This window comes from Hibiscus syriacus, unplaced genomic scaffold (genome assembly GCF_006381635.1).
Source record: "Hibiscus syriacus cultivar Baekdansim isolate YM2019G1 unplaced genomic scaffold, ASM638163v2 tig00110889_pilon, whole genome shotgun sequence".
Lineage (NCBI taxonomy): Eukaryota > Viridiplantae > Streptophyta > Magnoliopsida > Malvales > Malvaceae > Hibiscus > Hibiscus syriacus.
This window is the reverse complement of record NW_024062899.1, coordinates 472732-533679: the sequence shown is the minus strand read 5'-3', so window position 1 is coordinate 533679 and position 60948 is coordinate 472732. Positions and strand designations below refer to the sequence as shown.

At 34.7% G+C, this 60948-nt stretch overlaps 2 protein-coding genes and 3 pseudogenes across 2 annotated transcripts in view; 3 read left to right on the top strand and 2 right to left on the bottom strand.

Moving 5' to 3' along the window:
* Window positions 1–6975: 6975 nt before the first annotated feature.
* On the top strand, window positions 6976–8532 carry LOC120144355 (annotated as a pseudogene).
* A 733-nt stretch (window positions 8533–9265) lies between these two features.
* On the bottom strand, window positions 9266–41687 carry LOC120144367 (mitochondrial outer membrane protein porin of 34 kDa-like). Its single transcript, XM_039158443.1, has 7 exons — window positions 41510–41687; window positions 17890–17940; window positions 17714–17781; window positions 10702–10809; window positions 10086–10172; window positions 9703–9932; window positions 9266–9488 (listed from the first exon to the last, which is right to left on the bottom strand). The coding sequence occupies exons 1-7, from the start codon at window positions 41685–41687 to the stop codon at window positions 9266–9268; spliced, it is 945 nt and encodes a 314-aa protein (XP_039014374.1).
* A 14208-nt stretch (window positions 41688–55895) lies between these two features.
* LOC120144431 overlaps window positions 55896–60948 on the top strand; it is an 11948-nt pseudogene continuing 6895 nt past the window's right edge.
* Window positions 59274–60948, bottom strand: part of LOC120144430 (AAA-ATPase At3g28600-like) — a 3848-nt gene continuing 2173 nt past the window's right edge. The window contains exon 2 of the mRNA XM_039158482.1: window positions 59274–59284. The gene's annotated coding sequence lies outside the window, so the exon portion shown is untranslated. The remainder of the gene's footprint in view (window positions 59285–60948) is intronic.
* Window positions 59636–60948, top strand: part of LOC120144366 — a 1714-nt pseudogene continuing 401 nt past the window's right edge.

Here is a 60948-nt window from a genome sequence, read left to right as displayed (position 1 = left end):
GTCTGGATTTCTTGAATTAATATCCAAATCGCCCTTTCGGGTTTTCAACTTGGACCCATCCTTGGTTGCAAGACGCCCTTTACAGGTTTTCATCTTGAACCCACCTTATTTTTTTTTGTTTTTTTCTTCTCTTTTTTCTATTTAGTGTGCCCTTTCGGTTTTTCACCCTAAACATTTTTCTTTTTTTTGTTCTTTTTTTTTTCTTTTTCTTTTTCGACTTAGGATGCCCACTCGAGTTTTCATCCTAAGCGAAGTATTTTTTGACTGCATCCGAATTGATAGGATGTGGCAGTTCTGGTCCGTCCATTTCAGCAAGGACAAGGGCTCCTCCGGAAAAGGCCTTTTTTACGACATAAGGTCCTTCCCAATTTGGCATCCTTTCCTCTTAATCTTTATGGACAAATTCTCTTTAGCACTAGGCACCTTCCTTCCCGAATCATTCTGCGCACCTTCCATGAATGGCTTTCAGTCTCTTTTCATCTATCAGGTTCAGCTGATCGTATCGAGATTGTACCCATTCTGCATCATCCAGTTTGACCTCTGTCAAGACCCGTAATGACGAAATTTCTACTTCAATAGGTAGTACTGCTTCCATTCCATAAGCTAGTGAAAATGGAGTTGCCCCAGTCGAGGTTCGTACCGAGGTTCGGTAAGCGAACAAAGCAAAAGGCAATTTCTCATGCCAGTCTTTGTAGGTCTCAGTCGTTTCTCCACTATCTTTTTAATGTTTTTGTTTGCTGCTTCTACTGCTCCGTTCATCTTTGGTCTGTAGGTAGTAGAATTGTGATGCTTTATGTTGAATTGCTCACAAACAGCTTTCATCATTTTGTTGTTCAAGTTTGTAGCATTATCAGTAATGATTCTTTCAGGTAAACCATACCGACATATGATTTCTTTCTTCAAAAACTTGCAAATAGTGGACCGAGTAACACTAGCGTAGGAAGCAGCCTCTACCCACTTGGTGAAATAATCAATTGCCACGAGAATGAAACGGTGGCCATTCGAAGCCTTCGGATGGATATGCCCGATAACATCCATGCCCCACATAGAAAAAGGCCATGGTGATGTCATCACATGAAGTGGATGAGGTGGAACATTTATTTTATCTCCGTAAATCTGACACTTATGACATCTTTAGCGTAGTTGATGCAATCACTTTCCAGTGTTGACCAAAAATATCCGCATCTCATTATTTGTCTTGACATCATGTGCCCATTTGCATGTGTTCCACAAACTCCGTTATGTACTTCTTCCACTATCATTTTTGCCTCTTCTGCATCTACACACCTTAATAGGACTTGGTCATGGCTTTCTTATACAAGACATCCCGTCAAGGACATATCCAGCTGCCATCCTTCTAATGGTTCTTTTGTCAGTCTCGGTGGCTTCCTCTGGATAACTCCGATTCTTGATGTATTGCAGAATGTCATGGTACCAAGGCTTAATGTCTTTCACCTCTTCGACTTGGTAACAATGAGCCGGGTACATATACGATTGCATGTCAATTGGCATCATTTCAGACTCCCCACCAGCCTTGAATACGGCTGCCAAGGTAGCTAAGGCATCAGCCATTTGATTTCTTCTCTCGGCACATAGTGGAATGTGACTTCATCAAACTCTTCGAGTAGATCCATTATTAGCTTCCGATACTCTACCAGCTTTACATCCTTGGTTTCCCATTCTCCACGGAGCTGATAGATTACTAAGGCTGAATCTCCATATACCCGTAAGGTCTTGATATTTTGCCCCATTGCAGCTCGAATTCCCAAAACACAAGCCTCATATTCTGCCATGTTGTTGGTGCAATCGAAATTCAATTTGCTAGTGAATGGGTAATGATTCCCTTCTGGGGAAATCAGTATTGCCCCGATGCCATGTCCTAATGCATTTGATGCACCATCAAAATGCATTCTCCAGGAACTGTAGGTAGAAGTACTTGCCTCTTCTAAGGTGATAGCCATCAAGTCTTCGTCTGGGAAGTCAAAGCTTAGCGGCTCATAGTTCTCATCGGTTCTGCTTGCCAAAAAATCTGATATGGCACTTCCCTTTATTGCTTTTGGCTTACGTACTCGATATCAAATTCAGACAATAGCATCTGCCATCGGGCTAACCTTCCAGATAGAGCAGGTACACCCATCATGTATTTTAGAGGATCTAACTTAGATATCAGCCATGTAGTGTGATACAACATGTATTGTCTGAGTCTCTTTGTAGCCCAGACTAGAGCACAACAAACCTTCTCGATAGGAGGATATCTGACCTCGCAATCGGTGAACTTCTTGCTTAAATAATATATGGCTTTTCCTTCTTTCCAGACTCATCATGTTGACCCAGGACACACCCCATTGAGTTCTCGAATACAGATAGATATAAGAACATGTGTTTGCCTGGGATAGGGGACATCAGGATTGGAGCGTGAGATAAATACTCCTTTACTTTTTCAAATGCAATCTGGCAATTTTCATCCCATGCTCCGGGGTTATTTTTTCGAAGAAGTCTGAAGATTGGGTCACATTTTTCGGTTAACTGAGATATGAACCGTGCTATGTAGTTCAATCTGCCCAGAAAACCTCGGACCTCTTTCTGTGTTCGTGGTGGAGGTAGATTTTGGATAACCTTAACTTTATCAGGATCAACCTCAATCCCTTTCCTGCTGACTACGAATCCTAACAACTTCCCAGATGTTACCCCGAAGGTACACTTGCTCGGGTTCAGTCGCAGCTGGAACTTCCTCAATCTTTGGAAGAGTTTTCTTAAATTCTCGACATGTTCATTCTCGGTCTGTGCCTTGACAATCATGTCATCGACGTAAACCTCGATTTCTTTGTGCATCATATCGTGGAACAGGGTCACCATAGCTCTCTGATATGTTGCACCAGCATTCTTCAATCCAAAGGGCATCACCTTATAACAGAAAGTTCCCCACATTGTGACGAATGTGGTCTTCTCCATATCTTCAAGATGCATCTTGATCTGATTATATCCTGAGAATCCATCCATGAATGAAAAGAAAGCGTTCCCGGCTGTATTGTCCACCAATGTGTCAATGTGTGGCAGAGGGAAGTTGTCTTTGGGACTTGCCTTGTTAAGGTCCCGGTAATCGACACACATGCGTACTTTCCCGTCTTTCTTTGGCACAGGCACGATGTTGGCCACCCATTCCGGATATTTGGCCACTTGGAGGAAACCAGCATCAAATTGCTTCTTGACTTCTTCCTTGATCTTAAGGAGCATTTCTGGTCGCATTCTCCTCAGCTTTTGCTGCACGGGTTTGCATCCTAGTTTGATAGGCAGTTTGTGGACTACCATATCTGTGTCTAGTCCCGGCATGTCTTGATATGACCAAGCGAACACATCTCTGTACTCTTGAAGTAAGACTATCAAGTTTTGTCTTGCTTCATCTGAAAGAATTGTACCGATTTTAACCTCCTTTCTATCCTCGTCAGTGCCCAGATTGAAGATTTCGATCTTTTCCTCATGTGGCAGTATTTGGTTCTCTTCTCTTTCTACCATTCTCAATAATTCGGTAGGTAAGTTGCACTTTTCCTCATTGTCGCATTCATCGAATTCCCCAAGACAAATGGCCGATTCAAAATCCACCTCCGGATCAGGATCATCAGTGCCTACATTATCGTTATCTGGGGACCTGAAGGAAAGAAATGTGTATGTGTGAGAGGAAAATATCCCACACGAAACAATCAAAAATTAAATTTGAAAGAGAATATAATGGAGTATTGAAAAAATGGTTTCAGAAGAAATGAAATAAGAAAAATGTTTGACATGAAGAAAATTCGCATCTTTTATTGAATTTAAAACAATGTTTATTCACCCTTACAAAAGATAACCTATTGCCCCGGGTATAGGCAAATAGGGATAGTTCGAATATTACTCTGAAAGACTCTTGTAAACCACAGGTAGTTCTTCCACCGACCAGTTGCTAGGCACAAACCCAGGTGGCAGAGGGTAGATTTCAGATTTATTGGCGTTGTCCGCATCTTCTGTAGTCACGACATTGATATTCAAATCTTTCAAAGCCACTTCTAAATCGGATGAGGTGGTCTCAAACATATATCCACCTGACTTGAATGTGTGATACAGAGGTGGGAATACCATTGGTTCCCGTTGAAACTCGCTTCCAGTCAACCTGGCTAATCTTCTTTCCCGTTTCTTCTGGATTTCCTTCCTCTTTTCATGATAATTGGGCTGAAAACCAAGCCCAAACTGCTCTAATTTTGAAATAAGAATGACTGGATTAATCTTTCCTTGTAAATGCTTCCCAAACCCTCTTCTAGTCTGATACTTTCACAGTGCAGTAGGGTAGTATACTCTTCGATGGTGGGCACCATATCCTCCCGGTTAAAGGTGAAACAACTATATCCTGGGTTCCAGAATTGAATCAATGCTCGGAGCAGGGGCTCATCAGTCTTGACATGTAGTAAGAGGGCAATATCACCATATCGTTGGCTAAACTTCTGCTAACTGTCATTCTTCCAACTGTCCCAAATGTTCCGCAGCTCTTGGACATTATTCTGTTTCAGGCTGACAGATGCGTAGCTAACCAGCTCTGACACATAGTTACTCTGAAGACTATCTCCCTTCTCTTTCTGCGTCTTCTCGGACCATAGTCGTGCCTCGACGTTTTTAATCTCTTGTATTACAACACCTTTGTCCATTAATTCAGATTATTTCGTGTGTAACAAACTATTTTTAGGGATCAATAGCCTCTTGTTATGATGCAAATGCTAGAAAACAAACACAAAGGCAAAAAAAGTTAGTAAAAAAATAAACAAATAAAAAAATAACGAAAGAAAAAAAATACAAAAAACATGGTTAGGGTAAAAAATATCCTAGGTTTTGGAATTTGGTTTCGGGGTAGGCTATAATTCTCCATGGTCTCTCGGTTTAAGTTCTAAAATGGTACCCGAGTTCTCCTTGCTGGTGCCCCCTTGGGCTTACCAGACCCTTAGTCCTAAACCCATCACAGGTTTGTATGGACCAAGTTAAACTCGAGAGGACACATTCCCTTATGCCCGCACGGTGAATAAATTCACACGAAGACATAAGGTATATGAATCCCGAAGGTTACTTGCTAGGCCCGCACAGAGAATAAATTCTCACGAAGGCGTCGCTTTCACCCCCACTTAAATAGGGTTCGGAGCTCGGGTATAGAGCATGAGATGACAATTTTGAAAAATCTGAAAACATTAAAAAAACGTTAGTACAACTATTTATTTGAAAAATATTCAAAGATAAATAATTGGAATCGAATAAATAAATTAAAATTTAAATTTACCATTTTCGCATAAAAAGACAACCGAAAATTAATTATGGCCTGACTCACTTATTGTCCCCAGTGGAGTCGCCAAGCTGTCTCGACCGCCTTTCGGGTTGGGCCCGGAATTGGGCTTCGACTTAAATAAAATATTAGGAGTCGCCACCGATCATTTAAACAAAATATTTAGGTTGATCGGATACCATATTACCTGATCTGCATTTTACCAGAAATATGTAGGGCTCGGGAGTCGGTTACAGTCAAGGAAGGATTAGCACCCTTGAACTGTCCTTTCGGTACCATTTAATTTATCGGTTGTCTTAATTGCAAAAATTAAAATTTAAAAATTCGATTCAAATTACTTACCTTTGATTGATTAAAATTATCCTAAAAAGATCATAAATAAAGTAAAAACTAAAACAAACAAACACAAAGAGTTAGTATTAAAATCGAAATAAAAAGAGTAAATAAAAAAGAATAAAGGAAAATTCGAATAAAAAAAAATTAAATTGGAAAGGATTAAAATTCATGGATCAAATTAATTCTAGGAATAAGCTGCAAAAAAAATTTAAATAAAAATAGAAATTTAAAATATTAAAATAGCGAAAAAAAAATTAAAAGACCAAACAATAATTAAGCCAAATGTAAAATAATGACTAAAATAAAGTATTCGAAAGCATAATGACCATAATATTAAAATATGGTTAGACTAGGGGGACTTAGGAGTGATTTGACCCTATATATAATGATTTAAATGTAACACATGGAAAAGAAAGGGATCTAAATAGTATTAAACTAAAATTAGTGACTAGAACACAAAAAGCTATGAAATAAGGAGGAGTTAACTTGTGGTTTTCCCAAAATTAAAATAAAAGCAACTCCTTCCCCTAAATTCTATTTTCCCGTGGATCTCCAGAACCCCCATCTCTTCCTTGTTTCTTTATTTTTGTTTTCATATCTGAAATTCGTTTAGTTGCCTTGATTTTATTGAGAAAAATAGGGAGAAAATCCCTTACAATTTAGTTCGAATCTTCCCACCTGACGACACTCCTTCGACAAAGGTAAGTTTTTGACTCTCTTTTTATTTTTTATATATTTTATGCTATTAGTTGAGTCGATTAGGTTTAAATAAATAAATAAAAACATTCGATTACTTTTTAATTTCAGATATGTGTGAATATATTAGTATTTATAACACCTAAAATGACATACTATTTCGAAAATAATAATAAAAAACTATTGAAAATAAATAAATAAAAACTATTAAAAATTCAAAACAGAAAATCAATAAAAAATAATAAAAATAAAGAAACTGTAATAAAAAATAGAAAACAACCTTCAATCTAGTAGTTTATTGCTTCTAAAAAAACGTCTGGAATCCCTCCACCTCTCTGATATACAACTTCCATCCGGCTATTTATAGCCATTTACAGATTTAACATAATAAACTAATCATACACTTGTTGATTTAAATACAATATCATATGCAATTTTTTTATTGTGAGTGGAGGGAGACAAGGACTAGTGGAGGCAGACAAGGACTAGTGGAGGCTTGGTGGCCAGGCTGGGTGAGGTATGGGCTGCTGGGATGAGGACAAAATATGGGGTCTACAATTAACCTTTCGGCCTTTGATTTATGTTGCTTTGAACTGTTATTTACTCATTATCTTCCTTTTTTTTCTTTTCTTCATGGGCTTGTAGGTATGGCTGCAAATATGTTCGTGGTTCCTCAGGCACAAAGGCACTGTGTTGTGTTGCAAATGTGGTATTTTGATGGCGCCAAATCCCGCAAACATGTGTGTGACATATTTGAGATCTGAAATTGACATTACGGAAGGTTTACGAAAGCATGTCACTATAATGCATTGTCCGGAGTGATATAGCTACTTGCAGCCACCCAGAAGTTGGCTAAAAGCTCAGCTGGAATCGAAGGAGCTATTGACATATTGTGTGAAACGACTCGAGACTGATTTGAAAAAGGTTAAGCTAGTAAATGCCGAATTCATTTGGACTGAGCCTCATTCTAAGAGAATCAAGGTCAAGCTGAAAGTTCAGAAGGAGGTTCTTAATGGAGAAATTCTAGAGCTATCTTATGTTGTTGAGTATGCTCAGCAGGATCACATGTGCGAATCTTGTACTAGGTTTCAAGCCAATCCGGATCAGTGGGTGGCTTCTGTGCAGGTAAGACAGTGTGTCTCGCACCGACGTACTTTCTTTTATCTGGAGTAGGTCATTCGGAAGCACGATGCTGCCGTTCATGCCATTAAAATCAAGCAGATGGATCGGGGTATCGACTTTTCTCTAGCAACGAGAGTCATGCCTCGAAATTTGTTTTCTTGGACAAAGTTGCTCCGACAATAAGGGTAAGCATTCCGAGCGGCTAGTTTCTCATGATACTAAGAATAATAGCTACAATATAAGTACACATGCTCGGTTGAAATATCCCCAATCTGCCGTGAGGTTTTGATTTGTTTACCTCCAAGAGTTGCTGTTAGTTTGGGGAATTTCGGTCCACTCGTAATCTGCACAAACGTGACGAACAACATTACTTTGCTGGGTCCATTTACTTTGAGGCAATGTTTCTTAGACAGGGACCAGTATTGGAGTTATCCCTTTAAGTCTCTACTTAGTAGCATGTAGCTGGTGGAATATGATGTCTTCAATGTCGAAGTTGTTTCTCCAGAATATAATGCTGGTGGCTGCAAATACGTTATAGCTGATGTTGAAGTGGCTCGTGTTACTAATTACAGTAAGTTGTTTTGTGTAAGAACTCATCTGGGCCACATATTAAAGCCGGGAGATCGTGCTCTCGGTTATGACCTTTATGGCGTCAACTCTAATGTTAGTGAACTAGACAAGTATAGAGACCTTGTAGTTCCTGATGTAATATTGATAAAGAAGAGCTATGAAGAGAAACACCAGAAGCGTGGGAAGTCTCGTCCTTGGAAGCTCAAGTCGCTCAAGATGGAACTCAATGAATCCAGGGGTAGATCCAACGGAGAGAAGTTGACCTCCGAGTACGAAGAATTCTTGAGAAATCTGGAAGAGGACCCTGAACTAAGGTTCAACTTATCTTTGTACCACGACAAAGATTACCAAGCATCGGAAATGACATCCATGGCTGATGATGATGACGTGCCTTCTGTTCCATTGGAAGAGTTGCTGGCTGATCTCGAGTTGAGTGATGAGGAAGATGGTGGAGATAGCATGAGGGAATAATGATCGAATTTGGAGTTTTCGTATAATTTTATTTATTTGTTCTTCCAGTTTTGCATGGAAAAGGTAATTTGATGTTTTTGTTTCGTATTCTATGTTTCTTTGAGATTTGTTGCCACCCAGGACTAAACCAGGGACCATTGGTTTGTAAGATCATATTGTTCTTATCGTAATCTATTTTTTTTAAGTTTTATTCTCAGTTAATGAGCTTTAAACCTTTAAATGCCAATAACCACTAATATCATTAAGCTAATCATGGGTTGGATTGGAATTTGATTGAGATTAATATTATAGGTAGTATTTGATGTTTGAGTCTTAGTTCGACTTGAAATATGTCTTTGTTTTTCCAAATATATTTTTATTCAACTTTCAGTATATTTTATCTTTTCCTTCCAGTTTTAAAGATTGCACTTCAATATATTTTCTAATATTCACGGAACAGTGTTTAATATTTCATATTGTTTTGTATATGAACATATGAAAAACCAGTAAGAAATGCACGCCCCTAACAGTGATGAGAGAATCGATGATCCTTGGCTTATAAAAACAGAAGGTACTATCCTTATTTTTTCTTCATTAAACACATTTCATGCAAAACAACCTCAGTAAGGAATGATTCAAAAGTTACCACATAGTTTTAACCACTATGCAACCTCTATTGTTTTTTTTAATGAAAACCATTGACACCAAAGAGTAGATATATGGCAACATCCTATGAAAAATTCTTAAGCCTACCATACTCTTCACCAAAACGACCCTTCTTATCATCGTAACCTCTCAAGGCTTGAGTGCCAAAGCAAGTCCCACCTTGGGGCTCTTGTCAATGGACTTGGTATCCACCTCTCCCGAAATCGTAAACAGGGACTTAGGGCGCCACTCGTGCTGGATGACTGCACTTGCCATGCCTACATTGTTCACCCGTGCTTTGACCATGGTCAATGGGTCAATTGCATGTTGTGTCCCCGATGGTGTTCGCATTGGTTGAGAAGCTATGGGTCCCCTCAGCTCCAACAGCAGTATTAGTCAGCGGGTTCACGAAATGATAGTAGGATGCGTTAACCAAGTCTCCCTTTTCATTGGCTTTGTATGTGATTATGTTCTAGGCACCTTTCCACAGCTGAAATTCTTGAGTGTATATGTATAACTTAATACTTTGTGTAGGCTGCCCCCAATACCAGGTTGAGAGCAGCTTCCGTAGGAGACCTCCCCATTACATATGGAAACAAGGGTCAACCAAAGCCAATGAAGCAATTAGATCCACGTTGGAGAAGCTCAATCCAGTATTGCATTTGGTGAAATTCCTAGTCTTTGTGTCGAAAGAAATATCAGTACCGAGTGCAAGAACATTTGTCCCCAACACGCCTGAGAAGTTAACTACAGGGTTTGCAGTCAATCCTATACTTGAGCTTATCCCAGCGTACTCATGCAAATACTGGAGTTCAATCTGGTATACATAGAAAGGAAATAGATATGTCCAGCAGCATCATGAAGCTGTATCCACACTTAAAGGCATGGTAACACGTTCTTGAGATAAAAGCCAAAACAAGAAGGAAGTTCTTAATACTACAAATTGAAATTTTACAACAGAATCGCGTACCTTGCCAGACATCTGATCAGGTACTCTGAAGCTAAAGATAGCCTTCAGCACAGGTGCAGGTTCATCAACCGTTATGGTGGTAAATAGCTGATAAATGAAAACTACTTTAACGCAACAAATAATGTTCAAAATAGCCTATAAAAGATGCACACATACGAATTAATAGAAAAGGAATACAAGGGGAAAGAAAGGAACTACGAACTCAACCAAAAATATCCTTTAATTGAATAGCATTTCTACCAAAAAGATCAGATCCCCAAAAGTTACGTCATGATCCAGTGATATGATGTTCTAAACAATGATATCAAGCACATATTATCCTGGACCGTTAAAGCACATGTTTCAAATTAGAGGAGATAATCCGTGCATGGGAAAGGTAAATTGAATATTCCAATTAGGTTGTTTTCAAGGTCAGAACCCGTCTCATGCTTGTATCAGGGGATGATACTTGATTAGTAATTTTCTTAAAAGGAAAGAATTCGATATAGGACGAAGAATATATAATTGAGAAAAGAGCATCTTATCTCACTCACAAAAAAGGAAATTGTAACCAGGCAGTCAAACATATACATCAAATAAGCTACAAATCAACAAAAAGAACAGACAAAATACTTACATTGGAGTCAGTCCACTTGATATCAGTTGTGACATTCTTATTCTTCAGCTGGGTGTTAACATCAGCAAAAAACAGTTCACCTTTCTTCGTTCCAGCAGAGGTAATTGCCTAAAGATGAAGAGGGGAAAAAAAGGCCAAATGATGAATTCAAGTTCTTAGAGCAGATTAGTATATCGAGCTTCTCCCATGATACATTGCTGTAAAAAGGATGAGATAACCACGCTGAAATCTAACAACATAATAGCCAGAAACGCACTAAATTACATATATGTATATGTCTGAAGAACATATCAGCTAGCTGCCTTTAAGGTCAGCTGAAATTATTCATCCTTTTGTTTGTAATCAACATAACTTTATAATAACACATGCATATAAAGCTCCCACAAAATCTAAAAAAGGTAAACATAAACAGAATTTTGGTTCATGGAATGCAATTTTATCAAGCTGAATAAACCCATAAAGAAAGCTAAGAAAATCTCAACAATATCATAAAACGTGACAAAGAAAACTTGGTTTCCACAGAACACAAAGCACCTAAAGTTAATACCTTAATTTAAAAAATCTCAGAAAATAAATACCAGAATATAATCCAGCAATAACGAAGCAGAAAAAAAAGGACAACAACTTACTGTAAAGTCAAAAAAGGTGTGTCACCGCCTAAATGGATTTCAACAAAGGTAGCACCGAATTCGGTGTCCAATTTTGTTGAAAATGATAATAGGAATAATTGTAATTTAATCCATGAACTTTAGGGTATTTTCAAAGATTAGTCCTTAAACTTCAACTATAAATACTCTTACTCATTTAGCTTCAAAATTATCCCAAATTATTTCTTTCTCCCAATACTAAAGAGCTTAGAGAGTTTTCTTGTGAGTTGTGAGTGTTTTGTAAACACCTGTAAATTTTCTCTCTTTAGTAAAAGATCTGCAGCAGTCTGGAGACGTAGGCATAATTGGCCGAACTCCGTTATCAATTTCGAGTATTATTTTTCCGTTTTTATTTCGGATTCTCACTAATCCGATTATAGAGAAATTACTCGTTTAATTCCCAACAACTAGTATCAGAGCTTTTGATGGTGAATTTCTTCGGTTTTTTCTGTGAGGTTACTATTCATGTGAATAATGAATTTCGTGAATAGTAAAATTTTGTCGGCGATACGAATTTGTCGACGAAGGTGTTCTAATACACGGTAGTTCGCGGGAATTGTCAGAAACGATCCAAAAGAAGCCAGATTCGAGTGAGAGCGATGGCTTTGAGAAATGAAGTGGATGAGCTCAAGAGGGAGTTGCTCATATGCAAGAGAGCAATGAGTGAATGGGATGCGCTCAAGACCTTCTTAGAAGGACTTAGACCAGGGGCGATGCTCGAGGGAGAGCAAGGAGATGCCCAGAGATTTTCAGAGGCCATAGCTGTAGTCGAAAAGCTGGCTGAGCTTACAAGAGTCAAGCCAAGTAGCAATGTGTCGTCCAGGCCCATACCTAGGGTAGTGGCAACAGTGGGGATACCGGGAAAAGGTGCAACAGAGAGATGATAGAGAAAGCTCTTCGAATGGCCAAAGTGAGCCATCGACTGTTTGTAGCCAAGGAAAGCCATCGGGAAAGAATGACAAAGCTAAGTCCGGTGTAAAGAAGAAGGGGAGCAAGGAAAAATTGAAATGCTACTTCTGTGATGGTCCTCATTTGATTAGAGGATGTCCCGAGAAGCGTCGTCAAACAACCATCATGAAGAGGATGGAAGAAGGAGAAGTAGCGAGAATTGGCGCGGTCACAAGTGTTAAAGCTACCAAGTCAGGAAAAAGACTTGGCCCGATTGATGGGATCAATGCGGTTAAGCAAGGATCGAAACGTGAAGAGACTGCGGGTGTCAAAGTAGTCGAGCACAAGAAGGGACCCGGTGCGATAGCAAGAGATAAAACCGTCAAGCCGAGGGTGCAAAGTGAACAAGTTTGCTCACAGTATGCCAGGATGGAGTTGAGGCATCTCAAGCATAAAGGGATACTTAAGGAGTATGTGAGTCAATTAAGAAAACTCATGCTCAAAGTCCCAAGTTTGATCGAATAAGATATATTCTTCACCTTCATGTTCTGATTGAAGCCATGAGCAAAGAGAGTGTTGGAGCGAAGGGAAGTTAAGGAGTTGTCTAAAGCATTGACAATCGCTGAGTCCATCAAATAATTTGGAGTCAAGAAGAACAAAACTTCCAAAGCAAAGCCGAAAGTCGATGGTAGCGGCAAGAGATTCCTTGATGAAGGCAAGTCAAAGGATGAGGAATGTTGTTCCTCGAGTGACAGAGAAAATCCAGTCAATGATGAACCAGATGGTGAGTCTGGGGAAGGTGTGCAGTCTTGGCACAAGTTCGAGTGTCAAAGATGCTAAGCCGAGGGTAAGAGTCAAACAAACTAGGGGCGCAGATTTAAGATGTCAGAAGTGTTGCATAATTACCTGAGGAGAACCGAGTCATCCAAGGTGATGGATGAGCCAAAAATCGAGTTGTCCAGAGAAGAGGACGAACCCAAGATCGAAGAGGCGTTGAGAGTTGGCCCAATAAGATTCATTTCTGCCAAGGCGAGTAGAAGCCAAGTGCAAGAAGAGTTATTCGTGTCCAAGGAGTTTGCCGAGCATGTTCGTGTAGAGAACATGGCTTCAGAGACCATCTTAAGAGAAGGGTAGAAGCAGAGGCTTGCCAAGGATGTTCAAGTGAGGAACAATCCTTCAAAAACTAGTGGAGAAGAGTCGAAGGGAGCCAAGACGTTGAGGGACAAGGCAACCACGGAGAAACTGCCCATTTACAAGGTGGGAAGTGAGTTCCAACCTTCGTGTTAGAAGGGAGGAGGCAAGAAGAGACATCGAACTTTGCCGTGAGAAAGTGTAGATGCATGATGGCGCAAAGAACTCCAATGACAAGAGTTCAATGCGAGGAGTGTTAGACTTCAGGGAGTAAGAAGGGCTTACGCAAATTTTGAGTAAATGCCAATGAAATCATAGGGGAAGGTACATCTCAACACTACTCTAGTGTTCTTTTGAGTTTGATTTGTTGTTTTAAGTGGATATAGATCGAGCAAGACCTAACTTTTAGCGCGGAGGAAACAAAGTTTGGAGGGAATCCAAGACTTTGTCGCAGAGTCCAAGCCGAAGCAAATCAAAACTTGTAAGAAATTGTTCTTACTGTAGAGATGCATTTGTGGGCATGTTAGCCCATTTCATCACTTGGCAGCAAGAGCCAAAGTAAGCACAACCGTTATGTGAGGCAGTCTTTATGGGGGGACATGAGCAAGTGGTGCATCGAAAGGCAAAGTATGACGCGAAAGATTGTGAAGTTACATGCGACAAAAGCCAAGGCAAGCAGTTCGTATGGGAGGACCAGAGTGCTATGATAAAGCAATACAGGTGGAGGATTCAGTGAAGTGGGAGTCTTCCATGAAAGATGAGATGAACTCGCTTATGTTAAATCAGACGTGGGAATAAGCTGTATTACCACCAGACGAGAAAACGCTCCACAACAAGTGGGTTAACAAAGAAGGTTACTATGGACAAACTGAAGTTGTGTTCAGCTTCAGTTGGCATGCTAGAGTAGCAAGACCAAAAATGTTGCTGCATTGATCGAGATGTGAAGACAGATTAAAATCAGTCTTCAAGTGAAAAATTGTAAAGTCAAAAAAGATGTGCCACCGCCTAAAAGGATTTCAACAAAGGGGCACCGAATTCGGTGCCCAATTTTGTTGAAAATGATAATAGATATAATTACAATTTAGTCCATATACTTTAGGGTATTTTCAAATATTATTCCTTAAACTTCAACTATAAATACCCTTACCCATTTAGCTTCAAAATTATCGCAAATCATTTCTTTCTCTCAATACTAAAGAGTTTCGAGAGTTTTTTTGTGAGTTGTGAATGTTTTGTAAACACCTGTAAATTTTTTCTCTTTAGTAAAAAATCTGCAGCAGTCTGGAGACGTAGGCATAATTGGCCGAACTCCGTTATCAATTTCGGGTATTATTTTTTTGCTTTTATTTTGGATTATCACTAATCTGGTTATAGAGAAATTACTCGTTTAATTCCAATAATATCATAAAACGTGACAAAGAAAACTTGGTTTCCACAAAACACAAAGCACCTAAAGTTAATACCTTAATTTAAAAAATCTAAGAAAATAAATACCAGAATATAATCCCGTAATAACGAAGCAGAAAAAAAGGACAACTTACAACTCCAGTGTTTATAAAACACTCACAATTCACAAGAAAATGATTTGGGATGATTGTAAAGCTAAATGGGTAAGGATATTTATAGTTGAAGCTTAAGGACTAATCTTTGAAAATACTCTAAAGTGTAAGGACTAAATTGCAATTATCTCTATTATCATTTTCAACAAAATTGGGCACCGAATTTATTGAAATCCATTTAGGCGGTGGCACACCTTTTTTTACTTTACAATCTCCCACTTGAAGACTAATTTTAATTTGTCTTTACACCTCGATCAATGCAACAACATTTCTGGTCTTGTTACTCTAGCATGCCAACTGAAGCTGCCAACTAAAGCTGAACACAACTTCAGTTTGTCCGTAGTCACCGTCTTTGTTAACATGTATGTTATGAAACACTTTCTTGTCTGGTGGTAATACAGCTAATTCCCTCGTCTGATTTGACATAAGCGAGTCTATCTCATTTTTCATGGAAGACTCCCACTTGACTGAATTCTCCACCTACATTGCTTCATCATAACACTCTGGTCCTCCCATGCGAACTGCTTGCCTTGGCTTTTATCGCATGTAACTTCACAATATTTCACGCCATACTTTGCATCAACTTGGTTGCCTTTCGACGCCACCACTTGCTCATATCCCCCCTAAGAAATCAGCCTCCCATAACAGATGTGCTTGCTTCGGCTCTTGCCGTCAAGTGATAAAATGGGCCAATACACCTACAAGTGTATCTCTACCGTAAGAACTCTCTTTCCTACAAGTCTTGATTTGTCTCGGTTTGGACCCTCCCGGTCCTGCGGCAAAGTCTTGGATCCCCTCCAAACTTTGTTTCCTCTGCGTTAAGAGTTAGGTCTTGCTCGATCTATACTCACTTAAAACAACAAATCAAACTCAAAAGAACACTAGAGTAGTGTTGAGATGTACCTTCCCCCTCTAATTTAATTGACATTTACTCAAAAATTTGCATCAGTCCTTCTTACTCCCTGAAGTCTGACACTCCTCGCATTGAACTCTTTTCATTAGAGTTCTTTGCTTCATCATACATCGACACTTTCTCACGGCAAAGTTCGATGCCTCTTTTTTCCTCTTCTTACCTCATCCCTTCTAACACGAATGTTGGAGCTCGCTTCCCACCTTGTAAATGGACAGTTTCTCCGTGGTTGCCTTGTCCCTCAACGTCTTGGCTCTCTTCGACTCTAGTCCACTAGTCTTTGAAGGATTGTTCATCACTTGAACATCATCGACAAGCCCCTACTTCGACCCTTCTCTTAAGATGGTCCTCATTTGATTAGAGGATGTCCCGAGAAACGTCGCCTTACAACCATCATAAAGAGGATGGGAGAATAATTGGTGTTGTTGCAAGTGTTAAAGCTGTCAAGTTAGGAAAAAGACTTGGTCCGATTGATGGGATCAATGCGGCCAATCAAGGATCGAGACAAGGTAAGGTTGTTGATGTTGAAGTAGCCGAACCCGAAAAAAAGCTCGAGATTGCGAGTATCCAAGCAATCAAGACAGGGGAAAGACTTAGTGAGGCTATATGTTCCAAAGTAGCCGAATCAAGGAGCAATAGTGGTGCGACTATAAGTTCTCAAGTAGTCAATCCAGGATCGAAACATGACGAGACTGCGGGTGTCAAAGCAGTCGAGAACAAGAAGGGACCCAGTACGATAGCAAGAGATAAAGACGTCAAGCCGATGGTGCAAAGTGAGCAAGTCTGCTCACAGTATGCCAGGATGGAGGCATGGTCCAATTTGAGGTGACTCAGGCATAAAAGGACACTTAAGGTGTATGTGAATCGATTCAAAAAACTCATGTTTAAAGTCCCAAGTTTGACTGAAGAAGATGGATTACTCACCTTCATGTTTGGATTGAAGCCATGGGTGAAGAGACTGTTGGAGTGAAGAGAAGTCAAGGAGTTGTCTAAAGCCTTGACAAATGCTGAGTCCATCAAAGAATTTAGAGTCAAGAAGAACAAGACTTGCAAAGCAAAGTCTAAAGCTGAAGGTAGCGGCAAGAGATTCCGTGATAAAGGCAAGTCAGATGATGATGAATATTGTTCCTGGAGTGGCAGAGAAAATCCACTCAATGATGAACCAGATAGTGAGTCTGGGAAGATGTGTGCAGTCTTGGCACAAGTTCGAGTGTCAAAGATGCTAAGCCGAGGGTAAGAGTTGAGGAAATGATATCGAGTGTCCACTTTGATATCAGTTGTGACATTCTTATTCTTCAGTTGGGTGTTAACATCAACAAGAAACAGTTCACCTTTCTTCGTTCTAGCAGAGGTAATTGCCTAAAGATGAAGAGGGAAAAAAAGGCAAATGATTAATTCAAGTTCTTAGAGCAGATTAGTATATCGAGCTTCTCCCATGATACATTGCAGTAAAAAGGATGAGATAACCACGCTGAAATCTAATAACATAATAGCCAGAAACGCACTAAATTACATATATGTATATGTCTGAAGAACATATCAGCTAGCTGCCTTTAAGGTCAGCTAAAAGTATTCATCCTTTTGTTTGTAATCAACATAACTTTATAATAACACATGCATATAAAGCTCCCACAAAATCTAAAAAAGGTAAACATAAACAGAATTTTGGTTCATGGAATGCAATTTTATCAAGCTGAAGAAACCCATAAAGAAAGCTAAGAAAATCTCAACAATATCATAAAACGTGACAAAGAAAACTTGGTTTCGACAGAACAAAAAGCACCTAAAGTTAATAACTTAATTTAAAAAATCTAAGAAAATAAATACTAGAATATAATCCCGCAATAACGAAGCAGAAAAAAAGGACAACAACTTACAACTCCAGTGGGAGAGGTAGTGGTCAGAGTGAACTTTTGGTCAGTTTGATAATCCTTGTAAAGAAGATCTATAAAATCCCCCCCAAAAAAAGAAGAAACATAAACATTACACTTTGAAGCTTCAAATAAGTACAAAAATGCGTAATTCCTATTAAAAGTAAATCGTATTTTTATACCTCTGGCTTTCTTGCCGATTTCAGTGTAGAGACCCGAACCGCCTTGCCCATCTTATTTCCTTTGGAATTTAAAATCTCTAGAGGAAAAAGGACCCTTGGGGATGAATATCAGTGATAATGAATGAGACAAATGGAAATAAAGCTTTGGTTGAGGATAATACATAAATCAAGGAATCCAAAACCCTAAATTCACCATGCACTTCACTTCAGTTGGATGTTAAAAAATTATTATTATTTTATTAGATATCAACATTAAAAAAAATTATTTTTAAAAGGACTTATATCACGAGTGCTTAAAATATGTTATCTTTTTTTTATTTAAGTTATTAAAGCATTTTCTCGTTAAAACAATTACGTAAATTATTATTTTTGTCAAAATAGACACTTTAAATATTTTTTTGACAAAATAAGTATTAACTTTTTTATATAAGTTTTAAAAAAGTTCACACGTGACATTAATTAAAGAATATTTTAATATTTAGATTAAAAAATTAATATTTTGGGTACCTATTTGCAAAAATATTACTTTAAATATCTATTTGAGAAAAATATAACTTTATAAATTTATTTTGATAAAAAAATATTTTAAGTACTTAAATAACAAAAATGATATACTTAAGTACTTATTTGTAATATATCTTTTTAAAATAGTAAAATTACTAGAACAATAGCTTGGGGAGAATTGACTTATATAAGGTATTGAGAAAATTATTTTCTCAATTAAGTTGGAAAGTAGACGAGAAGTTCATCGAGTACCTAGGGTATTGAAAAATTATTAATTAAATAAATAATAACTTAAAAAAATCTAACTAGGTAGTGATATGTGTCATAATCTAATTGAAAATTAAATTTATTTATGGCTTGATCAACACACTTTAATAATTAAAATTTTAAAATCGGTGGTCAAAATAAATAAAAAAGAGTAATAATTAAGTGATCATACAAATAGTTTGCCCTATAATACTTTAATTTGATACATTGTGTAAAAGGAACGATAAGCTATTCCATTGGCCACCTAACTATTGTCCCTTTTCATTTAACCATTACTTTTGAAATTTGTTAATTAGGTCAACCAACTATTTAAATGCATTCAATCAAACCACTTGCGTTAACATTTAACGGAAGTGGTGATGATAGTTAAAAAATTATATAATTACACATTTAATCATTATTATTTATGCATTCCATCAATTTGATCATAATTTGATCATTCAATTATGACTTTTTGATATTTAATTTAGATATTTTTCTCCATCCAAATGATGTCATGTTGTCATGCCCTGGATCTCGGGTTAGTAGTTTCGGGCTAACCCAAGATGATTTAAATAAACTTATAAACCTTGTAGGAAGCCTTGGTCCAAGTTTGAGTTGGATTAGGTTTGGTTTGAGCCCAATTTGATATAAAATGATTTTTTTTATTTGAGACCAGTTTGGGGGACTAAGGAAGTAATTATGCCATTTAGTTTTAGAAAGACCAAAAATCATTAAGAATGATGATGTAACTGTGTAGCTTGTTTAACTCCCCATTCCCAAAAGCTTATCTTATTCTTCTTCTCAAACATTCTCTTCTCCTTTGTAACCTCCTCAAAGGTGTTAGTTTTATCCTCCAACATCACTAGTCCGAATAAATGAAGCTAAGATTCTTAATCAACATCCTTAGAGCTTTTTTAAGCCCACAAAATCAAGGGTTAACTATGATGGCCATAACTTAAGGTTTAAAAATCCTTACTAAACTAGCTCGTTTTTAGTGGATTAAAACCTTAAGAAGTGTTCTTAAGTCCTTTCTAAACTTTTAAATGAGTTGGTAACCCATTTTCTTATCTTTTGATTAGTGAAAGAGGTTGGGGATAGTTCAAAGAGCAAGGGTAAGGAGAAGCTTGTGATTACTTAAGTTGGGGTTGTTTTCTAGCAGCTTAATACTAAGGTAACACATTTCTAACTATCTTATACCACTTGTGAGTCATTAGATGTGTTTGTTATCTTGTATGAGTTCATTAAGTATGCAAGTACATTCATGGTAGATTATGGCATTTGATGTTATACATCATGAAAAATGACTTATTATAACCCCTATCAACTTACATAAGACTTAAATAACGCTTAAGGGCCTTAAATAGGCAAATAGGTAAAATGGGGTATCATTTTTGTAAGAAAATAGAGCATTTCTAGGTTTAGGCATTGGTAGTGGATGAACATTAGCGATATTATTCTTCATATAGTTAAAACAAGGGGTTTTGGCTGGGTAGTATTGATACCCTATTCATAGGGTATCGATTTTGTTCTTCGAGTATCAATACCAGCATCAAATTGTAAATTCCAATAGTTAATTTTGGTACCAATACTCAAGGAGTATTGATATTATACAAAGTAGAAGTATTGACACCCTAAATAAGGGTATCAATATTGATTTATTTTCTCTAACATTTACCTCAATTTGGTATTAGTGCCCATATACCAGCATCAAATTGTAAATTCCAATAGTTAATTTTGGTACCAATACTCAAGGAGTATTGATATTATACAAAGTAGAAGTATTGACACCCTAAATAGGGTATCAATATTGATTTATTTTTCTCTAACATTTTACCTCAATTTGGTATTAGTGCCCTGACGACATCAATACCCAATAAAGAAGTATCGATACTCCACCTAAGGGTATCGATACTATATAGTAATTTTAGAACATCGAATATAATATATCGACTAAGAGAAAGTATTGATACTGTCAGGACAGTGGAAATGTATCAATACTGCTAGAATAATATCTGTACTAACAGGCTTAGTATCTGTACCATCACACAATTTTGGGCAAGAAGCCTAATCGTGAGAAAAGAATTTAAGAAGAGTTTAGGACTTTCAATATTTCTCTGATAAACTTACAAGTTATAACAACTAATAATTCCAGCAAAAGCATAAGAAAACTTATAAAGTAAAATGCCATAAAAGTAGTCCTTGTGTGATTGCAAGGACACTCGAGTTACTTTAGTAGTTATAAAGATTGTCTTGTTTGTTTAAAATACCCATATATATATATCAGATAATGCTAATGCACTTTAGTTGTTGGTCGGGTGAAAATTCCCTGAGTATTCACGTGGAGTAGGTAGATCAGGTGTATGTTTTCTATGTAGAAATTTGGATCTCACCCTACGTACCCTAGGGTATATTAGGATAGAGGGGTGTGAGACCAAAGATATAGGAAACCCTCTGACCACACCATGATACCCACCTTAGTATTGTGTTTAGCGTACTTGTATGCTTATTTCTTTACCTGCTAGCATGACCATATGATGAACACATGTAGTATAATATAGTCATTAGTGTGACACTGAGCTTATGAGCCTAGTGTTTGGAATTTGTTTTCATGCGTAGGTTCTTAAGAGGACCATCAAGGAGCTTATCGCATAGCTTGTATTCCAAATCATTCAAAGTAGTAGAGTACATCTTGAGTTTATTTAGTGGGTATGCACTATCATAGACCTTCATGTACTTTAGTCGTAACTCTATTTTTGGAATACTGGATATGTGTTATTTTGAGATGTATTTGGAGATTCTCACTTTTGCAATCTTATTTTTCTTGTAAAAATGTGCCACCGCTGAGTATATCAGCTTCCATTCTCCCGTTTCTCATTCTCGAAAATTTCAGTTGTTTTTGTTCTCTCTCTGTTCCACTACGGAAGCAAAGTTTGATTCAGCCGAAAATAGGTTCGTCACGGATTTCTTCCTGGGTTTGAGTCTCACCTAAATCGTGTTCTTCACCATCACAGATCTCTACCTGGGTTTGGGTCTCACCTAAATCGGGTTCTTCATGGATCTATTCTTCGGGTTCTTCACTGTTATCTGGGTTTGAACTACCTTTTTTTTATATATATCCCAACAATTTCAGTTGTTTTTTCCCCTTACTATTTTGTTAGCATTTGATAGTTTAACTCGGGTTCTTGGTTTTGAATAATATGATCCTATGTTATTCTAGTGAGATCTGACTGTTAGAGTTTGCATTTGATTGATTTCTTTTGGCTTATATTTTTAGTCTGTTTATGGTAGCTAGAAATTTATTAAATCAAATCTGTTGATATTTTAAAAGTTATTGATCTTGGGGTTAAATAAGTTAAATCTGTTTGACATGTTCGGATTTGGATACAAAGATAAAAATGACCTCTGTATCTTACTTTTACATATTTAGGTAAGATATAAATCCAATTATTGGTTTCTAGCTGTTGGCCTAAAGTTAAGTAAGATAGTGTTAGTTTTTCTTAAAATACTATTAAGTAACCAACTAGGCTTCTTAGTACCCCTCAATTCTCTAGCGTTTTATTGGTGCATCTTCTTTCTTCTTTGGATTCCTTTTCATAGTTCCTCATAGCTTCAGCTATAGATGATTACTTGTGGTCATGTCCTTCTTTTAGATCCCATAGGGTGTAGAGGGGGAGGGCTCGACAGAGTGGTGTCAAGGAGACTAGACTTAGAGTTTGTTTGTTGAATGTAGGCACATTAAATGCTAGGCTACTGGAGCTGACCGACGTACTTAGTAATAGGAAAATAGATTTTGCATGTATTCAGGAGACTAGGTGGAATGGGGCTCGTGCCAGAGAGTGTAATGGGTACAAGTTGTGGTATTCAGATGTAGATAACGCTAGAAATGGGGTGGGTATCTTGGTATCCTCTAGGCTCAAGGAAAATGTAGTTGAAGTTTGTAGATACCGGGATAGGATCATGATGATTAAGGTATTATAGAAGCGGAAGTGGTGAATGTCCTTTCACTGTACGCCCCATACGTGGCCTAGGGGAGGGGGAAACGTTGCTTCTGGGATTAGTTAGATGATGTACTTAGGAGCATTCCGGAAGACCAAAGAGTTTTCATAGGGAGACTTTAATGGCCATCGTTGGCCTAGGGGAGGGGGAGAAACGTTGCTTGGATTAGTTAGATGATGTACTTAGGAGCATTCCGGAAGACCAAAGAGTTTTCATAGGGGGAGACTTTAATGGCCATATAGGTAGTGCAACCGAAGGGTATGACGGTGTTCATGGGGGTTTCAGTTTTGGTAGTAGGAATGAGGAGGGGCATACGTTGCTTGAATTTGCTACTGCATACGATATAGTGGTCACTAACTCATTTTTTAACAAGAGAGATGTGAACTTAATTACGTTCCATAACGGGGGACATTATACCCAAATCGACTACATCCTGGTTCGAAATCGGGATCGATGGGCTTGCATTGACTGTAAGGTGTTCCCTGAAGAGGCATGTGCATTACAACACATATTATTGGTTTTGGTATTCTGCTTACGCCACGGGCAGAGCACTCATAGGAGGGCTAAACTTGCTAATCCTAAGATCCTTTTGAAGAACTTACATAGAGCGACAACTGATGACTTTAGGAGTAAGGTTTTGTCTAATACAGGTTTTGGAACTACAAACTCAAATAATGCATATATGTTATGGAAAAATATGGCAAATTCCATCAGAGAGGTGGGTAAAAACACCCTTGGGTTATCGACAGGGAAGGTCAAGGAACATAAAGAATCGTGGTGGTGGAACGACGAAGTCCAAACTAAGGTGAAGATAAAGCAAACTTGCTTCAAGGAGTTTCTACACTGCAATGACGACAAAGAAAAATTGAGAGCTAAACAAAGATACAATGAGGCAAAGCGGGAAGCCAAGAAAACAGTGGCTAAAGTAAATGATAAGGCATACGAGGAAATATACAAGAGATTAGACACCAAGGAAGGACAAAACAACATCTTCAGGCTTGAAAAATCCAGGGAAAATAAGAAAAATGATCTAGGTAGCATTAGGTTTATTAAGGACAACAATGGTGTTCTTTTAGTGAAAGATCATGATATTAAAAGGGTTTGGGGTAGTTTCTTCTTTGGCTTATTTAATGACAGTGCCTCTCCCTATAGAGATAGTACTGTCGATGGGTCAGCCGACCATCATACTACGACCAATGACTGCCCTACAAGTAGAATTGGGTTTGAGGAAGTCAAAATGGCTCTTAGAAAGATGAAGAGGGACAAAGCCGTCGGTCCAGATCAAATTCCTATCACTGTGTGGTTGGCCCTAGGAGAAGAGGGAGTTAAGTGGTTGACCAATATCTTTAATATTATTTTAGAGACAACCAAGATGCTAGAGGAGTGGAGAGAGTCTACGGTGATACCAATCTATAAGAATAAAGGAGATCCCCAACGTTGTGGCAACTACAGAAGTATTAAACTACTCAGCTATACCATGAAGCTATGGGAAAGGGTGATAGAGTCTAGGTTGAGACAGGTTACTAGGGTTTCGAAAAGCCAATTTGGCTTTATGCCAGACAGGTCTACTACGGAGGCAATTCATCTACTTCGACGGATTATGGAGAAATATAGGGAAAAAATAGAGATCTTCACATGGCGTTCATTGACCTTGAGAAGGCGTATGATAACTTTCCCCGCAATATGATCTAGAATACCTTGGAAACAAGACGGATCCCAACTGCTTATATCCGGGCGATTCGTGATATGTACTGTAGATCTACTACTTACGTCAGGACTACAGTTGGCGACACCGAGGCATTCCCGATGGAAATCGGACCCTACCAGGGGTCGGCTCTTAGCCCTTACATCTTCACCTTGATTATGGACGACATCTTTTGTGTGACACCAGATGGTGTTCCATGGTGTATGCTTTTCGCTGACGACATTATCCTAGTTACTGAAACAAAACCAAGCTGAATAGTAGACTGGATACCTGGAAGACTGTTTTAGAAGAAAAAGGTCTAAGGATCAATATTGAAAAGACAGAGTATTTATATTTAAACTTCAGTGGGAACTAAAACGATGAAGATGTAGAAGTATGCATAGAAGGACAAGTTATCCCCTCAAAGGATTGTTTCAAGTACCTAGGGTCTATGATACATAAAGATGAGGGTGTAGATGATGACGTTACACACCGTATAAAGGTGGGATGGCTAAAGTTGAGGGCTGCTACTAGAGTTTTTTGTGACAAGAAGGTGCCTTTAAAACTTAAGGAAAAATTTTATAGAATAGCAATAAGACCAACGTTGTTGTATGGATCAGAATGTTGGGCAATCAAGAAGTATCACGTAAGGAGGATGGAGGCCGCAGAAATGAGAATGCTCAGATGGGCATGTGGTAGGACTCTGTGGGATATGACACCAAACTCTGCTATTAGGATGTCATTGGGGGTTGTTCCTGTATCCGAAAAATTGAGGGAGGGAAGACCACGGTGGTTTGGGCATGTCCTTAGGCGACAACCGTCGGATGCGGTCAGGAGGGTAGAGACGATTACAGTCGACAGTGCCAGAAGGAGAGGACGACCAAGGCGGAAGTGGGAAGACTGCTTGAGATCTGATTGAAGGATTTAGCCCTTACCGAGGACCAGACCTTTGATTGGAAAAATATGGAGACTTAAGACCAGGGTAGCCGAGTAGTGCGGGTCACAACCATAGGTTGTAATCCCTGTCCTTTTAATGCATTTGTAGTAATTTCCATGACTTCTAATTTATATACGTTTTTGTCTATATACAGAGATTTTTTACGCAGGGATTTATTTGTAGGGATTACTTCCCATTACAGAAGCACATATGAAGACTGCATATGAAGATTGTTCAACTATGTATTAATTTATTTATTTATACATGCATTGCATTCTATCTTTATTTTTAATTTTTTGACTGCCGGAGGTCTTCCACGGAAGTTGCTCTCAACCTGGCGTTGGGGGCAACCTACTACCCTACCTTCCCCCATTGTATATGGGAATAGGGTTTTGTTGTTGTTGTTCACTTTTGCAAACTTAAATATTTATATTTTCATGTATGATTTCAAAAGATAAATGAGTGTTACGATGTGGTTTAAAAAGAAAATTTATGTTAGTCATTTCGATGGTTCCGTGTAATAATTTAATCCTTCGATTTGGGTCGAATCAGATTAGGGGGTTTATACACGTATCACCATCTAATGAAACAAAAATAAATAGAAAATAAGAAGCTACTAAGGGAAATTGAACCTCAATTTATAGAAACGGATACATATGCTTTTACCACTACACAAATATCCTCATTTGATAATAAGCTTACAACATATGTTATATATATATATCATATATTATAACTAATGTTAGAAAATGAAAATAAAAATAGTAATAAAAAGACTCAAACCTAGGTCTATTAGGGAATACAAAAACACCTAAATCATCAAACAAAATTTCATTATTAAATTATAATTGAATACGTTTTATATTAAAATATAACTAATAAAAGATTTAAATAAAAAGTTTAATATTTTAAACTAAATTTAATATATTTTTGTCTTCACTTTCTCTACTCCATATGGACTTCCATATCTATTCCTTGCTAAAGCAACGAATATAAAGGGTGTCATTGTGATCGAGCTAAATCTTATATCGATAAAATGGTTTTCTTGAGAATTTCCCTGTGAAGAAAACTTGGTTTTTTTAAAATGAAAATTCTGGAATTATATTATATAGAGTGGAGAAAGTGGAGACAAAAATATATTGAATTGAATTTAAAAATGTTAAATTTTTTTTTGGTTGCCCTCTTTGTTCCCAATCTTCACCCTGACTAATCTAAACCGACCCGCGTCGCACATCTGGCTTTGGTAGGTGGGTCTTATAAAGAAGATTTTTACAAGCATGAGGACTCAAACTCGAGACCTAGTTAAGTAATATCAAGATGCTTATAATATAAAGAAATATACATTTTAAACCCATAACATATATATACTGGTATAGTGGTAGAACACGCGTTGTAACGTCTCGAATTTTGGGTTAGTAGTTTTAGGTGGACTCGAGAGGTATGTGGACCGTGTGAAGTGTGCAATAAAGTCTTTGGGCCAAATATTGGCTTAACTGGATGTAAATTGAGTTCAATTGACCTTAAAAGTGGATTTTTACATAATAGACTAATCTGGGATGACTAAAAGTGTAATTATCCCATTTTTGAAAATAAGCTAATTCCTTATATTTTTTTAGGTATTGGATGGGTAATTTTGGGGTACAAACTAAAGGGCTTTTACTTATCCTTCTTATCCTCTTTCCTCATCTTTTTTCTCTATTTTCCCCTCTTTTTCTCTCTTCTTTCCCCCTCTTTCATAGCAAGTCTCATAGCTGAAGGTGAGCATTATAAGCTTCATTTTTACATCTCGTACTCTATTCATTATTTCTACTTCCTACAAACATCTTGTGTTAGGAAAATAATTGTTTTCCATGTTTAGCTAAAAAATAAGTGTATAAGCAACAAAGTGCTACAGAAGAGAAGACTTGAATGATAGTTAAGGAAAATAGTTTCATTTTAGATTTCTAACATCAAAGTAGCGTATTTCTAATCCTTTGTAGTGTTATTGCTTTCTTAAACATGATGCTTTGTTAGAGATTTGAGTATTTGAGCATATTTGAGAGTTTTGCTTGATTTATGCTTAAATGATTTTGTGTGTGTAAAGATGGGATTTTTATGGTGCTAGATGATCCTAAATAACCCCTCAAAGCTTTAGAATATGATTTGAGATCAAATTAAAGTGTTTGAGAGGATTTTGGAGTGATTCTCGAGCCTATTTATAGGTTTTATAGGTTCTAGTATCCATATTGTATGAATAGTATCTATATTTTTCACATATTGGGCAAAAGTGAACATCCTATAAAGGTAGTATCGATTCTTCTTGGAGGAGTTTCGATACCGCTCATCAGTATTGATACTGAGGGCTAGTTTCAATACTAGAGGCTCTAGTATTGATATTGTGGGAATTTTAGAGACATCAAAGCTATTTTTGGTATCGATACTAAAGGGAGTATCGTTACTTGACTAGGGAGTATCGATACTACATGCATGGTGTAATAACCCAATTTTCACTAGTAACTAATATGTAAATTTTGAAAGTTTGGTAGATAAAGTATAAACTCTGTAAAAGATTAGAGACCAAAAATGTAAATTTTAAAAGTTATATATTTTAGCCCGTAAATAAATTTGATATAGAAATCGAATAATCGGATCGAGTCGGAATTTCATGAAATTTTAAGGATGTTATTTAAGGGTTGGAAATGTTATTTCCATATTTTATATTTGAGAAATTTAGCTCAGAATAGTGTTATTTTTCAGATTTGTCCGAACAATGGAATTTTAGTGACTAAAATTCCATTGTTCAGCTACTTCACCTTACTTTGGCCAAACCTCTATAGCCATTCAGGTAAGACTTTTTTATTTTATTTTCAAGCTTATTCAATTGATTTTTAGATTAAGTTATTAGATAAAGAATTAATCCACATGAAATTATCTATCATTTAGTATAAATATTACATGGTGATCATATATTTTAAGAGATTGAAATTAGGGTTTATGGGATTTGAAGAATTGATGAAGGATTATTATGTTTTTCAGGTTGGAGATTAATTTAAGGTATGTGATAATTAAAATGACATGTAGAAGCTTATACATCATTCGACCATTTTAGGATTTTTGTGAAAGTTGAGATTTTGATATAGTGTGAAGTTGTGATGATTAGAATAACATGAATTTGATGTAAGGAAATTGAACTCATGCTTGAAATTGAATGGAAATCAAGCCTTAAGGGACTTAATATATTAGGCCATAGGGGAATAAATTGGGGGGAAATATTGAAAAATTCTTATGGTGTAGAAATGATATTAGAAGTGTTCTATGTGATTTAGAGATCAATTAGGATCAATTTGGAAACTTGAAATAATAAAAAGGGCTATTTAGCAAGTTTTGAGAATTATGGGATCTTAATGTGTAAATTTGATAATTAAGGAACTCAATGTTGATTTATAATAATGAAATGCTATAATTTTAAGTTATAAAGTTGGTTGGATTCAAATTTTAAATTTGGTAAATTTTAGTGGTGGAATTCGAAAGGTCTTGATATTATATGGACTTGTTTGTGAATTTGAAAATGTGTTGGTATTATTTTGAATAAGAACTTACAATGCTAGAAATTTATTTAGTATGCTGATTTTTGAGTTTAAATATTGAGTTGGGATTTAATTACAAGTTTATGAAGATGGATGGTTGAATTCGAAAAGTCTAAGAAACTTTGGGATGAAATTTCAAGTTTGTGAATGTTAAAGTATTGATTTGAAGATCCTATTAAGTTGCTGGAAATTTTAGTAATTAAGGTGAAATGATCATAATGGCGAAGGGATATTATGAAGTTAATGGAAAAGTTAAGGTGAATTCTAGAAATAATTCATATTTTGTGACTTAATTGTGGAATTGGAAAAAAAGTTGAAAGGTTTCTGATGAGAATAAATATTTTTGGAATTGAATAAATATTTTGAGAAGTTTGAAATCATGATGGAAATACGATTTAGTTTCATATCGATTTAATCATCGATTTTATATTTATCAAATCCTATATTTAATATTAGATTATGTTAGTTCGATACTAACATATAATTTGAATATTTTATGTTATTATATGACATCGTCAGACCACGATAAATCTAGTGAACCAAGTAACTCAAAAGGGAAGGAAAAAGTGTGGGATTGAGAAGACTATCGTAGAGAATGTAACACCCTTAACCCATATCCGACCCGAATATGAATCCGAGGTGTCACATTGACTTTTCAAACTTTGACACTTAAAGAAAAACAGGGAAATTTTAAACTTTGTCAATTACTTCTGATCTGATCTTTTAGTAGTGATGTTGTCTTTGCCGCCTCTATTACTGCTCCTCTTGATTCTTGATACCTACGTGTAAATCACTTACATGCTAAGTCATATACTTAATGAGTCATAATATATATATAACAATGCATTCATGAACATGCATTCTTACCATATGATCATGTAATCTTTATTTGTATGCATCTATTTCACTATAACATATATGATGGTAACATGCACATATATAAAACATATATTCTTATGCTAATTCCACTTTAACTTATCTTAGAATTGCCCATGTACATTATTGAGAACAAAGGTATGTGAGTACATAGAGGTTGTGCACTATATTGTCACCACAGCTCGTATAATTCCCTCAAGGGGCACTAAATATTTGTCCCGAAGGACCATTATGTCCCGAAGGACCACTGATAATCCCTTGACTCTTGGCATGCCAATTATACCTATAGCTCTCATATCAAATAACATGGGCTTAATTATAAATACATTTCTTAATTCATATCTCTTTCATCACTGTCCATGTAAACACATAAGTCACTTCATATGATCATTTTCATTATTTCACATATCTGGAAAAATTCTCTGATAATGGCATTCATTCATATAATACCATGTTAATCATGAATGAAAAATGCATGAAATCACTATAACGTTAACACATATATATATATGCATGTACATGAATATAAAATTATAAATTCATTGATAAGAGATAGACTTATCGCAAGTCTTGTCTCAATTCCATTTCATCTAGGATATGCACTCACTTGGCCTTGCTTATTTTGACTTGATTCTAATCCTTTGTTTGTTCTGGAACGAAATTACGTTCTATATCTACATAGTAATACATTGATACTAATAAGTATACTAATTAATATATTCTAAACTATCACTCCTTAGGTTAAAAAGAAAGCTATTTTCATCTTTTAATGAAGGTATGCATCGATGCACTACACCATGTATCGATGCATCCCTTGACGGGTGCATCGATGCACAATCTATGTATTGGTACATAAATCCCATTCGATGTTTGTATTTTAAGATGGTGCATCGATGCACTACTTGTGCATCGATACACTGATGACATTCGATGTTTTTCTTAAAGGAGTGCATCGATACACCTCATGTGCATCGAAAAACCTTGAACAATTTCTGGGATTTTACCCTTGATGCATCGGTACACATTGAATGTGCATTGATGCACACAGCCCAGAAATATTATTTTAGCACGAAAATCTCTTCATAATCCTCTCAACACTTCATATTTCCATCTTTACTCCTTAACTTACATCTACTTAAACTAATTAATACCCATTCAATACTTCTTATACTTAAAAATTCAATCCTCCACCTAGATTTCAAGAATCTCCCTCAATTTCCAACATGTTCTAAATCTAATTTTAACACTTCGTATGTCTTAACTAAGTCGATGACAAGTCAAATACAACCTCCGATTTCAAATATGAACTTTATTTTAAAATTTCATTCAAGAACTCCTAATCTTTAATTCTTCCTACACTCTTTATCTTATTGTTTTAAAGAAAATTAAGCTTTCCTTAAGCTTAATTAACATCTAAGGAGCAAAACCAAACTTAAATTTCAGCGAACCATTAGCTCATAAGAATCTCACCTTTGTGTTGACCTCTTCACGTGTAGAGAAAGAAGAGAAGAAGAGAACTCTGGAACCTTTGTTTTTCTTTCTTCTCTTCCACGTGGAGCTAATATATATATCCCTTCTTTAATTATTTCCTTGCAAATGACCATTCTATCCTTCAATTCCATCTTCCTTGTAATTTAACCCTATACCAAATTACAATACTATTCAATTATTCTGCTTTAATTACCAAATTTTGAAGTTTTACAATTTAGTCAATAACCCGATATTGAGGCTGTTACAAATCTCCCCCTAAATAAAATTCATCCTCGAATTTTCATTACACGAAGAGATGGGGGTACTAATTCCTCATATCCTCTTCACACTCCCATGTTGCTTCCTCTACTTTGTGATTTCTCCACAATACTTTGACTAATGGAATAATCTTGTTCCTTAATTGCTTAATCTCATGAGCTAAGATTTGGACCGGTTCTTCCTCATATGTTAAATTCGATTGAATCTCGATCTCTTCTGGAGTCACAATCTGAGAGGGATCAGATCGATACTTACGAAGCATTGAGACATGGAAGACATCATGAATCTTTTCCATTTTAGGTGGCAATGCCAATTGATATGCCACTGGTCCAACTCTCTTTACAATCTCATAAGGTCCAATGAATCGAGGACTTAACTTTCCCTCTTCGACCAAATCTCAAAACTTTCTTCCAAGGAGACACTTTGAGAAACACTTTATCTCCTATTTGACATTCGATCTCTATTCTCTTTAGATCCGCATATGATTTCTATCTATCAGCTGCTACTTTGAGATTACTTTGAATTACTTGAACATTTTCTTCCACTTCCTGGATCAACTCCGGACCAAGAATTTCTTTGTCTTTAAGCTCAAACCAATTTATAGGCGTACGACATCTTCTTCCATAAAGAGCTTCATAAGGTGCCATTTTGATGCTTGATTGATAACTATTATTGTACGTGAATTCAACAAGAGGCAAGTACCTTTCCCATGATCCTTTAAACTCGATAACACAAGCTCTCAACATATCCTCCAAAATTTGGATTGTTCTCTCGGATTGCCCATCGGTTTGTGCATGAAACACTGTACTAAAGTTCAACCGAGTTCCCAACACTTTATGTAATGATTTCTAAAACCATGAAGTAAATCTAGGATATTTATCCAAAACAATAGAAACAGGTACACCATGTATGTAACACCCCCAACCCGTATCCGAGTCCGAAGTGCCACATGGACTTTTCAAAAACCTTTACTTGTATAAAATAGTGAGTAATTTAAAATTTATTATTTCATATAACTTATTCAAAACTCTAACTCGTAATCCTTCTTGAACAATTTCTACTAACATATCACAAACAAGCATCACACCCATATATACATATAATTATTTTTCTTTCCTATCGTTATCATATTATCACCTTTCATATTTCTATTCTCTTATTTATATGATCAATTAAGCTCATATCATATATCTTATAGCATATACAATAATCACTAACACACATATATCATATACAGTACATTCCATGTTATCTTTTATTAGCCCATGTGCACCTGTGAGAACTGTAGATATGTGAGTCTATTGAGGTTGTGCACCACTATGCCGTCACCACAGCTCATATAAATGTCCCGAAGAACCTATCCAGAGGTCACAAAGACCCTGGTAACTATCTAGAGGTCATAAAGAACCTCGGCAACTGTCCATAGGTCCCAAAGAACCTAGGTAAACTGTCCATATGTTCCTTATAACATAGGTATACTGTCCATATGTCTCGAAAGACATAGGTAAAACCCTCGACTCTTGGCATGCCAACTATACCTATATCTCTCGTATCATATAACATGGGCATTATATTTCATATCACATATTCACATGTCACTTTTCATATGATTTCATAATCATCTGTCACGTAGCTTATAACACTTCTCTTGTGTTCATATGGCATGTAACTCATTGTCATCTCTTATTCTCATATGATTCTCATGCATCAAGTATCACATAGCACATAGTATACATATAAACTTATACAGGTATCCATACATACTTTCATATACTTCGAATAACAATGCCCTATAACTTCTCACAGTTTTACCTAATCACTTATTTCACATTAATATCTAGTTTATATTACTTAATTCTATTTCACATAGCTTGTTACCTATATAAATATTTCTCAAACTTATCATCACATAGTTCCCATAACATTTCTATAGATAATAAATCTTTACCATATGACTCATGTATTATGTTCATTTCAGCTCATATATCCTCTCCATATAACTTATTTTACATGTTCATATAATCACTTCTGTCAATGTCTCCTCATTTATATTATCTGTATATAAATCAATGTTATTTAACTTATCTCACTTTCATCTAATTCATAAGTTGGTTATACAAATTCCTATATATATGTTATATATATCTAACTCATGTAATTTATATCCTTTCTCTCGTTATCATATGAATCATTGCTATTTTACATAGTTCATGCTCCTATCATTGCCATATAACACATATCATATAAATTCATACCCCCTAACATGTAATACAACTAAGCATATTCATGTAATATCAAACATAATCATACAATCATATATTTAACATATTGGAAACAGACTTGTCGCAAGTCAAATTTCCATATACAATACGTATATTCTAATAGTACGCACTCACCTAGCCTCACTAGTCAATATCGATCTGTTATCTTTCCTTGATCGATCTTACTTGATAAGTTCCGGAACTTGTTTAGGCTCTGTATCTACATAATAATTCATTGATACTAATCAGTATACTAATTAATATATTCTAAACTATCATTTCTTGGGCAAAGAAGAGTCATTTTTATCTTTTAATGAAGGTATGCATCGATGCACTACACCATGCATCGATGCATAAATCCTATTCGATGTTTGTATTTAATGGGGATGCATCGATGCACTCCTTATGCATCGATGCATAAATCCTATTCGATGTTTTCTTTTTAAATTAATGCATCGATGTACTGCATGTGCATCGATGCACCTTAAACAATTTCTGGGATTTATCATCGATGCATCGGTGCGCAATGAATGTGAATCGATGCACATTGCCCAGAACTGACATTTTAGCACGAAAATCATCAACTCTTCCCTTAATCTATTTTAAGCCCCTCTTATGACATTAACTCAACTACCATTACTTGAACCAACTTATATCCATGTAAATCATCTTTAACCTCAAAATCCTATCTTCCTTATGAGATTCAAGAATCATACCAAATTTTCTATATGTTCTAAATCCAATTCTTTCACTCCAAATCTCTTAATTTAACCATTGACAAGTTAAATTTAACTTCCAATTTAAGAAATGAACTTTATTCCAAGATTTCATTTGTAAACTCTAAATCTTTAATCTCTCCTAACTCCACCATCATTTGCTTTTAAGATGATTTAAGCTTTCCTTAAGCTTAGTTATCATCTAATAATCAAAACCCAACCTTAAAATCAACAATTCAATTATAAACAAAGAAACTTACCTTTGTCTCTTGGTTTCCACGTGAAGAAGAAGAAGAAAGGAGAAGAGAACTCTGGAGAATTCTCTCCCTTTCCACGTGCATTTATCCTTACCAATCCCATTTTTAATTCATTCTTGGTCAATTGACCCTTTGCCCTTTATTTCCTTTAATATTACTAAATAACCTTCATCATATATCCAATAATCATTGAACTATTTCATTCTTATACTTAGTCACCAAATTTGAAAACTTTACCATTTGGCTAACCCGGTTGCGGATGTTACAAATCCCTCATTTTTAAGAAAATCTCGAATTTTCACTGGACATCTTGATAGAAACATATCTTCTAAAGTCTCAGTTGCTTCATTTAATCAATCTTTCTTGTCATCATCAGAAACTTACTTTTCAATCCTTTAGCTTTCAATTACCTTTTCCTTTATATATATATATATATATATATATATATATAATATTCATATCATGTCACTTATCATTTAAACAGCAACTAGTAACTTCAATCCATTTTCATCAATCAACAACCTAAATCCCTCTAACCAAATTCGTTTTCCATCATTATTTAACCAAAACACGACCTTAAATCTTCTTTAAATATGATTCAACATAACCTTTAAAGAATATTCACATAACCTTACACACTTTTCTTACTATATCAAATTATCATCTACATTCCATATAACCTTTATCGTTTTTGATCCTTTAAACTCAATCCCTTCATTTCTTTATTCCATTCTTCCTTTATTTATTCCTTATACACAAATCATATCTTTCCTTTCATGTTCACATACTCTTGTCTTATCACCTATATTCATCTGTGTAACCATCTTCATTGCATCCATAACTTTGATATCCGTATTCTTATACCGAACTTTATTCTTTATCATCTCTTGTATTTGTTTCTACTTTAAAGCCACTTTTTAAAATATACCAATGCTTATCTCTTTGCCTACATCATATCTGTATGATCAAGATACATAACCATCCAGATTCATATCATATTTGATTAACTCCACTTTATCTTTCCTCCAATCTTAAACTCTAGCACCTTTACTCTGACAGCTAGATAATAACTTTTGTTCAATCTAGGGCACAAGCCCTATTATACCAATCATATACATCCTTTTCAATCTAAATTATCTCAAAATTCGCTTACTCAACTTATCAATTTCACCTCTATTCTCATATATCCTGAAATTTCTTTTGCTCAAACTCAACATTCTGACTTCCTGTGTCCTATAATCCGATCATCGATCTACACATTCTCAAACTCTTCTTATCAATCCTTTACTCAAATATACAAATTCTTACTTCATTTTCCTTTACTACCACATTACTATGATCTAAATATGCAACTGTATCCAGATCCATTTCAGATTTGGTTATCATATCCTGACAATATCTTATAATCTTATAATTCCAGTACATTTTTATCACATACTCTGGTTAGCCAACGCTAACTGTTTCCATCTTAACCGCAAACCCTTATCATAAACATACTCTTGTTTATGCTCAATACTATCACTTCGTTTCAAACTCATAAGCTCTGACTTTATACATCTTATACACTTGTTACTGATGCACTTATCCTTGAGTTCTTCTATAAGTACTCACCACGTCATTAGATCTTTTTAACATTCTTATGGTGCACTTGTTCACCATATTCTATCTTATCCACATACTACAAAACTAATCCATATCGCTTTTCCGATTCAAAATAATAAAGATCTTCTTTCACTATTCTAATATGATTTCAACTTTATGAAATCAACCTTTAGTCTTATAAGACACTTTCTGAGGTTTCTGCTCTTCATCCTGCCTGGCCAGGGCAAGTGAATTGCTATCACCATCAGATTTTCAGCTATCGATTCACTTCGACAATTTCTATAATCAATTTCTACTATATATACAAATCTTGTTCTATTGGCAAGACAACATACTCCTTACCCTATCATATCAGAAATTTTCACTCTGTGTTGGTATGTACACATTTTATGACACTTTGGACTTTAGTTTATAACGAGAATCGGCTAAACCGTAGCTCTGATACCATTAAATATAACACCCCTAACCCGTATCCGACCCGGATCCGAGTCCGAAGTGCCACATGGACTTTTCAAAAACCTTTACTGTATAAAATAGTGAGTAATTTAAAATTTATTATTACATATAACTTATTCAAAACCTTTATCGAACTATTCAGAGCTTATACAATATATTATCTTGAATACATGCCAACTAGAACTTTATGTATTCAAATATTATTATCTTTCTTCTGATCTGACTTTTGGTAAGAAGAACTGACCTGTCTTGCTCCACGTTGCTCTTTACTCTTCTCACTTCTGTAACCTATGTGTGAAACATCACACGCTAAGTCGTTGACTTAGTGAGGCATAAAACATATATAAAAACTCTAACTCGTAATCATGCTTGAACAATTTCTACTAACATATCAAACAAACATCACACCCATATACATATAATTATTTCTTTCCTATCGTTATCATTATCACCTTTCATATTTCTATTATCTTGTTTATATGATCAATTAAGCTCATATCATATATCTTATAGCATATACAATAATCACTAACACACATATATTATATACAGTACATTCCATGTTATCTCTTATTAGCCCATGTGCACTTGTGAGAACTGTAGATATGTGAGTCTATTGAGGTTGTGCACCACTATGCTGTCACCACAGCTCATATAAATGTCCCGAAGGACCTATCCAGAGGTCACAAAGACCCTGGTAACTATCCAGAGGTCATAAAGTACCTCGGCAACTGTCCATAGGTCCCAAAGAACCTAGGTAAACTATCCATATGTTCCTTATAACATAGGTATACTATCCATATGTCTCGAAAGAAATAGGTAAAACCCTCGACTCTTGGCATGCCAACTATACCTATAGCTCTCGTATCATATAACATGGGCATTATATTCATATCACTTCACATATTCACATTTACATTTCACTTTTCATATGATTTCATAATCATCTGTCACGTAGCTTATAACACTTCTCTTGTGTTCATATGGCATGTAACTCATTGTCATCTCTTATTCTCATATGATTCTCATACATCAAGTATATCACATAGCACATAGTATAACATATAAACTTATACAGGTATCCATATACATACTTTTATATACTTCGAATAACAATGCCCTATAACTTCTCACAGTTTTACCTAATCAATTATTTCACATTAACTATATTCTAGTTTCATATATTACTTAATTCAATTTCACATAGCTTGTTACCATATAAATATTTTCTCATAACTTATCATCACATAGTTCCCATAACATTCCTATAGATTCTAAATCTTTACCATATGACTCATGTATTATAGTTCATTTCGACTCATATATCCTCTCCATATAACTTATTTACATGTTCATATAATTCCTTCTGTCAATGTCTCCTCATTTTATATTATTCTTATATTGTCCTATAAATCAATGTTATTTAACTTATCTCACTTTTCATCTAATCTTAAGTTGGTTATACAAACTCCTATATATATGTATGTATATATATATATATATATATATATCTAACTCATGTAATTTATATCCTTTCTCTTGTTATCATATAAATCATTGCTATTTTACATAGTTCATCCTCCTATAATTTATATCTCAGGTTCATAAACTCATCTAATTCCTATAATACATAAATTGCCATATAACACATATCATATAAATTCATACCCCCTAACATGTAATACAACTAAGCATATTCATGTAATATCAAACATTTCTTGGGCTAAAAGAAGAGTCATTTTTATCTTTTAATGAAGGTATGCATCGATGCACTACACCATGCGTCGATGCATAAATCCTATTCGATGTTTTCTTTTTAAATTAATGCATCGATGCACTGCATGTGCATCGATGCACCTTAAATAATTTCTGGGATTTATCATCGATGCATCGGTGCAATGAATGTGCATCGATGTACATTGCCCAGAACTGACATTTTAGCACAAAAATCATCAACTCTTCCCTTAATTCTTCTATTTAAGCCCCTCTTATGACATTAAACTCAACTACCATTACTTGAACCAACTTATATCCATGTAAATCATCTTTAACCTCAAAATCCTATCTTCCTTATGAGATTCAAGAATCATACCAAATTTTCTATATGTTCTAAATCCAATTCTATCACTCCAAATCTCTTAATTTAACCATTGACAAGTCAAATTTAACTTCCAATTTAAGAAATGAACTTTATTCCAAGATTTCATTTGTAAACTCTAAATCTTTAATCTCTCCTAACTCCACCATCCTTTGCTTTTAAGATGATTTAAGCTTTCCTTAAGCTTAGTTATCATCTAATAATCAAAACCCAACCTTAAAATCAACAATTAAATTATAAACAAAGAAACTTACCTTTGGCTCTTGGCTTCCACGTGAAGAAGAAGAAGAAAGGAGAAGAGAACTCTGGAGAATTCTCTCCCTTTCCACGTGCATTATCCTTACCAATCCCATTTTTAATTCATTCTTGGTCAATTGACCCTTTTGCCCTTTATTTCCTTTAATAATTACTAAATAACCTTCATCATATATATCCAATAATCATTGAACTATTTCATTCTTATACTTTAGTCACCAAATTCTGAAACTTTACCATTTGGTCACTAACCCGGTATTGCGGATGTTACAATGTAGACGTATAATCTCCCTGATATATAACTCAGTATACTTATCCATGGAAAAGTCAACTCGTACTGGAATAAAATAAGTTGACTTAGTCAATCTGTCTACAATCACCCAGATAGAATCTCTTTTATTCGGGGTCAAAGGTAACCCCGTTACAAAATCCATTGTTACGTTCTCCCATTTCCACTAAGGAATAGACATAGGTTGCAATAGTCTGGACGGAACCTGATGTTCAACTTTGACTTGCTGACACGTCAAACATTTGGATACGAATTCCGTAATGTTTCTCTTCATTCCAGGCCACCAATATCGACTCTTGAGATCCATATACATTTTATTTCCTCCCGGATGCATATTCAATGGACTACAATGAGCTTCCGTTAACAAGTCTTTCTTCCACTCATCATCATCTGGAATCACTAGCCTCCATTGATAATATAGGTTCCCATCAGCTTTCACTTCATAATTCGTATACAAGTAGCATCGCTCACCATATAAATAGTGACGCTAGATCTTAAGAGCGAACACTACCGCCGTCATCTCTAGATCATGTGTTGGATAATTCTTCTCATGTGGTTTTAATTGCCTCGAAGCATAGGCCACCACTTTGCCTTCTTGCATTAACACGTATCCCAACCCGTTATGAGACGCATCACTGTACACTACATAATTCTTGCCAGATTCGGGTTGAATCAACATTTGAGCTTCTGTTAAAATCCTCTTTAGCTTTTCAAAACTCTCTTGGCACTCCGGAGTCCAAGCAAATTTTACCTCTTTCCTCAATAACTTGGTTAGGGGTAATGCTATTATCGAAAAGGTTTTAACAAACCTTCGGTAATAACTAGCTAACCTCAGAAAACTCTGGACTTCTAACACATTCTTTGTAACTTCTCACTCTAAAATGACTTTAATCTTTTGGGGATCCACTCGAATTCCTTCTGCAGAAATCACATGTCCAAGGAACGTCACTTCCTTCAACCAGAATTCACATTTGGAGAGTTTGTCATAAAGCTTCTTTTCTCTCAAAGTATGTAGAACGATCTTCAAATGTGAACTATGCTCTTCTTCTGACTTCGAATACACTAAAATATCGTCAATGAATACCACAATGAATCGATCCAAATAGGGTTGAAATATTCAGTTCATGGGATCCATGAAAGCAGTCGGGGCATTCGTAACTCCAAACGACATCACGATAAACTCATAATAACCATACCTCGTTCTGAATATTGTCTTTGGAATATCTTTATCTTGAATCTTCAATTGATGGTACCCATAATGTAAATCAATCTTCAAAAACACTGAAGCTCCCTTTAACTGATCAAACAAATCGTTAATTCGGGGGAGGGGATACTTATTCTTGATGGTCACTTTATTGAGTTGCCTATAATTAATGCAAAGACGCATGGATCCATCCTTCTTTTTGACGAACAAAACTGGAGCTCCCCATGGTGAGACACTCGGTCTAATAAACCCTTTGTCCAGTAGTTCTTGTAATTGGATCTTTAATTCTTGTAACTCTTTTGGGGTCATTCTGTATGGTGACATGGTAATAGGTGCAGTTCGCGGCATTACTTTAATATGAAATTCTACCTCTCTGTCTGGAGGTAAACCCGGTAACTCTGCAGGAAAAAACGTTAGAAAACTCTCTGACTATAGGAATTTCTTCAATCCCCTTCTCTTTTGCTCTCACATCCAACACACTTGCAATAAACCCTTGACATCCCTGTAGCAATAGCTTCTTTACCGACATCACTGATATTACATTAGCCAATGGGTTTCATCCTTCACTAAATACAATAACTTCTATATCTTCTGAACTTCTCAACGTTACTATTTTCAGTCTACAGTCAACATTAGCGTAATAAAGATATAACCAGTCCATTCCCAGTATCACCTCGAATTCGTCAAAAGGTAATTCCATCAGATTAGCAAGGAATTCAATTCCCTAAATCTATATGAGACACCCTCGACATACCTTATTAACTCGAGCACTGCGTCCTAACAGATTAGTCACTATTACCTCACTGCTAGTAGATTCTAACAAAATATTCAATTCTTTCACTAACTTACTGCAAATGTAAGAATATGTAGACCCCGAATCAATTAATACAAACACATTCTAGTCATACAACTGAAAGATACCTGCTATTATTTTTGGGTCATCTCTATCCTCGCTAGTCTTGATATTATACACCCGAGTTGTGGAGCGTATCTCTTGTGGAGTCGAGGATTCTGACTGACTTCTTCGTCTACCTCTACCTCTTTCTCTCTGGGTAACCGAGACAGACCTCTCTGGTAGAGCAGATGTACCCGCTAACATAGGACAATCCCGAACAAAATGTCCACTGTCCCCACATTTAAAACAGGCTCCAGAGATCATTCTACATGTCCCTGAATAGTTCCTTCCACAATGTGGACATTGTCTGACTTGGCTGGGGTTAGATCTCCCAGCTCCAGATCCCACTGACCGTATCTGTCGACCCCTCATATGATTTGATCCCCTTGCAGAAGATGCAACTGACTCTGATCTCGTTTGGGGTCGAGAACTCACTCTCTGCCCCTTTTTGATGGTACAACACTCGATGATACGCCCGATCTTTTTGAATTTTGAACTCGAGAATCCCCGAACCTCTCATTTTGAACTCTTTCCATAGCTTTAGCACGGTTCACCACTTCTTGAAACGAAGATAAATTCAACACAATAAGTATCTATTTCAGACGAGGACGCAATCCCTCAATAAACCAATAGCAAACACCCTTCTCTGTAGGAATTAACTTCGCAGTAAAACGACTCAACTTGTTGAATTCACATTCGTACTCATATATTGTACGATTTCATTGCCTCAAATTCATGAACTCTTGCTTCATCTGTCGGATGAACTGATCTCTGATGTATTTATTCTTGAACTCTTCTAAGAACAAAGACCAAGTTACTTGATCACCGGGCATTCTCAATGTAACATTGGTAAACCAAATCTTTGTTTACCCTCGGAGCAATGAGACTATTCCATCCAGCTTCTCTAGATCGGAACAATGAAGTCCCTCAAGCATGATTTTTACATCATTAAGCCAAAGGTCCACAACAACAGGACCTTCTTCGGCTTCACCTCTAAACTCTGGTGCTCCTAAACCCTTCAACTCCTTTGCAACATTCATTATTGGAGTTGAAGTAACAGAAGGTTGAAAACGCGCTAATACCGCGTCTAGTGTTCTGAAGAACACATCTTGATCACTTACAGGCACTCTAGAGGGTGCCTGATTTTCACTCTGCCTGACCAGGGCAAGTGAATTACTGCTTTCAGCGGGTCTATCATCTTCCGCTTCACTTCTAGAGCTACCATGTTCGGACATATATAAAAACATACCCATATCATTCTATCAGCAAAACAACATACTTACTATTATATCAGATCAGAAGTTTTCACTATTTTGTTGGCATGTATACTTTATAGGACACTTTAGAATTCGGTTTATACCGATAATCGACTAAATCGTAGCTCTGATACCATTACATGTAACACCATTAACCCATATCCGACCCGAATATGAGTCCGAGGTGTCACATTGACTTTTCAAACTTTGACACTTAAAGAAAAATAGGGAAATTTTAAACTTTCATTAAAACCAAATATATTAATTTATATAAAAGAGACCACAAAATACAAAATCGATCAGAGCATTCATAATTAACCACTTATTACATGCCAACACTCTATACACAACCAAAATACCTACTTTTTCAATTACTTTTGATATGATCTTTTAGTAGTGATGTTTTCCTTGCCGCCTCTATTACTGCTCCTCTTGATTCTTGTTACCTACATGTAAATCACTTACATGCTAAGTCATAGACTTAGTGAGGCATATATATATATATATATATATATATTATATATATATATATATATATATATATATATATATATATATATATATATATTCTATATATATATATATATATCTATATATATATATATATATATATATATATATATAACAATGCATTCATGAACATGCATTCTTACCATCTGATCATGACATCTTATTTGTATGCATCTATTTCACTATAACATATATGACAGTAACATGCACATATAAAACATATCTTATGCTAATTCCACTTTAACTTATCTTGGAATTGCCCATGCACATTATTGAGAACAAAGGTATGTGAGTACATAGAGGTTGTGCACTATGTCACCACAGCTCGTATAATTCCCTCAAGGGGCACTGAATATTTGTCCCGAAGGACCACTATGTTCCAAAGGACCACTGATTATTCTGAAGAACCACTATGTCCCGAAGGACCACTGATAATCCCTCAACTCTTGGTATGCCAATTATACCTATAGCTCTCATATCAAATAACATGGGCTTAATTAAATAATTTTCTTTCATATCTTTCATCACTGTCCATGTAAACACATAAGTCACTTCATATGATCATTTTCATTATTTCACATATCTGGAAGAATTCTTTGATAATGGCATTTATTCATATAATACCATGTTAATCATGAATGAAAAATACATGAAATCACTATAACGTTAACACATATATATGTATGCATGTACATGAATATAAAATCATAAATTCAATGATAAGAGATAGACTTATCGCAAGTCTTGTCTCAATTCCATTTCATCTAGGATATGCACTCACCTTGGCCTTGCTTATTTTGACTTGATTCTAATCCTTTGTTTGTTCCGGAACGAAATTACGTTCTATATCTACATAGTAATACATTGATACTAATCAGTATACTAATTAATATATTCTAAACTATCACTCCTTAGGTTAAAAAGAAAGTTATTTTCATCTTTTAATGAAGGTATGCATCGATGCACTACACCATGTATCGATGAATACCTTAACGGGTGCATCGATGCACAATCTATGCATCGGTACATAAATCTCATTCGATGTTTGTATTTTAAGAGGGTGCATCGATGCACTACTTGTGCATCGATACACTAATGACATTCGATGTTTTTATTTTAAAGGAGTGCATCGATACACCTCATATGCATCGATAAACCTTGAATAATTTCTGGGATTTTACCCTTGATGCATCAGTACACATTGAATGTGCATCGGTGCACACAACCCAGAAATGTTATTTTAGCATGAAAATCTCTTCATAATCCTCTCAACACTTCATATTTCCCATCTTTTTATCTCCTTAACTTGCATACATTTAGTTAACCTAATTAATACCCATTCAATACTTCTTATACTTAAAAATTCAATCCTCCACCAATATTTCAGAATCTCCCTCAATTTCCAACATGTTCTAAATCTAATTTAACACTTCGTATGTCTTAACTAAGTCGATGCCAAGTAAATACAACCTCCGATTTCAAATATGAACATTATTTCAAAATTTCATTCAAGAACTCCTAATCTTTAATTCTTCCTACACTCTTTATATTGTTGTTTTAAAGCAAATTAAGCTTTCCTTAAGCTTAATTAACATCTAAGGAGCAAAACCAATCTTAAATTTCATCAAACCATTAGCTCATAAGAAATCTCACCTTTGTGTGATCTTCTTAATTTGTACTTATATTATTGAATGAACATTGTCTTACGATGAGCCAGTGACGAAGTTACTATGGTAAGAAGCGACTCATAAATATTATGTAATTGTGATTTATGCATATAAGTTCATTGGTAAGCTAATAGAATTTTGGAAAATAAGGACGTTAATTAAGGTAAGCTACTTAGATATTTTGATTTAACATAAATTTAGAAAATCAACATAAATTATACAGAAGTTGAACAAATGGTACTATTTGAGGTGTACACAAAAAGATATGAATTTTTAATCGAGGGTAGGTAAGAAAAACAGGCAGCAGATTCTGCTCAAAACAATTTCTATAAGTCATTTTTTGAAAAATTCGTTATAAATTGTACAAGTTTAACTAAGAGAAGTTCATTACATGATTAGATTCAAATTTGAGTCTAGTTTCTATAGGTACAAACGAAATAATTTAAGTATGTATATTAATACAAAATAATACTTTTTTGAAGGTTATACAAACTGCCAAAGTATGAATTTGATAAATTTATAGTCGAAGTAATCGAAAGCAAAGGACTAAACTTAAAGCTTAGTGAGGCTTATAATGCTGATTAATAAAGATTCAAAGTGAGTATATTTTTTATTTAATTATTTTGAACGAGGACGACTTACGATAAGTCAACCTCATATTTTTTCAAGTATGTTTCTACTTTAATTATAGATTTTTCCATAATGTTTATATAAATGTTTTATGGATGACTTAGGTTCTGAACTGCCCAAGTTCTATTTTGACAATGATAAAATAATGATAATTTTGAATTTGAAATATTGACTATGAAACGAATAAGATATATTATGAAAGCTTGTTGTATGTTGCATTAAGAGTCGTAGGTACAATTGGCATGCCATGAGGTGGAGTGATTATGATCATGATTATGATCTGTACATTTGTGTACATTATGTGTAGCAGAGTTGGTGCACATGATATGAATGCACTTGGAGTCCATATTCTGATTTTGATGTTAGCACTGAAGTGCTTATTGCACACACTCATCTGACTCATGTACCTTGCATTCTCTTACATATACATTGTGCTATAAAACTAAATGTGAAAGTTATTACAAGTATATGAAAGAAAAAAATATGGAAATGGAATGGAAGTTCTGGAATATGTATGAATGGACAAGAATAAGAATATTAGTTAGTTATATTTAATGTTGACTTACATGATTTTTGATAAAATCATGAGATAATAATTTTCAGGTTTTCAAGAGGAAAAAAATTAAATAGCTCGGTTTAAAAGTTTTAATGTTTTGTTTAAATTACAATTTTATGTTATATTATTTATGATATGTTCTTTTATTACCTTAGCTATGTTACTGCCTCATTAATTTTACTTAGCACGTGATGATTTCATACGTAGGTTCAATAGAAAAAGGAACATGAAGTGATGAGCCTCTTAAGCATATTTTCAGAAAATCATACTTAATACCAAATCAGTAAGACATCTTACCTTTCGCTTATTAGTGGCATGTATATTATATTTGTATGTTGTGTTATCATAATTGTTTTAAATGGATTGTAATAGTAAACTAGGACCATTTATTTTTTATTAGTCTTGTCATATCGTATTATAATTGATAGATATATATAGCTACGTTTATGTTTTTAAAATGGTTTTCTAATTAAGCAGTATTGAGGCAGGTTTTTTAAATAGTTTATGAATATAGCATTAAACTACCTAATTATTGCCTAAAATTGGATCCATTTTGAATGTTTAAATATTATTTATGATTTACACGATTAATGAAATAACTTAAAGTTGAAAAAGGAAAGTTTTTTTAATGAAACAAATTTTTACGTGTCTTTGATCAATGAATGTTTGTAAAGTTGATGTAACATCTTTAACTGTATTTCGAGATATATACAAGTTATGGTGTTACATTTATTGGTATCAGAGCTGCAAGTTTAGCTGATCTCAGCCTACACCGATCTTATTTTATATCGAAAATGTGTACATGCCGCTAGGATGTTGATATACTGATTTGATATAATAAGATGATTTTTATTGATGATGTTGCTCCTTACTAAAGTAATTTTTAAATGTACATGTTATATGTGAGAAGCTAATGATAAGGTGTAGATAGATAATGACAAAAAGAAGATTGAGACTGAAATTAATCCAAACATCTCTGAGAGGACTTTAGTATATCGTCCTAGAAGAGTTGGATTTGTAAGGGATTTTCCTCCATTCTGTGGAAGAAGTCCAACGTATAATAAGGTTACTTCATTAGAGGAATATGTTAGAAAGTTTAAAGGGATTACCAGAGAGTTGAGAGTGATGAGGATTCAGAGATTATTGAATTTACTAGTGACTCTGAGGTTATAAAGGTAAGTTTAAATCTATGATGAATACATAAGTTAAGTATAAAGTTTCTTAGAGAATACCTGAGTTGAGTTATTTTAAGTGATAGATTAAATATTAAGTCCTTAGGAAAAGAAAGTTTAGTAAGTGGTAAAATAACAATTTACCATTATGGGCATAAATGTGTGAGTAAGTTATTAGTAAATATTTCTCTAAAAAGGTATTTCCTTAGAACCTATTGATATTAATGAAAATGTTGGGTCATATACCATAGTAAAACGGATAAAACATGAATTGTCCGATAATATTGAAGGGGTTGTGTTCCCAACGAATCTTATAGAATTATCGTTTGAAGAGTTTGAGATTATTTTAGGTATGAATTGGTTATTTCTGCATTATGAATGGGTAAACTGTCACATGAAGCGATTATTTTTGAAAGATGCAAAGGAGTTTTGAAATTTCAGTAACTGGAGAAAAAGTGCATTCACTTCCCAATATAATTTCAGCAGTGTCTGCTGAGAAATTAAGGGCAAATGGTTATTCAGTTTTTTCTAGCAAAACGATAGAAAGTTACTCGAGTTTTAAAGGTTAAGTTACAAAATATTCCAATAGTTCGGAAATTTTTAGATGTATTTCCTGATAAGTACTTGAATTACCTCTTGGTCGTAAGGTGAATTTGGGATTGATATTTTTCGAATATTACATCTATTTCAACGGCTTCATAACGAATGAACTTGACTGAACTTAGGAAGTTAAAGGCAAAGTACAGGAGTTACTCGATCAATATTTTATTAGATATGTGTCTTTGTAAGGTGCACCGATATTAGTTGCTAAAAAGATGGATCCATACGGTTATATATAGATTGTGTCAGTTGAATAAGTGACGGTAAGAAATAAATATCCTCTTTTGAGGATTAATGATCAGTTCAAAGATGCTTTAGTATTTTGAAGGATGATCTTTGATTTGGGTAGTATAAAGTAAAGATTAAAGAAGGAGATGTTCTGAAAATGGCTTTCGAAAATTTGATATGGTCATTATGAGTTCATAATGATATCATTGGACTAATAATATTTTTGTAGCAATCATGGATTTCATGAATCGGGTGTTTTAGTTGTAATAAGATCAATTTGTTGTCATGTTTATCAATGATATTTGGTTTATTCCAAGACTAAAGAAGAATGATGTATATTTTCGTATTGTACTTCAGACAATACGAGATAAAAAGTTTATATAAGTCATCAAAGTGTGAATTTTGGTAACCAAAATTTTATTTATTGGTTACGTAATTCAGCGAAGAATTTGGATTGATTTCAAGAAAGTACAAGCGATATTAAAGTAGAAATCTCTGAAAAATATTTTGAAGTTCAAAGTTTCTTAAGATTAGATAATTATATTGGAGATTTATGAAGAATTTATTGATGATTGCTTCTTCCCTTATTAAGTTGTTCAGAAAGGATGTGCTATTATATAGATCGTAAGGTAATAAGAAAGTATTGATTTAAAAAAAAACCATGACAGAGACACTGGTTATAGTGCAACCAGAATTAGGCAAAGAATATGTGACCTACAATGATGTATCTCATAATGGTTTGGGATGTGTACTTATGTGAGAAAGCAAAGTGATAGCCTATGCTTCAAAATAATTGAAGACGTATGAACTAAATTATTCGATCCATGATTTGAAGTTAGCAGCAGTAGTTTTTGTTTTAAAAATTTGACGCCACTACTTATGGTGAACGATATTATATTTGTACAAGATATGAAAGTTAGAAGTATCTGCTAACTCAGAAGAAATTGAATCTAAGACAAAAGAGTTAATATGAGTTTTAAAAGATTGTGATGTGATTATGGATTATCATCTTGGGAAGACTTATGTGGTAGTTGATGCAATTAGCTGAAAGATCTTTTTTTTAAAGCTTTAGATGCTTGATTTTAAATAAATAATGATAATGTGCTTGTTGCAGAGTTAAGGTTGAGACTTGCATTGTCATATTAGATTAAAGACCTTCAAAGCAAAGATAACAAGTATTCAGAAAAGATCAAATAAGCGAAGAAAAAAGATCGAATATCAAAGAGATGATAAAGTATTTTTCAAAGTTTCATTTAGAAACAGTTCTGAAATGGGCGTAAAGAAAATTTAAGTCTGAGATTCATTGGCCCGTATGAAATTATAAAAAGAGTTGGACCGGTAGCTTACCAGTTAGCATTGTCTAAAGATGAACAAAATTCATAATGTTTCATATATCGATGCTTCACAAGTATCGAATGGATTCTTTATTTGTGATTACACCAAAGGAAATTGAGATCCAGCTAGATTGGTTACATGAAGAGGAACATTAAATATTATAGTATATGGAGTTAAAAGAACTGAGAAATAAGATGGTTCCACTAGTAACAGTTCTTAGCCAGAATAATAAAGTTGAAAAAAAAACTTGGGAATAAGAAAAGAGTATGAAGAAGTAATTTCTTCACTTTTTACATCAAATATGTAAATACGTATGGAAAATTGAGGATGAATTTTCTTTAAAGGGGGAGGAGTTGTAATACCCCAGACTAGTGACTAAAATATAAGTTTTGAAAGTTTGGTGGCTAAAGTATAACTTTGTAAAAGTTTAGGGACCAAAAATATAAATTTTAAAAGTTATATATTTAGCTCGTAAATGAACAGTTTGGCCTAAAACAAGAATTTTTGTGGGAATCAGATTTTCGGTATGGGATTTGTGTTAAAATCTATAAAGCGATAAAATTCAGTATAGAAATCGGATAATCGGATCGAGTTGGAACTTCAAAAAAATTTGAATGATGTTATTTAAGGGTTGAAAATGTTATTTCTATATTTTAGATTTGAGAAATTTAGCTCATATTAGTGTAATTCTTCAGATTTGTCAGAATAGTGAAATTTAGTGAATAAAATGTAATTTTTGAAAATTGCATGGCCAAAGTAGAAAGTCAAAACCAAATTGGTTCATCTTTGACTATGGAATATTTTAATGGAAATTGGCAATTATCATGATTCATTAAGAGGTAAAATTAGAATTTCTCATAAATTGAATTTTAAATTCAATTTTATTAGAATGATGCCAGGTGTGTTAATTGATAATTACAAGAAAAATCAAAGGAATTTTCAGCTACTTCTCCTTGCTTTCGCCGAACCTCCATAGCCATTTAGGTAAGAATTTTTTTTATTTTCAAGCTTATTCGATTGATTTTTTGGATTAAGCTATTAGACAGAGAATTAATCTACATGAAATGCTCTATTATTTGATATAAATATTACATAGTGATCATACTTATTTTAAGAGATTGGAAATTAGGGTTTATGTTGAGTTTATGGATTTTGAAGAATTGATGAAAGATTATTATGTTTTTGAGGTTGGAGATTAATTCTAAGGCATTTGTGATAATTAAAATGATGTGTAAAAGCTTATACATCATTCGACCATATTAGGGTTTTTGTGAAAGTTGAGATTTTGATGTAGTGTGAAGTTGTGATGATTAGAATTGCATGAATTTGATGCAAGGAAGTTGAATGCATGCTTGAAATTGAATGGAAATCAAGCCTTAAGGGACTTAATATAGTCAACCATGGGGCAATAAATTGGGGGAAAATGTTGAAAATTTCCTATGGTCTACAATTGATATTAGAAGTTATATGTGATTTAGAGATCAATTAAGATCAATTTGGAAGCTTGAAATAGTAAACAGGGCTATTTAGCAATTTTGGGAATTGTGGGATCTTAACATGTAAATGTGCTAATTAAGGAACTCAATGTTGATTTATAATATTGAAATGCTGGAATTTTAAGTTATAAAGCTGGTTGGAACCAAATTTTAAATTTGGTAAAATTAGTGGTGGGATTCGAAAGGTCTTGATATTATAGGGACTTGTTTGTGAATTTAAAAATGTGTTGGTATTATTTGAGAAATAACTTATAATGCTGGAAATTTATTTAGTATGTTGATTTTGAGTTTAAATATTGAGTTGGGATTTAATTATAAGTTAGTAAAGATGATGGTTGAATTCGAAAAGTTTAAGAAACTTGGGATGAAATTTCAAGTTTGTGAATTTTAAAGTAATGATTTGAGATCTTATTAAGATGCTGAAATTTTAGTAATTAAGGTGAAATGATCATATGGTGAAGGGCTATTATGAAGTTAATGGAAAAGTTAAGGAGAATTCTAGAAAGAATTCATAATTTGTGACTTGTTGTGGAATTGGAAAAAAGTTTACACAATAAATATTTTTGGAATTGAATGAATATTTTGAGAAGTTTGAAATTATGATGGAAGTACGATTTACTTCCATACTGATTTAAGCATCGATTTTATTTATATCGAATCATATATTTAAGCTTAGATTATGTTAGTTCGATACTAACATATAATTTTAATATTTTATGTTATTATATGAATTCGTCAAACCATGATAAATCTAGTGATTCAAGTAACTCGAAAGGGAAGGAAAAGTGCAGGATTGAGAAGACTGTCGTAGAGAAGGTTAAATAGTGTGGCAAAGGTGAGTGTATTTAATTTGTACTTATACTATTAAACGAACATTGACTTGTGATGAGCCAGTGTTAGAGTTACTATGGTAAGAAGCGACTCCTAAATATTATGTGATTTGGGATTCATGCATATAGTTCATTTGGTAAGCAAATAGAATTATGGAATAAGATAAGGACACTAATTAAGGTAAGTTGCCTAGAAATTTTGATTTTAACAATAAATTTAGAAAATCACTATAAATTATAGAGAAGCCATTAGAGGTTGAACTTTATACAGTTGGATTTGCATATCATTCTAGTTTCGTTTAAAACAAATGGATATTATTTTGAGGTATATACAAAAATATATGAATTTTTAATCGATGATAGGTAAGGAAACAATGCAACAGATTCTGCTCAAAACAATTTCTATAAGTTAGCTTTGAAAATTCGTTATAAATTGTAAAGTTGAACTAAGAGAAGTTCCTTACATGGTTAGATTCATATTTGAGTCTAGTTCTATAGGTACAAACGAAATAATTTTTAAGTATGTATATTAATACAAAATAATACTTCTTTGAAGGTTATACAAACTGCCAAAGTATGAAATTTCGATAAATTTTATAGTTGAAGTAATCGAAAGCAAGGGACTAACTTAAAGCTTAGTGAGGCTTATAATGTTGATTTATAAAGAGTCAAAGTGAGTACAGTTTGTTTTTAATTATTTTTAACGAGGACGACTTGCGATAAGTCAACCTCATATTATTTTTCAAGTATGTTTTCTACTTTAATTATAGATTTTTTCCATAATGTTTATATAAATGTTTTATGAATGACTTAGGGTATGAACTGCTCAAGTTCTATTTTGACAATGATAAAATAATGGTAATTTTGAATTTGAAATATTGATTATGAAACGAATAAGATATATTCTGAAAGCTCGTTGTATGTTGCATTGAGAGTCGTAGGTACAATTGGCATGCCATGAGGTGGAGTGATTATGATCATGTTTATGATCTGTTACATTTGTGTACATTATGTGTAGCAGAGTTGGTGCACATGATATGAATGCACTTGGAGTGCATATTCTGATTTTGATGTTAGCACTGAAGTTCTTATTGCACACACTCATCTGACTCGTGTACCTTGCATTGTCTTATATATACATTGTGCTATAAAACTAAATATGAAAGTTATTACAAGTGTATGAAAGAAAAGAATATGGAAATGGAATGGAAGTTCTGGAATATGTATAAATGACAAGAATAAGAATTATTAGTTATATTTAATGTTGACTTACATGATTTTTGATAAAATCATGAGATAATAATTTGCAGGTTTTCAAGAGGAAAACAACTTAAATAGCTCGGTTTAAAAGTTTTAATGTTTTTGTTTAAATTACAATTTTATGTTTATATTACTTTATGATATTAATGTGTTTTTCTTACCTTAGCTATGTTACTGCCTCATTAATTTTTACTTAGGGCGTGATGATTTTCATACGTAGGTTCAAATAGAGAAAGGAACGTGAAGTGAAGAGTCTCTTTTCAAAAAATCATACCTAATATCAGTATCAATAAGACATCTTACCTTTGGCTTATTAGTGACATGTATTATCTATATGGTGCTTTATCAGAATTGTTTTAAATGGTCTGTAATAGTAAACTATGACCATTTATTTTTTATTAGTCTAGTTATATTCCTATTTATAATTGAATAGTACATATATAGGTACGTTTATGTTTTTAAAATGGTTTTCTAATTAAGCAGTATTTAGGCAGGTTTTTAAATAGTTATGAATACAACATTAAACTACCTAATTTTTACCTAAAATTGGATTTGTTTTGAACGTTTAAATATTATTTTATAATTTTACATGATTGATGAAATAATTTAAAGTTGAAAAAGGAAAGTTTTTGAAATGAAACAAATTTTTAAGTGTATATGATCAATGAATGTCTGTAAAGTTGATGTAGCATCTTTAACTCGTATTTTGATATGTATATCGGTTATGGGTGTTACACATGGTATCGATACTACCTATTTTGGACGGTTAATTTTGACTTTGTTAAGGCCCGTAAGAGTTACGGATGACCCATAATATTGGATCTTAGCCTGAGAGAGGCATAAATGGTTAAAAGTGACTAAAACACTTTTAGGAGTAGGTTATGATAGAAATAACTTTAATGGGTGGAATACTTCAAGTACCTTTAATCGAGTGCTTATCGATCAATCACAAATGAAGGATCATTGTAAAGATTTATGCATGCGAGTGAGATGACGAACCACATGATTTGTGTAATATAGGAATTGTGTACCTCATAAACTTACATAAATTAAAGACACGCAAGTGTCCCGGTTCAATGGTGGATATAAGGATAATGTGATAAGAGCGACTAAAAGTTGATAAGTAAATTAATCCCAAGTCGAGTATTGTACTAAAAATATAATACACCAAGTGGGTAGCGATAAAATTAATTATCGTAAAAGCATGAGATGTTAAAAACACCTTTAGAGGTAAAAATGACCAAAACACCATTGGGTGTTAATTGGACAGAATATAATGATCAAGTGAACTACACCAGAATATAGTGATCAAGTGAACTACTAGATGTAAAGACTACTAAACCCTTGTATAACATTCTAGAAGAGAAGACGAGCGAGATAGTGGCAAGTGAGGGAACGACCTCACCTATTAGTGTTGAACTATTATAGTGAGTAGTTGAGCTATCTTGTTTGCCTTGTGTGGTATTGTTTGATGTGTGTGGCCTATGGGCACCTTAGCATGCATGTGTGATTGCATTGATATTATGTAATTGATATACATGATGTTTGACTTGACTACTATTGTGATACCGAGCCAATACTATGTTTGAGCAAAAACTATACCGAGGTTGATGTGACACCGGATTTCCCTTCATGATCTACCTAAAGGTTAGGTGAGGATCAGGAGATTATTTGTATGTTTGGTGAGAATTTTACCAAATCTTATGTGATACCGGGTTCCCTTATTGTGTTTAGTGCCTGAAAGATTGTGATACCAGGTAGCCCCATTGTGTTGTATGATGATCATGTGTTGCAATTGATGATGCATAGCGATATGATGTTATGGTTAAAGACCCAATATATGTATACTCATAGCGAGGCCCTTAGCATAAGACTAAGGAAAGCGTAAGGCTTATATTTTAAAGATAGAACGATTGAACTTTAAGTAGATAACACTTGATTCTGATCATACATATATCTACTACTTATTACCATGTCTTATAGCATGCTTATGTTTATGATACTCATAATCATGCTCTAGATTAACGATTATATTGTTGGGCTTTGTAAGCTCAACGTTCAGATGTTTTCGTTCACCGGTTAGTAGTTTGAGTCATTCGAGGAGCACTATTGCAGTAATATTTCTAGAATCCCTTCTAGAGTACTGTACTGTTACTTTTAGTGGGCATGTGTATGCATAGGACCTTTACTTATGTATTTGGATTTGTAAACGTTTAGTTGTATTATTTGATTTAAATTATGTCACGAAGCTCTAATATGTAAAAGTATTTTGTAATGTTTATGAATGCATAGTTTGAAAAATATATCATGTTTTAAATGGAAATGAAAAAAGTTTTTAAATCTAGTGGTTGTCTCGGTATCCTGATAAGAAACTTTAGGCCCAATCGATTTTGGGGTGTTATATGTGCAACCAATGACTTAGGTCTGATTCCCTACATAAGCTTTTTCTTTACGAATTATTTTCCTTTTAATCGGTGATTGAAAAAAAAGATACTTTAGTTAAATTTAATTTAAATTAAAAAAGTCATCCAATTGTACTGTGACACGTATCATCATATGATTTGATGATTAAATTTATTAAATTAATTTAAAATTATGACCATTATAGAATGTGTAAATAATGAAGATTAAATACATAACTATACCAAATTATTAATTGTCATGCCACCACTTCCATTAAATGTTAACAGTGAGTGATTTGATTAAATGCATTTAAATAGTTGGTGACTTGATTTATAAAATTTCAAAAATTTTGATAAAAATGAAAAAGGGAAATAGTTAGGTGTCAATGTTATAGTTTACCCAAAAAGTACATATTTTGAGAACTGTTCCGCAATCTCACAAGACCACATATAACGACGTAGATCTCGTTCGTTCTCATCTAAACTGTAATTTCCAGACTCGGCTTCCCCTTCTCTTGCCACATATTCCCCCAAAGAAAAGTAAATTTCCCAAATCTGCATCTCTAGGTTCGGTTTCTAATTCCAATTCCCAAATTCAGATCTTAATTGCTCAAATCAGTTGAAAAAAGGGCCAAAATGTACGGATTTGAAGCTATGACATTCAACATCCACGGCGGTTACTTGGAAGCGATCGTGAGAGGTCACAGGGCCGGACTCTTAACCGCCGCTGATTACAATAATCTTTGCCAATGCGAAACCCTTGATGATATCAAGATGCATCTCCGCCACCGAGTACGGCCCTTATCTCCAAAACGGTACGTTTCTTTCGTGATCTTTAATTCTCAATTTCAAATCTTCTAAGATAATTTACTGATTTTCGTTTGAATTATGTTGAAATTGATATTAATTACAACTTCGTGGAGTTAATTTAAAGTACATCTTATTCACATTTTTGAACTATGGATCTCTTTATAATTTGATTCTAAAACTTGTTGATCCTTTGCAGAACCTTCACCATTGCATACCACTACCATTGTGGAGAAATGTACTCTTAAACTTGTTGATGAGTATAAGCATATGTTATGCCAAGCTACGGAGCCGTTGTCCACCTTCTTAGAGTATATCACGTATGTAAAGATTTGTCCTCCCCCCCCCTTCTTTGAATTGCATGAGAGATATTCGATTATCCTTCTCTTAGATATAGCCAAGGCTTTGATTTATTTCACATCTCATGATCTTGGTTTATTTAATTGAATATTAACGGTGTTCAGCTTGTTCACTCATCTGAGTACTGGTGGATTTGAATGTGGTGGTGTGAATTGTGTACATCCTTTTACTGCTAATGCAGTTTTTTAATCTTATATTTCCATAGAAGGGTTGATTTTCCCCTCATTCCATCATTTGGTTAATCAATCTTAAGCTCTAGTTGTAAGGTACCTGACTTTGGTTGAGCGTTTTTGAGTTGTCTCAGTGATATTCAGAAAGCTGTCTGTTAAGATGGTGAAGTTATACAGATTGATTAATAGGTTGTTGCGGATTTAGCGAAAGCCTAAGAAAACCTAATGTTTTGATTGTTCCATTTAGGTATGGTCACATGATCGACAATGTTGTCCTGATTGTTACTGGAACCTTGCATGAGAGAGATGTTCAGGAGCTTCTGGAGAAGTGCCATCCTTTGGGCATGTTTGACAGGTAATCTAACCCCTACATAGAGATCAGGTTATTATCTCACCTCACATGATACATATGCTTACTTTCCTGTTTTGCGTCTTCAGCATTGCAACGCTGGCTGTTGCTCAGAATATGCGTGAACTCTACAGATTGGTTCTTGTTGACACTCCACTTGCTCCATATTTCTCTGAGTGTATTACTTCTGAGGTGCATGGTTCTAACAACTTTCCTGATAGTGTTTCTTCGTGTTAATTGTCTCTTTTTAGTGATTACCTGTCTGTAATTCTCTCTGTATAAGAATGCATGTCACATTGTTAGTAGCTGTGCTAGAGTGTTGTTTGTGTGATGATGTAATTTTTTAAACCTGTGATTTTGGGTTCATTCATCTTGGATTTTCTCCAGGATCTTGATGACATGAACATTGAAATTATGAGGAACACACTCTACAAAGCGTACCTTGAAGACTTCTACAAATTTTGCCAAGTAAGGTTCTAATACAGAAGAAAGGTGGCTTTTCTTTTTGCATATGGAATATGTTGTTTTCAGTCCCTACTTGTTAATTTAAACATTTTTTCCTTATAGAAACTGGGTGGTGCAACAGCAGAGATCATGTCTGATCTCCTTGCCTTTGAGGCTGACAGAAGGGCTGTAAACATTACCATTAACAGGTACTTTTAGTTATGTTAAGGGATTGTTTCTTTTACTTTTCTAGTTTAACTCTTGATTCTTTCCTATCATGTATTTTCTAATAAACATGTTTGGTATGGTTTAATTTTTTGCAGCATTGGCACTGAACTTACTCGTGATGATCGGAGGAAATTATACTCAAATTTTGGTCTGCTGTAAGCACTTTCTCTCGGGCCTGATTATGCTATTTTAGGTTGGGTAATAGATTCATCTGTGTTTGTTATCTTTGAAAGTATTACTTAATGTTAAACAGTTATCCGTATGGCCATGAGGAACTTGCTGTCTGTGAGGATATTGACCAGGTTTGTTTCATATGCTATGCTTGCTTGGATGAAGGTACTTCGAGTTCTTATCTTCTGCTTTTTTTGCTTTCTAGGTCCGTGGTGCGATGGAAAAATATCCTCCCTACCAATCAATTTTCTCTAAATTATCTTATGGAGAGAGCCAAATGCTTGACAAGGCGTTTTACGAGGAGGAAGTGAAAAGGCTTTGCTTAGCTTTTGAGCAACAGGTTTATACTTAATTTCTCAGGCATCAATTATCTTTTGTTAATAACAACAAATGAGGAAGGCACAACGGCGGCATATGCTTGCTTTTGTTTCATTTTTATCCCAATTTTCTTCGTCTGTTAAACAACGTACCAGATCTTCTCTGATATGCTTTTCTTGGATGATGATCGTGCAGTTCCACTACGGGGTTTTCTTTGCATACATGAGATTGAGAGAGCAGGAGATCAGGAACCTGATGTGGATCTCTGAATGTGTGGCTCAAAACCAGAAGTCTAGGGTTCATGACAGTGTTGTCTTCATATTTTAGATGATCCGGGTGTCGGTTACGAATAATTAATCGGATTGCGTTTTATGTAATCAGCTGTAAATTTTAATTCCTACGCTCGGTTTATCAATCCGCATTATCATAGGAGTGGTTTAGCTGGTTTGTTTCCAGACATTTTCTGTTAAAGAATAGAGTCCATATTATATTTTTGGGTTAAACTGTTGTGTTAAGATTGATTAAAATGTATTATTACCTTGACTGAGGTTGTTTAAATAATTTAATGAATGATGTTTCCGGGAAATTTCGAGTTCTGGTATCTATGCTTTGAGTTGTTGGCTATGGCTATTATTTATTTTTATTTATTCTTGAAGGGTTGGATTTAATCGGTTTTTTTGTGCGTGGACAGATGTGGTTGTGTCCTTTCTCTGTTTTCTTATCTCTAATATCCCGCTGATGCTTGGGAAAACAAAATAAAATTATTTATTCTAACATAAAGAACAAAGTAGCGTTTAAACTGTTTTTAGATTTAAGATACTTTTTGAAAATCGCTAGTGTTTTGAAAGACGAAATTGTCATCGATTTTATATTAGGTATATAACTAACACCTATAAAATTATACTTTTAAAAAATATTCAAAAATCTGTTTTAGAAATATAATTTAAGAACCAAAATTAAATGATTCGAGAGTCATATATGTGCATGAAAAATTAAAATATCTCTGTAATGTCTCTCTCTTTTATTAATCTGAGATAAGTACAATTGAGTATCTATTCAAAGATAAACTCTCAATCATTTGACATTGAACGCTCACACTTCTGGCATTTCTGGTGCTCGAACCCGGAGCCTCATGGAATAACAACAATTTCTTAACTACTGAGGTCGCTCGGTTCGTACAATACCTCTAAAATGTCTAAACATTATTTTTTTATTAAAAATATATGTTGCATAGATTTTCAAAAAAATTTGAGTAGGCACCTATCAAATTACCTTAGTGATTAAATGAATGATTATTATTCCTAGAGATTTTAAATTCGAGTTTTAACGGATTTTTTTTTGAATACATTTCTAAATTTAATTTATGATTGCTCGGCCGACCATTGCTGATGATTTGCTGATCATTGGGATCAGTGGACCGGCTTCTGTTGTTGCAGTGAAGCAATCCAATGGGGAGCTTGTTTGGTCAACCCTGCTCGATGCAAACCCAGCTGGTACCATCACCATGTCTGGAACTTACTACAATGAGTTAGTCACTTTATTTTATTAACTTCTTCCATTCAATTTTCAAGATGAATCATTGTTATTTGATACGCTAGACACAACACAAATAATAGGTGGAAAAAATGAGGTGATGTTCTGTAATGTTTTTTTAAAGAAGTGTTTTCCAAGTCAAAGAGTGTTTTTAAGGATTAAAAGTAACGTAAAACATGTAATTTTTCAAGTTAAAGACGCTTTTCAATTTAGTTAAAAATCGATTTACAAAAGTCGAAATTTCCTGTTTTTGATTTTTTTTTAAAGTATTTTAATAGAATTGATCCTTTTCTCTTGAATAAGTCTAACCTTTTAGAATTTTGTTTACTAAATTGAAACATATAAAAGGACTTGGAACTCATTAATGCAGCTCTTGTATAATAAATTCATTCTCTTAAGATGTGGGATCAAAATCAACAGTCATGCGTATATATAATGAAACCGATGTGTAATCTAATGTCTCATTCATTTGATTCAAACTCAGGAATTTCTACGTGGGCATATCTTCACGGGAAGAAGAGCTAAGCGTCGAAGAATGTTGCATCTTTCGTGGAAGCTTGGTCAAACTAACGCAAAAACGGGAAAATCTTGTGGCAAACCTTCATGTTACCCGACAATTTCGGCAACCGTGGCGAATACGCGGGTGCTGCCATTTGGGGCAGCAGTCCACCGATCGATGTCGATAGAAACCTCGTCTACATTGCCACCGGGAATCTCAACTCGGCACCCCAAAACATAACCGATTACCAAGAGAGACAAAACGATCAAACCCAAGTTCTACTCATACGGATAAGTGTGTTGAGCCCGACAACCACTCAGATTCATTCCTGGCCCTTGATATGGACACTGGAAACATCTAGTGGTTCCATCAGCTCGGGGGTATGATGTTTGGTTTTTTGCCTGTAATAATCTTTCCGTTCCCGATTGTCCCCCTTGATGCTGATTTCAGTTAAGCACCGATGATGCTAAGCATAGTCGTGAATGGAACTAAGAAGACATTGTTGTTGCAGTCCAAAAAAAGGGATTTGCATGGGCTTTGGATCGTGATGATGGCAATAGTATATGGTCTACTGTAAGTTATCTGAACCCCTTCTTCATCAAGTGGTGAAAACAATGCTTAAAGTAGTCATTAATCGGTGATGT

Excerpts from the sequence above, each read along its gene's own strand:
- LOC120144367 (XM_039158443.1), bottom strand. The coding sequence starts at position 41,687 with ATGTTAGCGGGTACATCTGCTCTACCAGAGAGGTCTGTCTCGGTTACC. Across the intron at positions 17,941-41,509 it reads TGACCCAAAAATAATAGCAG|ATGGGCAAGGCGGTTCGGGT; the intron begins GTATCTTTCAGT and ends AAAGGAAATAAG. Across the intron at positions 9,933-10,085 it reads CTGATCAGATGTCTGGCAAG|ATTGAACTCCAGTATTTGCA; the intron begins GTACGCGATTCT and ends TATGTATACCAG.